General features: G+C 43.6%; 2 protein-coding genes across 2 annotated transcripts in view; both read right to left on the reverse strand.

Moving 5' to 3' along the window:
• Nucleotides 1-11,433, reverse strand: part of slc9a5 (solute carrier family 9 member A5) — a 24,522-nt gene extending 13,089 nt beyond the window's left edge. The window contains exons 1-5 of the mRNA XM_063882204.1: nt 11,097-11,433; nt 5,137-5,439; nt 4,827-4,990; nt 3,758-3,836; nt 3,478-3,655 (exon numbers count right to left, since the gene is read on the reverse strand). Of these exons, the coding sequence (XP_063738274.1) occupies nt 3,478-3,655; nt 3,758-3,836; nt 4,827-4,990; nt 5,137-5,439; nt 11,097-11,427 (1,055 nt within the window). The 5' untranslated portion in view covers nt 11,428-11,433. The remainder of the gene's footprint in view (nt 1-3,477; nt 3,656-3,757; nt 3,837-4,826; nt 4,991-5,136; nt 5,440-11,096) is intronic.
• A 1,234-nt stretch (nt 11,434-12,667) lies between these two features.
• fhod1 (formin homology 2 domain containing 1) lies at nt 12,668-57,212 on the reverse strand. The gene is given in 30 exon segments (XM_063882185.1): nt 12,668-13,301; nt 16,627-16,803; nt 16,899-17,046; nt 17,191-17,352; nt 17,354-17,384; nt 19,784-19,974; nt 20,487-20,648; nt 20,951-21,070; nt 21,146-21,328; nt 21,700-21,855; nt 22,131-22,742; nt 23,566-23,708; nt 24,439-24,591; nt 25,047-25,094; nt 25,493-25,635; nt 27,169-27,219; nt 27,912-27,950; nt 28,751-28,813; nt 31,342-31,443; nt 33,066-33,263; nt 33,265-33,431; nt 35,926-36,069; nt 36,471-36,565; nt 36,671-36,782; nt 37,018-37,112; nt 38,814-38,919; nt 39,206-39,273; nt 49,156-49,220; nt 50,360-50,466; nt 56,929-57,212. Coding segments are annotated over 30 exon segments (4,086 nt in total). The 5' UTR covers nt 57,094-57,212; the 3' UTR covers nt 12,668-13,221.
• Nucleotides 57,213-70,763: the final 13,551 nt, after the last annotated feature.

The raw sequence follows: 70,763 nt of genomic DNA on the forward strand, positions 1-70,763 counted from the left end.
CAGGAAGTTAGAGACTTATGACAGGAAGTTAGAGACTTACGACAGGATGATAGAGACTTACGACAGGATGATAGAGACTAACGATAGGAAGTTAGAGACTTACGACAGGAAGTTAGAGACTTAGGACAGGATGGTAGAGACTTACGACAGGACTGGTAGAGACTTATGACAGGAAGTTAGAGATTTACGACAGGAAGTTAGAGACTTACCACAGGATGGTAGAGACTCACGACAGGAAGTTAGAGACTTACGACAGGATGGTAGAGACTTACCACAGGATGGTAGAGACTTACGACAGGAAGTTAGAGACTTATGACAGGAAGTTAGAGACTTACGACAGGAAGTTAGAGACTTACGACAGGATGGTAGAGACTTACGACAGGAAGTTAGAGACTTACGACAGGATGGTAGAGACTTACCACAGGATGGTAGAGATTTACGACAGGAAGTTAGAGACTTACCACAGGATGGTAGAGACTCACGACAGGAAGTTAGAGACTTACGACAGGATGGTAGAGACTTACCACAGGATGGTAGAGACTTACGACAGGAAGTTAGAGACTTATGACAGGAAGTTAGAGACTTACGACAGGAAGTTAGAGACTTACCACAGGATGGTAGAGACTTACGACAGGATGGTAGAGACTTACGACAGGAAGTTAGAGACTTACGACAGGATGGTAGAGACTTACCACAGGATGGTAGAGACTTACGACAGGAAGTTAGAGACTTACGACAGGATGGTAGAGACTTACGACAGGAAGTTAGAGATTTACGACAGGAAGTTAGAGACTTACGACAGGATGGTAGAGACTTATGACAGGAAGTTAGAGATTTACGACAGGAAGTTAGAGACTTACGACAGAATGGTAGAGACTTACGACAGGAAGTTAGAGACTTACGACAGGATGGTAGAGACTTAGGACAGGATGGTAGAGACTTACGACAGGAAGTTAGAGACTTACGACAGGAAGTTAGAGACTTACGACAGGAAGTTAGAGACTTACCACAGGATGGTAGAGACTTACGACAGGAAGTTAGAGACTTATGACCGGTAGTTAGAGACTTACGACAGGATGATAGAGACTTACGACAGGATGGTAGAGGACTTACGACAGGATGGTATAGACTTACGACAGGATGATAGAGACTTACGACAGGATGGTAGAGACTTACGACAGGATGGTAGAGACTTACCACAGGATGGTAGAGATTTACGACAGGAAGTTAGAGACTTACCACAGGATGGTAGAGACTCACGACAGGAAGTTAGAGACTTACGACAGGATGGTAGAGACTTACCACAGGATGGTAGAGACTTACGACAGGAAGTTAGAGACTTATGACAGGAAGTTAGAGACTTACGACAGGAAGTTAGAGACTTACCACAGGATGGTAGAGACTTACGACAGGATGGTAGAGACTTACGACAGGAAGTTAGAGACTTACGACAGGATGGTAGAGACTTACCACAGGATGGTAGAGACTTACGACAGGAAGTTAGAGACTTACGACAGGATGGTAGAGACTTACGACAGGAAGTTAGAGATTTACGACAGGAAGTTAGAGACTTACGACAGGATGGTAGAGACTTATGACAGGAAGTTAGAGATTTACGACAGGAAGTTAGAGACTTACGACAGAATGGTAGAGACTTACGACAGGAAGTTAGAGACTTACGACAGGATGGTAGAGACTTAGGACAGGATGGTAGAGACTTACGACAGGAAGTTAGAGACTTACGACAGGAAGTTAGAGACTTACGACAGGAAGTTAGAGACTTACCACAGGATGGTAGAGACTTACGACAGGAAGTTAGAGACTTATGACCGGTAGTTAGAGACTTACGACAGGATGATAGAGACTTACGACAGGATGGTAGAGGACTTACGACAGGATGGTATAGACTTACGACAGGATGATAGAGACTTACGACAGGATGGTAGAGACTTACGACAGGATGGTAGAGGCTTACGAAAGGATGGTAGAGACTTACGACAGGAAGTTAGAGACTTACGACAGGATGATAGAGACTTACGACAGGATGGTAGAGACTAACGACAGGAAGTTAGAGACTTACGACAGAAAGTTTGAGACTTAGGACAGGAAGTTAAAGACTTACGACAGGATGATAGAGACTTACGACAGGATGGTAGAGACTTACGACAGGAAGTTAGAGACTTACGACAGGAAGTTAGAGACTTATGACAGGAAGTTAGAGACTTACGACAGGATGATAGAGACTCACGACAGGAAGTTAGAGACTTATGACAGGAAGTTAGAGACTTACCACAGGATGGTAGAGACTTACGACAGGAAGTTAAAGACTTACGACAGGAAGTTAGAGACTTATGACAGGAAGTTAGAGACTTATGACAGGAAGTTATAGACTTACCACAGGATGGTAGAGACTTACGAAAGGAAAGTAGAGACTTACGACAGGAAGTTAGAGACTTACGACAGGAAGTTAGAGACTTATGACAGGAAGTTAGAGACTTATGACAGGAAGTTAGAGACTTACGACAGGAAGTTAGAGACTTATGACAGGAAGTTAGAGACTTACGAAAGGAAAGTAGAGACTTACGACAGGAAGTTAGAGACTTACGACAGGATGATAGAGACTTACGACAGGAAGTTAGAGACTTACGACAGGAAGTTAGAGTCTTACGACAGGAAAGTAGAGACTTACGACAGGATGGTAGAGACTTACGACAGGAAGTAGAGACTACGACAGGATGACAGAGACTTACGACAGGAAGTTAGAGACTTACGACAGGATGATAGAGACTTACGACAGGACTGGACAGAGACTTACGACAGGAAGTTAGAGACTTACGACAGGAAGCTAGAGACTTACGACAGGATGAAAGAGACTTACGACAGGAAGTTAGAGACTTAGTAGAGACTTACGACAGGAAGCTAGAGACTTACGACAGGATGAAAGAGACTTACGACAGGAAGTTAGAGACTTAGGACAGGGAGTTAGAGACTTACGACAGGAAGTTAGAGACTTACGACAGGAAGTTAGAGACTTATGACAGGAAGTTAAAGACTTACGACAGGATGATAGAGACTTACGACAGGAAGTTAGAGACTTACAATAGGAAGTTAGAGACTTATGACAGGAAGTTAAAGACTTACGACAGGAAGTTAGAGACTTACGACAGGATGGTAGAGAATTACGACTGGATGATAGAGACTTACGACAGGAAGTTAGAGACTTATGACAGGAAGTTAAAGACTTACGACAGGATGATAGAGACTTACGACAGGAAGTTAGAGACTTACGACAGGATGGTAGAGAATTACGACAGGATGATAGAGACTTACGACAGGAAGTTAGAGACTTATGACAGGAAGTTAAAGACTTACGACAGGATGATAGAGACTTACGACAGGAAGTTAGAGACTTATGACAGGAAGTTAGAGACTTACGACAGGATGGTAGAGAATTACGACAGGAAGTTAGAGACTTACGACAGGATGGCGGACAGGGAGAAGAGCTCGGCGGTGAGGTAGGCGAGGTAGACGAGCAGGAAGACGAAGAGCGGCTCAATGATTCGGACCTTCTTAGTGAAACGAGTGATGAAACCGAGCAAGACGGCGAAGACCAGACCAACGAGAGTTCCTCCAACACTGACGATGAGGAAGGAGGCTGAGGAAGAGGAGGAGGGGGAAGAGGAGGAAGAAGAAGAGTAAATATGCTGGAGGTTGAGTATCAGGATGAGTAATAGGCAGGACTGATCCCGTGACTCACCGACTCCTTTGAAGTAGTCGGCGGTCTGCACGTTCTCCACCCCGACCTCCACGAAGGAGATGTAGACTTTATATAAAACCTAAAACACACGAGGAACACGTTAAGAACATGTGAACTTTAACAACTTTAAACTACCAAACAATCTGAGGGGATTTAAGGACTCTCTATTTAATAGTTATAGCTGATTGTTTGAAAGTAAACAGAACAAATATTGTTGATGGTCAGAGTTGATCTATGTCTAATTTTGTCCAAAAACAAACAATAAAAGATTCAAATGTGAGTTACATCCCATAATGAAAGTGTGTGTTCCTTTCTATAGGATATAATGAGTGCTCTGTCTCCTCCTCTAATGGGACCTCCTCCGGCTCACATTATAGTTTCCCATGTTGTAAACAGAGTGCCCCCCCACGCAGCCTAAGGGGGCTTCCTCTAACACTGACTCAGCAGAAAGCAGAAAGGGATCCTGGGAACTGGGATTAGTTTACTCTGTGCTGCTGAGGATTAGAGCTGCCATAATCTGCAGGAATCTGCACCACCAGGAGGCCCTGCTGCCTCCTGTGGGGGGTCCTTTAGTGCATGTAAAGGGTCTGCAGGGGCTGAAATCCCTGTTCAATCCAGAAGGAGTCCCCCCCTCCCCACCTGAAACACCTCCAATGTTCTCCTTTGTTTACTTTCAGAACATAGTGACATCACTGTGGACACTAACGCTCCTATTGGTTAGTGCTCCGGCACAAGGGGCGGGACATCTCTAAGAGGTTGACCAATCACAACAGAGCCGACCAGCTAACCAATCACAGCAGACTGGGCTCTGGTTTCAGACAGAGGGTGAACGGAGAGGAGAGGTGCTGCAGCACAGGCAGTGTTACGTGCCGTGTGTTTCTCTCCCCCTCTCCCTCTGATTGTCTCTCTGCAGGTGCAGCCTCTCCCTCAGGTGCTCCCAATCCACAATCAAGGCCTGCATAAAGGCCTGACTTGTGTGTGTGTGTGTGTGTGTGTGTGTGTGTGTGTGTGTGTGTGTGTGTGTGTGTGTGTGTGTGTGTGTGTGTGTGTGTGTTTGTTTGTTCCTCACCACGGTGACGGCGTCGTTGACCAGCGACTCTCCGAACACGATGATGAAGAGCGTGTCATTGACGTGAACCTCCTCGAACACAGCGAGCACCGCGACCGGATCCACGGCCGAGATCAGAGCCCCGAAGAGCAGGAAGTCCATGAGACCCGCCTCCACACGCTCGTCTACACACACACACACACACACACACACACACACACACACACACACACACACACACACACACACACCGTATGTTTCAGTGTATCCCTGAATAAACGCCACGTGATGCTCTGCTTGGAATAGAGGTGAGCCCCCCCCCGGTACTGACCTATGACCCCCAGCAGCTTGGCGGCGTACAGGCAGAAACCGGTGCAGAAGGCGTTCCACAGCGTCCCCACCACGGCGTACAGCAGGATGGCGCCCAGGTTGTCGAAGAAGAGGCGCGCCGGCATGAAGTACCCGGCGTCGCCCACGATGGTAGGCAGCAGGAAGAGGAAGAAGAGGGCGGGCTCTAGCTGGTACAGCTGCTTCTTATTGGCCAACAGGACCACACCCCCCAGCACCAGGCCCAGCAGGATCAGCATGCAGCTCTCAGGAACCACCGTGGTGAAGCGCTGGGAGAAGTGGAACACTGGGGGGGGGGGGGGGGGGGGGGGGGGTGTTAATACGGCAGAGATGAGAGGTGTTGGTGCTGTCAGGTGTCCGTGTTCTCTAACGTGTTTCCACTGTCACACGGTGTACATGACCTCAGACACGTCATTATTATCCATTATTAAATCATCAAGCCCTGCTGTGACTCACATGCACGCGCGCGCGCGCGCACACACACACACACACACACACACACACACACACACACACACACACACACACACACACACACACACACACACACACACACACACACACACTCATAAATCAACACACATCAAAGAGAACCTGAACACAGTCTGCTTCTCTTCACACAGCTTGTGTGTTTGAGTATAAAACCGTTAACATATTTATTTATGTATATTTATAAATATTTATCTATACCTATTTTATTGATATGTATATGTATTTATTTAAAACGGGGGTTAATTTGATCTGAAGAGGAGCAGAGTGATTAACTGTAATTCATTTTAATAAAAACAAAACAGTGTCTTCAGCACACACAGAAAAACACCATCTGTGGGAACAACAGCTGCTGACACACACACACACACACACACACACACACACACACACACACACACACACACACACACACACACACACACACACACCTTCTGCTGACACTAATACTCCTCCAGAGAATCAATTGTGCATATTTGGATTCATCCGCCGCTGAAAGTAGTCCCTGATCAGCATTGATATGAAAACATGAAGCAGATCTTTCAGGGAATCGTTGACTCCATGTTCTCGATTCATGTCCGTAAAAAATATACAGAACTACAAATATCATCCAGCGAAACTCTCTCTGGATATCTGCGAGCGAAATTCTGTCTCTCATGACGACAGTTAACTGGATTCCTTCAGCTCAATGGACACTGTGTGGGTGTGTGTATGTGTGTGTGTATGTGTGTGTGTTTGTGTGTGTGTATGTGTGTGTGTATGTGTGTGTGTATGTGTGTGTGTGTTTGTGTGTGACATTAATAAGCAGCATGTATAGAGTGTGATTGTCTGCAGTGAGTCACACAGACCTGTGACGGAGGAACAGAATGTTTAAGAGACGAGGATGGGGGGGGCCTGTGTGGGGGGGGCCTGTGTGGGGGGGGGGGGTCTGTCAGGGGGGGGCTGTCTGGGGGGGTATGTGGGGGTTTAAAGGAGCAGACGGACGATTTAAAAAATATAAACCATAATAACATTCCATCAGCTGCTTCCCTCTGAAGGCAGAGCGACCTGTGGACAGTAACGCTCTTGCTCCAGCCCTCCAGGGGGCGCTACACCTGACCCTCACCTGTAGGTCAGGGGTCAGCTGATCACCTCTTGACTGCATCTGTATTCAACTGAGTCTCATCAGGAACTGAGTCTCATCAGGAACTGAGTCTCACCAGAAAGCGAGTCTCATCAGGAACTGAGTCTCATCAGGAACTGAGTCTCATCAGAAACTGAGTCTCATCAGGAACTGAGTCTCATCAGGAACTGAGTCTCATCAGAAACTGAGTCTCATCAGGAACTGAATCTCATCAGGAACTGAGTCTCATCAGGAACTGAATCTCATCAGGAACTGTCTCATCAGGAACTGAGTCTCACCAGAAACTGATTCTCATCAGGAACTGAGTCTCATCAGGAACTGAGACTACAGGAACTGAGTCTCATAGGGGAACTGAGTCTCATCAGCAACTGAGACTACAGGAACTGAGTCTATTCAGGAACTGAGTCTCATCAGGAACTGAGTCTCATCAGAAACTGAGTCTCATCAGGAACTGAGACTACAGGAGCTGAGTCTCATCGGAAACTGAGTCTCATCAGGAACTGAGACTACAGGAACTGAGTCTCATCGGGAACTGAGTCTCATCAGGAACTGAGTCTCACCAGAAACTGAGTCTCATCAGGAACTGAGTCTCATCAGGAACTGAGTCTATTCAGGAACTGAGACTACAGGAACTGAGTCTCATCAGGAACTGAGACTACAGGAACTGAGTCTCATCAGGAACTGAGTCTCATCAGGAAGTGAGACTACAGGAACTGAGTCTAATCAGGAACTGAGTCTCATCAGGAACTGAGACTACAGGAACTGAGTCTATTCAGGAACTGAGTCTCATCAAGAACTGAGACTACAGGAACTGAGTCTATTCAGGAACTGAGTCTCATCAGGAAGTGAGACTACAGGAACTGAGTCTATTCAGGAACTGAGTCTCATCAGCAACTGAGTCTCATCAGTAACTGAGTCTCATCAGGAACTGAGACTCATCAGGAACTGAGACTCATCAGGAACTGAGACTACAGGAACTGAGTCCATTCAGGAACTGAGTCTCATTAGGAACTGAGTCTCATCAGGAACTGAGTCTCATCAGTAACTATGAGACTACAGGAACTGAGTCTCATAGGGGAACTGAGTCTATTCAGGAACTGAGTCTCATCAGGAACTGAGTCTCATCAAGAACTGAGACTACAGGAACTAGTCTCATAGGGGAACTGAGTCTCATCAGCAACTGAGACTACAGGAACTGAGACTACAGGAACTGAGTCTCATCGGGAACTGAGTCTCATCAGGAACTGAGACTACAGGAACTGAGACTCATCAGGAACTGAGACTACAGGAACTGAGTCTCATAGGGGAACTGAGTCTCATCAGCAACTGAAACTACAGGAACTGCGTCTATTCAGGAACTGAGTCTCATCAGGAACTGAGTCTCATCAGTAACTGAGTCTCATCAGGAACTGAGATTCATCAGGAACTGAGACTACAGGAACTGAGTCTCATAGGGGAACTGAGTCTATTCAGGAACTGAGTCTCATCAGGAACTGAGTCTCATCAAGAACTGAGACTACAGGAACTAGTCTCATAGGGGAACTGAGTCTCATCAGCAACTGAGACCACAGGAACTGAGACTACAGGAACTGAGTCTCATCGGGAACTGAGTCTCATCAGGAACTGAGACTACAGGAACTGAGTCTCATCAGGAACTGAGACTACAGGAACTGAGTCTATTCAGGAACTGAGTCTCATCAGGAACTGAGTCTCATCAGGAACTGAGCCTCATCAGGAACTGAGACTACAGGAACTGAGTCTCATCAGAAACTGAGTCTCATCAGGAACTGAGACTACAGGAACTGAGTCTCATCAGAAACTGGGTCTCATCAGGAACTCTCTCATCAGGAACTGAGTCTCATCAGGAACTGAGACTACAGGAACTGAGTCTCATCAGAAACTGGGTCTCATCAGGAACTGTCTCATCAGGAACTGAGTCTCATCAGGAACTGAGACTACAGGAACTGAGTCTCATCAGAAACTGAGTCTCATCAGGAACTGAGTCTACAGGAACTGAGTCTAATCAGGAAGTGAGTCTCATCAGGAACTGAGTCTCATCAGGAACTGAGACTACAGGAACTGAGTCTATTCAGGAAGTGAGTCTCATCAGGAACTGAGTCTCATCAGGAACTGAGTCTAATCAGGAACTGAGTCTCATCAGGAACTGAATCTAATTAGGAACTGAGTCTAATCAGGAACTGAGTCTAATCAGGAACTGAGTCTCACCAGGAACTGAGTCTCACCAGGAACTGAGTCTCATCAGTAACTGAGTCTCATCAGGAACTGAGTCTCATCAGGAACTGAGTCTAATCAGGAACTGAGACTACAGGAACTGAGAGTACAGGATCTGAGTCTCATCAGGAACTGAGTCTCATCAGGAACTGAGTCTCATCAGGAACTGAGTCTAATCAGGAACTGAGTCTCATCAGGAACTGAGTCTAATCAGGAACTGAGTCTCACCAGGAACTGAGACTCACCAGGAACTGAGTCTCATCAGGAACTGAGACTACAGGAACTGAGTCTAATTAGGAACTGAGTCTCACCAGGAACTGAGACTCACCAGGAACTGAGTCTCATCAGGAACTGAGACTACAGGAACTGAGACTACAGGAACTGAGTCTAATTAGGAACTGAGTCTCATCAGGAACTGAGTCTCATCAGGAACTGAGTCTAATCAGGAACTGAGTCTCATCAGGAACTGAGTCTCACCAGGAACTGAGTCTAATCAGGAACTGAGTCTCACCAGGAACTGAGTCTCATCAGGGACTGAGACTACAGGAACTGAGTCTAATTAGGAACTGAGTCTAATCAGGAACTGAGGTGACGTGTTTAAACACATGATTCTGGTGCATGTATACTTCACTCTTCTAATAACACGTATGTGTAAGCTGTTTTCCTGACGCTGTGAGAGGTTCTTCAGAAGTGTGCAGGTAAAGAAGTTACACATCGAAACGAAGGAAACGTAAAATAAAGTTCAAGTGAAAGTTGGTTTGGAGTGGACAATATTTCTTCATATATACAGCCGCGGAAAAAATGAAGAGACCACTTCAGCGTTATCCTCTTCTCTGGTTTTAGTATTTGTAGACATGTCTTTGAGTGCTATATTTTGATTGTATTCCATAAACTCCTGACCACATCTCTCTGCGGTGGAAACACACTCTGGACTGGCGGCCACACATGCAGAGATAAAGATTCCAGAAACATGTCTAACCCAATTTTGCAATTTAATGCACAATAAGAAATTGTAACGCCATGTAGTGGTGAGTAGCGTACCCTAAAGTAACAAGTATATAAAGTGAAGACGAGGACAGCAAGCAGCGTGATTACTGTAACATACAGCAACACATTTGCAAGTGGATCAAAGCCACATAATGAGTAAAGAGCAATGAAAGGAACACATCGCAAAGTAACGCAGCGTGGTGTTACTGAACTTAATGAAAAGTATCGTAGAGACGGCAACAGCACGAAGTAACGCAGGGTCAAGTGAGGAAGAGGCTGTTAGCTTAGTGAGAGATAGCGTTGTGATTTAAAGACAGTTTGTTAAGCTAATGTTGGCGAACGGAGAGAAGATCTTCCTTAAAGACCTGACTCCGCCGAGGAGAGAGGGTGTATTTACTGAGGTTCATAGAGACGGACGTCACTGGAACAGAGCCAGCTGTTTCTGTTATTATTTCAATCAAAATGAACTTCTCTTGTTTGTCTCTCAGCAGACGATGTGTTCTGCTCGTCCTGAAGCGTCTGATGTCAGAGAGTTCATTAAATCACACTTTATTCATTCAGGGTTTAATGAAATAAAGACGCTTGCTTTATGCTCAGTTACAGTTTATGTTGAAGTTGAGTAAAAACACTTTTTTCTCAAATTAACAAAAATGCAAATGAAATGTTAAGAAGTGATGATAAAGAGTTTATAAATTATTAAATAAATGTAATTAAATATTCAACATTTTGAGTTAATTTTCTCTTGATCATTTTAGTAATTTCCCTTTCTGTTTTTTTATTAAACTATCGTAAAACACAACCAAATACTGTAAAAAGATCTTTAAATATGTACTTTTAATTCATTTTAAAAGGTTTGTAAGTCATAAATCTAGTTGTTCAAATACAGAAGAAAATCTTACTTATAAACATATATAAACTTTTAACACACAGGCAAACATATATGTGCATATCAACAGTCTACATATGCGAGGCTATTATTTATCTTCAAATTCTAAAGAAAGGAGCTCTACTGTAACGTCTACACACACACACACACACACACACACACACACACACACACACACACACACACACACACACACACACACACACACACACACACACAGACTCACGGATCTTGGCCACGCTGGCCACCAGCAGCCAGCAGGCGATGATGTAGGGGGTCTGCACGTAGCTCCACTCCCACTGCACCACCCGGAACCCCCCGCCGTGATGAGAAGACTCCTCCCCGGCCTCTGGGTCCCCGGGCCCGGCCTCTTCCTCCACAGTAGATCGGGCCAGCGCTACCCCTGAAGCCCCGAGCTCCTCCTGGAGGGGGGAGGAGGAGCCAAGCCCCGGCCCCCGGAGCACCGGGGGAACCAGCGGGGCACCGGGCAGAGGCTCCCCCTGAGGGTCGGCCTGAGAGCCGGGCAGCAGCAGCAGCATCAGCCCCAACAGCAGCATCTTCCTCCGGAGCTCAGCCTGCAGACATCCACCTTTATATCCCGAGCACCGGAGAGAGGACACACACACACACTCACACACCGGTCACAACAGGAGGAGGAGGGAGGAGGAGGAAGGAGGAAGACATGTGACCTGCTTTAAAGAGACGGACACACTGCAGGTGCAAACACCGGGACTCACCGGGACTCACTGGGACACTGACAGCGGTCCATTGATGAAAACACCGGAACAACCGAACACTAACACCGACATACACCGGTAATACTACTGACACTACACTCTGACGTCAGACTCCTGGAGCAAACCCCTCTGACGTCTAATGTATCCCGACACGGGTCTGACGTCAATGATAGTGTGTGTGTGTGTGTGTGTGTGTGTGTGTGTGTGTGTGTGTGTGTGTGACAATCCATCACAGTAGATCTAATTTCAAAATGATCAACTAAAACATATTGAAATAAGATATTAAATATTAACGCTAAATTCTACACAGCACCCACGAAACACTGACTGAAATATTTAAATGATGTATTAAAACACATAATGTATCTGTGTAAGGGTTAATAAAGCAGATGTATAACAGATATTATTATTAGTATTCATACTGTTATTCTATTTATCTTTCAACACTGTTTTAGATTATATTACTGCTGCATTTATTGTATTATTGTTAAAGTCCATGAAATTAAATACAGATCTGGGCTCATTCTGTCCGATTCTTCTGGTTTTTCTTATAACACATTCTTTTTTTCCTTTAAAAATAAATATATGAATGTATATATTTATTTTAAGTGGATGGGCGTGGCTTCTTCACTCCTGAAAATGTCTTAAATGTTTTTATTATCTGGATTTTAAACCGTTTTAAATGTGTAAAAGAAACAAAACGTCCAAACACAACCCTCCTAACTCCAGAAATAAAACCAAGTCGTGCTGTTCATTAAAAACCTTTATTATTATTAATTCAAACACATCCACTGTCTCTGTAAATGTTCATCTTTAAGTTAAACACTTTGTCCTGGAACAGAAAACACTAAATTATACTCAAATATTAAATCTTATAATCTGTACACCGCAGAGCAGGCTGGATACTGGGACCCGTTTATATTTTACAAAACTGTGATTTTCATTTAAATCCTGCAGTGAAAAATACCTTTTAATGATAATTAATTGTGTCGTCTCCGCTACTAATCTTTACACAGAATATTTGAAACGCTGAATGAATAAATGACTTTGACTCTTTAAAAATGCATAAATAACAATTTTATTCAGAATTAAATGGTTAAAAGTGATATTTCATTACAAGTGGAACACTTCGCATGTGTCGTTTGCAGGAAAACTAAACACTTTCTTGGGATTTATTAAAGATAATACCTTCATAAACTGTTAAAAACTTCAGGGATTTATTTTATTTCTCAGGAAGTGAAACTGAAAATGCATTTCAAACTGCCTCCATGTGTCAGAGATCCATCAGGGAAGGAACACCCAGTGGATCCTCTGAAGGTGACCCGAGGAACAGAGAGCCAGTAGCCTCCTGTGATGCAAAAAGAAAACGTGTGATGACCCGCCCCTTAGCCGATCGCGTACAATGTGTTGGCGCGCCGGCCAATAGGAGCGGGAGTGTTCTGTGATGTCACTGTGTTCCGGAACATGTGAAGACACGTGGAACCTCAGCAGAGGAACAGCCTGAGGACCATGGAGGCAGTTTGATCTGACTCTCTGTAATAAATATTGAGTCTCTGGGGGGGGGGGGGGGGGGGGCAGACACCCTGGACGGACGGATGGATGGGGGAGCTGCTCTCAGACCCTGTCCTCCGTCTTGTTGAGGCCGAGCGCCGCCACGACGTCCAGACTGAGGCCGCTCTTCAGAGTCCGCCGCACTGAAACACACACACACACACACACACACACACACACACACACACACACACACACACACACACACACACACACACACACACACACACACACACACACACACACACACACACACACACACACACACACACACGTGAGAGGCTGCAGATCTCTGTGCTTGACCTTGGTAACAGACTAATGAGAGCAGGTGTAATATGAACACATGTACAGTGAGTGTGTGTGTGAGTGTGTGTCTGTGTGTGTGTTTAGAGGTGTATTTCCCAGGTGTGTGCGTGTGAGCTGGTGTTTGGTGTTGCTCAGATAGAGGATCAGCAGACAGATATGAAGCGGAGAGATACGCTGGGTTGCAGAAACAGAGCTGCAGTCTAGATCAGGATCAGATGAACCTGAGCAATAACAGCTCCCGGTAAAATGAGTAGAAAACGGCTTCTGCCACAACAGGATATCAGAGCAGTGAAGGTAGTCAGAGGAGCTGTGCTGACATCACCTGTCTAAAGCCAGAGACACTTTCAGAACAGCGCTGTGAAGAAACAGCGTCAGTTCAGACTGAGCACCGTCACTGATGGGGGGGGGTATGCATCAGCTGCTCGTGTGATAGACAGACAGTGAATACTTTCCAGCAAACACCGCCGTGAGCTAATGGGAGACTAAACGCCGTGTGGACGAGCAGCACTACAGCAGGCGGTAAATGCCGCTGAACCACGGCTCACTGGAGAGAAATATAAGGTTGGAGAAGTAGTTCTGTAATTTCATCTGGCCTCGCATCATTAAAAACTACACCAGCATCGACCCGACGCAGTCCTCTATTGATGCTGTTGTGAGCAGAGTTGGCGAGAAAATCAGCGATGTAAAACGCCGTGTGGGTGATCACAGGCTCCACTTGAGCTCCACTCTTCCTCTGAGCGGTGGAAATACAAGGGGTAGAACCAGAAAAGCAAAAGATCGGATCTTGAACCGGATCCGGTTTGGTGGAAAAGGGGCATTAGAGAGAAACCCAGAGCTCTACACCTTACACCTGAAGACTGGAGGACTTACAATTCTATCAATGCTATCCATGCTATCAATGCTATCCATGCTATCCATGCTATCCATGCTATCCATGCTATCAATGCTGTCAATGCTGCCAATGCTGTCCATGCTATCAATGCTGTCCATGCTGTCCATGCTGTCAATGCTGTCCATGCTATCAATGCTGTCCATGCTGTCAATGCTGTCCATGCTATAAACGTGTCCATGCTATCAATGCTGTCCATGCTGTCCATGCTGTCCATGCTGTCCATGCTATCAATGCTATCCATGCTATAAACGTGTCCATGCTGTCCATGCTATCAATGCTGTCCATGCTGTCAATGCTGTCCATGCTATCAATGCTGTCCATGCTATAAACGTGTCCATGCTATCAATGCTGTCCATGCTATCAATGCTGTCAATGCTGTCCATGCTGTCCATGCTATAAACGTGTCCATGCTATCAATGCTGTCCATGCTGTCCATGCTGTCCATGCTATAAACGTGTCCATGCTATCAATGCTGTCCATGCTATCAATGCTGTCAATGCTGTCCATGCTGTCAATGCTGTCCATGCTATCAATGCTGTCCATGCTATAAACGTGTCCATGCTATCAATGCTGTCCATGCTGTCAATGCTATCCATGCTATCAATGCTGTCCATGCTATCAATGCTGTCCATGCTGTCAATGCTGTCCATGCTATCAATGCTGTCCATGCTGTCAATGCTGTCCATGCTATCAATGCTGTCCATGCTGTCAATGCTGTCCATGCTATCAATGCTGTCCATGCTGTCAATGCTGTCCATGCTATCAATGCTGTCCATGCTGTCAATGCTGTCCATGCTATCAATGCTGTCCATGCTATAAACGTGTCCATGCTATCAATGCTGTCCATGCTGTCAATGCTATCCATGCTATCAATGCTGTCCATGCTATCAATGCTATAAATGCTGTCCATGCTGTCCATGCTATCAATGCTATAAATGCTGTCCATGCTGTCCATGCTATCAATGCTGTCCATGCTATAAAGGTGTCCATGCTGTCCATGCTATCAATGCTGTCCATGCTATCAATGCTGTCCATGCTATAAAGGTGTCCATGCTGTCCATGCTATCAATGCTGTCCATGCTATCAATGCTGTCCATGCTATCAATGCTGTCCATGCTATAAAAGGTGTCCATGCTGTCCATGCTATCAATGCTGTCCATGCTATCAATGCTGTCCATGCTATCAATGCTGTCCATGCTGTCCATGCTATAAATGTGTCCATGCTGTCCATGCTATCAATGCTGTCCATGCTATCAATGCTGTCCATGCTATCAATGCTGTCCATGCTATCAATGCTGTCCATGCTGTCCATGCTATAAACGTCTCCATGCTGACCATGCTATCAATGCTGCCCATGCTGTCCATGCTATAAACGTGTCCATGCTGTCCATGCTGTCCATGCTATCCATGCTATCAATGCTGCCCATGCTATAAATGCTGTCCATGCTATAAACGTGTCCATGCTGTCCATGCTATCCATGCTATCAATGCTGCCCATGCTATAAATGCTGTCCATGCTATCCATGCTATCAATGCTATCCATGCTATCAATGCTGTCCATGCTATAAACGTGTCCATGCTGTCCATGCTATCCATGCTATCAATGCTGCCCATGCTATAAATGCTGTCCATGCTATCAATGCTGTCCATGCTGTCCATGCTGTCCATGCTGTCCATGCTATCAATGCTGTCCATGCTGTCCATGCTATCAATGCTGTCCATGCTGTCCATGCTATCAATGCTGTCCATGCTATAAACGTGTCCATGCTGTCCATGCTATCCATGCTATCAATGCTGCCCATGCTGTCCATGCTGTCCATGCTATCCATGCTATCAATGCTGTCCATGCTATCCATGCTGTCCATGCTATCCATGCTATCCATGCTGTCCATGCTATCCATGCTGTCCATGCTATCCATGCTGTCCATGCTATCCATGCTGTCCATGCTATAAAACGTGTCCATGCTATAAAACGTGTCCATGCTATCAATGCTGTCCATGCTATCCATGCTGTCCATGCTATCAATGCTGTCCATGCTATAAAAGGTGTCCATGCTATAAAACGTGTCCATGCTATAAAAGGTGTCCATGCTGTCCATGCTGTCCATGCTATCCCATGCTGTCCATGCTGTCCATGCTGTCCATGCTGTCAGTTTGTTAAGTCTGTTTATTTTGGGTAAACACTTCTGTTTCCATCTGTGAAATGTTGCAGCTGGAAGCTAACTCTCGCTACATACTACACAATCTCCAGTAAACAGGACTGGACTTACGGGACTTCCTGTTGACCCGGGACCGTTTGCGGTTCTTGGGGCTGGCGGGTCTGTCAGCCGGGTTCTGGGTGACGGACTTCACCAGCCGGTCCATGATCTCGTCCGTGGCGTCGTCCTGACAACCGGGCCCCTCCTCCTGGCCCGCTGACATCTGAGAGGGACTGACCCGACCCATACCTGCAGGGGGGGGGAGAGTCAGAACCAGAGTCAGAACCAGAACCAGGGTCAGAACCAGAGTCAGAACAAGAACCAGGGTTTATAAAGGGTCTCACTGCGGACGGCCCGGCTCCTCCTAAGGCCTCCTGTCTCTGAGGTTCTGCAGCTCAGGAGGTTCCTCATGTTCTCGTGTTCCTCCTGCTCCTCTGAGGCTGGGGGCGGGGAGGAGTCCTCTGGAGCAACAGCGCTGGAGAACTTCTCCGTCTGGGGGGGTCAAAGGTCAAATGTCTTTCATCATGAGAATTTCTGTCTTCAGAAATGTGAATAAAGAAGTGAAAAATCCTAACACTGCCCCCCCCTCTGAATAAGATTACCCCACCCACCAGAATAAGCCCCCGCCCCATTTACCTCAGTGATCATCTTGCCTCGGGTCTTGGTCCTCTCTCGATGCGTGGCCCGTTTCCTCTTCAGCGTCAGGACCCGGTCCCTGGTGGTCCTGAACTCCAGAGAGAACTCGCTGATGATCCTGCAGAACGCCGTCACCCGGATGTCCCGCACTGAGGGGGGGGGGCTGACCCAGGAACAGCAGAAAGGAGTGGAACCTGCGTGCGGGGGGGGGGGGGACTACTATTAACCCTTCAGCAGTGTTGGGTATAGTTACTTTGGAAAGTAGTTAATTAGGTTACAACGTTACTATCAATTCAAAGTAATCAGTTACGTTACAGCGTTACCTATTCATAAAAGTAACGCGTTAGAGTACTCCTGCGTTACCGAAAATTAAAAGCCGGGTGCAGCGCCTCGCACATGCTGCAGCTTAACTGACGCAGACACACAGCCTACTTTAAATGCACCGAGACGTCCTGACAATGAATAACATCACGCAACCAAATGAACTCTGCAGGATAACAATAACAAGACAGTCAGTTATATGCCTTTTTTAAATCACTGATCATGTGATCAACATTCAGGAGTTGCCTAACGTTTGGTACCCAGCCCAGGTAGCCGATATGATGCAGTTATGAAAGTGCATACATTTACGTGCGCTTCAGTAAACAGAATCTGAGGTAAACAGGTTGCAGATTCAGATCCATTTATAAATTAACGACCAATCAACGATCTAACAAACATGCCGAATAAAACGAACAATGAAATCGCTCACTGGCACACAGCGGGCAAATGACAAATATAGCCTCGTAGCTGAACTATGAAAACACTGTTCAAGTATCACAGGCCTAAACTCACATTCACTCTTCGAAGTCCAGATAGCTTGCAAAGGTTTTTCGGTCCGGCACTGTTCCCTCTGGCTTACGTGTCGTTGGGATTTTACTTATTAATTTACGGATGGATGGAGACTCCACAGCTGAAATTGGAAGCATCTCCTCAACCACATAACCGGCGACAACCTTCTTAATCTCACTGGCAGAGAGGGTACTGAGCCACAACTCAGACGCTGTTGCTTTGGAGCTGGTGCACCACCGTCGTCCTCCTCAGCAGGCCTTGCTACCAGCGGGATAGAGTGCTGCTTCGATGCAAGATGTTGTTTTAAATTCGAAGTGGAATTGTTTGAGGTCGACAGAAGCTTTTCAACAACACAGAGAGTGCGTTTTACCGTTATGTTGTTCTTGTCCTTTTCGCTGGTGAATTGAAAATAATGTGCGTACTTCCACGATGAACACGCTGACCTCTCTGCCATCTTGCCGGGGGTTCGAGACACTCACACACACACACAGGTAATGTAGGTCAGCAGCAGGGCACAGACGCATCACAGCGCTGCGCCTCCGCTGACACATCCGCAGGTGGCACAGAACTGTCTGACAAAAAGCAGGCTGCAGTCGGGATTTTAACGGATTACTTTAAAAAAAATAACTAAGTTACTGATTACCGAACGCACGAAACTAACGCGTTACGTTACTCGCTACTCGATAAAAGTAATTCGAGTACTCTAACGCATTACTTAGAAACGCGTTACCCACAACACTTCCCTTCAGTCAGTTTCCCCTCAGGAAATCTGCTGAGGGTTTCAAATTAAGTTCCAACTTTTCAGAGAAAGAAGAAATGTTTCTGAGTTCTTTTCATAAAACGTTCAATTCTTTTCTGTTTCTACGACTAAAACTGTAAAAATATCCGTGTTATATTTTGTGTGTTTGGACAAACCTTTGTGAAGTTTCAATATTTTTGCGATATCTAACTAAAAAAATGTTTGCACGAAGTAGTTTTCTTGCCAGTCAAGTGTCCGGAAGCCCCCCGAAGGCTAGAGCCTGATTCAGCTCCGGTTCATTGTCGGTCAAATATGTTGTTGTTGTTGTTGTTGTTGTTGTTGTTGTTGTTGTTGTTGTTTATGACACAATAAGATAGTAACAAGTAGTCAAGGTAGCTTCGGCTGCTATACTAACATCACCGTCTTATACCAGACAAACATTCATAACAGAGTTGTGATGCCAAACAGTGTCAGTTCAGACTGAAACACATTCACTATGGGGGGGGGGGGGTATGCATCAGCTGCTCGTGTGACAGTCAGACAGTGGATACTTTCCAGCGGCCGCCACCGTGAGCAAACGGCAGACTAAACGCGGGTGGACGAGCAGCGCTGCAGCGGGCGGTAAACGCCGCTGAACCACATAAACAATGAACCACGGCGCTCTGGAGAGAGGGATCAGGTTTGAGAAGTTCTTTAAATCAATCTGCCTTCGTAGGACAAAAGCAACACCATCATCGACCCGACGCAGTCCCCCGCTGCTGTGGTTGTGAGCGGCGTTAGGGAGAAAATCAGCAAAGTAATGACTAGTGATGTCATGACGCAGAGCCGGTACTGTAGCTGTCAAAACACAAATTCCTGGGAGAGCCTGCGTTACCTCAGTATGAGTATTATTACCGGACATGTTGACCGGCAGGTTCTGAATTTACCCGTTTAGTATACATTTTACCAGCTGGAAACCGGTAATTACCCGCTAACAGAAACCCAGGTGTGCATGTGTGTCTTTGTGTGTGTGTGTGTGTGTACCTGTTGATGACCCTGCGGTGCACCACCTTCAGGATGACGACCCTCTGGGTGCAGTCCTTCAGGAACTCCGTCAGCTTGTTCTTCAGTGCCGCCTTCGTCTCATGCTTCGTCACCACCTTCAGGTTGTCCCATGATGCTTTGCAGCGGCGCTCCAGCTGCACCAGGTTCTCCGACAGCAGCTCGAAGTCCACCTGCAGGAACACAGAAAGATATATAAAGATATACAAATCATAAAGATATATAACAAAAGACAGAAACACATGTCCTGTGGTCGTGGAAAAGATGTTAATCTGTTTCAGAAGGGTCAAGTTATTGGCATCAAGCAGAGCAAACATCTAAGGAGATTGCTGAAATACTACAATGCAGCTGGTCTGGTCTAGGTTCAGCAACCCAAAGAATGAGGTCAGCTGACTCCCTGAATATCCTGAAGGACCAGGTTATTCCATCAGTGGATTTCTTCTCCCCTGATGGAGCGGGCATGTTCCAAGAGGACAATGCCAGGATCCATCGGCTCAGACTGTGAGAGAGTGGTTCAGGGAGCATGAGACATCATTTCACACATGGATCGGCCCCCCCAAAACTTCTATAAAAGTCAACGGTAATAAAAATAAACAGCAGGAAAAAACACTTTAAAAAAGCTTTAAGTGATGCTGTTTCAAAATAAAAGCCCGATAAATTAAAACAGTAATAGAGTGACTTTTACTTTGGCGGAGCGCGTGATGGCGGGCACCTCGGAGTACAGGTCCGAGGATTCTGGGTAATTCTCCAGCACCAGGTTGCAGGTGTGATGCAGGAGAGACTGACGGTGCACCGTGTCCTTCACCTCCACCACCTTCTCCAGGTAGCTCAGCTCGAACCCTGCCGCCTACACACACACACACACACACACACACACACACACACACACACACACACACACACACACACACACACACACACACACACACACACACACACACACACACACACACACACACACACACACACACACACCTCAGCAGTAGTCAGTGTTTACAGAAACAGATTATCTGCAGATCTTCTGATAACTCATATTTATAAAACAGCTGTTATCAGACAACCTGCAGACCTGTGTGTGTGTGTGTATGTGTGTGTGCATGTGTGTGTGTGTGTGTGTGTGTGTGTGTGTGTGTGTGTGTGTGTGTGTACCGTGGAGCTGTTCAGGAAGTTCCCGATTGCAAGCAGCGTGGCAAGGATCCTCCTGAACGTCTGATTGGCAGAGAGCTGCTCCATCCCCAGCTTCAGGTCGAACAGGGGCTCTGCTATCTCCTGGGGGGGTATTTGTAACTCATTACACAAGTTACACATACTTAAAGATACAATAGGGTGTGTGTGTGTGTGTACCTTCTCCAGGCTCTCGTAGTTGAGCTTGAAGGCCCACAGCTGCAGGCGGGGGGTCAGGGCGCTGATGGAGGCCAGGCTGCAGAGGAACTGCTCCGCAGAGCCCAGAGGGAGGTCCGGGTGGAGAAGCTGCGCCTCCTGGATCCTCTGCTTCTCCTCCGCCGTGGGGACCATTGTCAGGATCTTCTGCTCACACACACAGCAGGGGGGGTCAGGGACACACACACACACACACACTTAACATGAACTACAGGGAAGTGGTTTTATTTTGGCGGTGTTTATTCCTCTGAATTATATGAACATTTCTGAGTTTAAATCCCTTTTCTCCTAAATGGGTTTTCTTTGTGTTTTTCTCCAATATAAAAACAACTAAAAATACTTTTCAGAAGTTGCCAAAAATGTTAGTTTCATCTCTAAACAAATCTTGTTATCTCAGAGAATAATCCACATTTATCATTTTAATCTTGGAGAATATTCAAGTTTTTTCGTCAAAAATCATTTGAGTTTCGTTATCAACAGTGAGGTACTGTTATTTTGGCGGTTCAGACAGGAAGTACCTCAATGCCCTCCTTGCTGATAGCGAACTCGTCGAAGTTGAGGATGGCGGTCTTGATGACGTGAACGGCTGGCAGCACCGTCATCCCGATGTTGATGGCGTTACTCCTCTTGGAGTCGAGGACCAGCAGCTCCGACTTCTTCAGCTCTGGACCCTTCTGCATTATAAACAGTTGATAACAGTTAATAACAGTTAATAACTGTTAATAATAACAGTTAATAACAGTTATTAACTGTTAATAATAACAGTTAATAACTGTTATTATTAACAGTTAATAACTAGAGAAATACAGCATGAGGCGCTAACGTCACTTGTGGTCTAAATTACGGCCCCGCCCACTTTGCAAATGTTCCACTTTGACCTCAAACTATATTTTACACCGCTGCAGTACTCCCTGTTTCCCACAATGCACCAGTTTGTAGTCCTAGTTACCTTGGCGATGCTCATCTCCTTGGCCTTAGACTGGAACAGATGCTCGAGGCGTTGGGTGTCCAGAGACACTTTGTCCAGAGACGCCCACACTGTGCCCCCCCCAAACACACAGCGCGGGGGGGGCGCCGGCCGGAGCTCCTTCCAGAACAGCTTCACCGTCTTCATCTTCTTCTGCAGCGACGAGGAGGACGAGGGGGGAGGGGGAGGACCTGGAGGAGGGGGCGGGGCTACACCTCCAGGAAGTGGAGGAGGAGGTGGGGCTAAACCTCCAGGAAGTGGTGGGGGAGGTGGAGGCGGGGCAAGACCTACAGGAAGTGGTGGGGGAGGTGGGGGTGGAGCAAGACCTCCAGGGAGGGCCGGAGGTGGCAGGGGCAGGCCGGTGAGGCGGGAAGAGTGGGAGTCGAAGGTGTCCATGTCTAACACGTCCACGTCCTCCTCGTCTAGCAGGTCGGAGAAGTCGAGGTCTTTGATCCGCAGCGTGGCGGCGGCGAGAGGCTGCAGCTGCTCCCAGGCATCGGGGGGGAGGTGGGGGAGGGGGTTGAGGGGCGTGGCCTCCAGGCGGCGCTGCTGAGTCTCAACGTCGATGCTGCTTTGCTGCCGGAGGAGGCGTGACTGAAGGAGCAGAGAAGAGGAGGAAAATGATCACAACAAAGTCATATCGTTCTGACTTGTTTTTCAGAAATTCTTTTGTCAAAATATTGATTTTTTTCCCAAAATCTCAAATGTCTTACTTCCTCAAAATGTTGACATTTCTGAAATTCTTAACATTTGGAGTCTTTTCAGAACATTTTTTAATTCTGTCAGTTATTTTTCTTGATTTCTAAGCTTTTCTCAAAATCGCAAACTTCTTCTTAAAAATGTAAAAGATTTTCTCAAATTTATGAAATGTTGAACATTTTAAATTTCTGAATTTGTTTAGAAAAGCTCAATACACTGATTTGTTTTAAAATATTCAAAATTCGGACTTTTACTCAAAATCTCAGAATTTGAGTTTTTCTGAAATTCTCAGCTTTCTGTTTCGTCTCAAAATTCGGACTTTTTTCTCAAAATGTTTTATCCAAGATCTTAAAATTTTGACTTTATTTTGATGGAAAGACTAAGACATAAGGGTTTAAATAGGAAGTGGGAGACGACGCTGCACCTAAGACTGCACCCAGAGGGTCGTCATCCTGAACGTGCTGCACCGCAGGCTCATAATTGTGTACTGTTCCTTTAAGAGAGTGCCCCCATAAAGTTACTTTATTCCTACAGGAAGTTCAGGGTTGGGCATTCTTTCAAAATAAAAGCCCCATAAAGTTACTTTATTCCTACAGGAAGTTCAGGGTTGGGCATTCTTTCAAAATAAAAGCCCCATAAAGTTACTTTATTCCTACAGGAAGTTCAGGGTTGGGTATTCTTTCAAAATAAAAGCCCTATAAAATTACTTTGTGAGTACCTGGGTCTCCTGGTCCAGACGGGCCCTCGCTGCCTGAGTGGACCCCTGCAGGTTCTGCAGCTCCTCCCTGACGGAGGCGTTTGGGGGGGGCGGATCCTCAGATCGAGCTTTAAAGCTGGAGAGACGCTGCAGCACTCGACCACCTGAGGGGGGGGGAGAGAGGTGAGGTCTCACTCTGCTGCAGAAACCAGAACCCAACCAACACTGCGATGTCTGGGGAGACGAGGAGTTCAGTGATTGGAGGTATTTCACCACGAGGGTACTTCTCACTCCTCTTTAACTTCCATCCCTGCGTCTTTCACTTGCGTCTTTTCCTTGCGCATTAGTCCCTTCCATCAGGGATGCAGGGAGAGACGCAATGAAACCACGCAGAGAGAGAGGAAGCAAGGAAATGAGTTTTAGGAGCAATGGGACTTCATTTCCTCAGAGCCTCACGTGAAGCGACGTCCGTTTGTGATGACGCCGGTACAACTGGATCGTCTGACAGCAGCTCTGTCCCCGTTTCATTCTCACACACAAACACCCCCCCACCTGACACGAATTGGAGATAATGACATTTTTTCCCCCACTTTGTGGTTCAGACATTAATTGAAAGAAAACACAATATAAACTGAGGAGTGATTCCCCAGAGTATTCTTGTTTTTCTAGTTATTTTATTTCGGAATATATATTTAATAAGTGCAATAAACTAAAAGATTAAAATAAATAAAACATTTAATGTTGACTCCACCTCAGCCGGAAATAAACATGTCTTATATGTTATTAATAATAAATGTGTAGTGTCTTCACAGAGTATTTCACACATTGTATATGTCTGATTGTTTTCCTCGTTAAGGAAAGGGTTTTCTCGGACGGCGTTCTGATGTTTCTCACCGGGCAGGAAGTGGCTCTCCTCTTCTTCTTCTTCTTCGGTGGTGTCTGCGGTGGCAGCGGGGGGGCTGAGGGGCGGCGAGCTGGAGGACCTGGAGAACAACATGTCGAGCAGGAACTTCTTATCGTTGGACAAAGTGCTGACCCGAAGCGGCACTGAAACACAGGAAGTCTGGTTAGCCTTTCACAATAAAAGCTGCAGCTCACTCATGTGTCGCACCTCAGTAAACTTTAATTCAGAGTGTGGAAGTTACTGCAGCCATTTTTTCAGAACAAAAGCCCCTAAGAGTAACTATCTTAACAGGAAGCTCAAGTGAGGACTTCTTTTCAAAATAAAAGCCCCAGAGATGTACTGTTTCCTTATGGGAAGCTCAAAAAGAGGCCTGTTTTTTCAGAATAAAAGCCCCTAACTTATCGATATAAGAAGCCGGGGGCGAGAACTTTTTACCAAAATAAAAGCAGAGAGTTGATTTAAAACACCAGAAACTAACCGTTTAAAAAAAAAATTGATCTAAATTCACTTTGAATCAGGAGATCAAACTGTAACACCTGACCTCCATCAGGTGGGGCTGACTTCATGGAGAGGAGGATTGTGGGTAGTGTAGTCTCACCTGGGTCATCCTGTGGGTCTGAGTGTCCATTAGTGCCGGAGGCTGCAGCTGAAAAATAAAGATGTTTCAGGATTAAAACATTAAAACAACATTAATAAAATACCATTTATTATCAGAATATATTAGAGTGTATTTTAGTACATTTTCTATAATTATCACAGAATGTATAGTAATGCTTTTCAACTAAATTAACCACATTAACATCAGGCTATATTCAAGAGTTTATCCAGAAGATTTAATGAATATGTTTGTGCTTTTTCAGTAAATAATGAATATTAGTATATGCTGGTTTTTTTCTCGTACATTTTAAGCAAACATGATAGTGCTTTTTGTGTAGATTTACCACATACATCTCTTATTATACTCAAGTGTTTTACTCTTTAATATACTAAAGGAAAGTGTTTTTCTGCAGATTTTCAGAACGTATTTGACAGTTGATATTTTACCCGGAGGAGACAGCGGGGGGCTTCTGCTGCCCTCGTCTGCGGGCTGCAGGTTCGGGGTGATGACATCATCAGAGGACGACAGGCGTTTGCTCCGCCTCTTCTTCTCCCACTGCGTCGCCACCAGAGAGCGCAGGAAGCCGTCTCTGGGGGGGGGGAAGGAGGTGTTAATCACAGCAAAATGAATGAGGACAGTGCGGATTTAAAAAAATTAAAGTCTGCAGAGATTTTCTCTTCTAATGTGAACACTCATCAGTGCCGGCGTTAAGGGGGGGCATTCGAGGGCTGTGCCCCCCCTAGCGGTTATTGATGCCCTTCCTACCAGCTGTGAAGCATATTCTCGACCTATCACAATTGACTTTAATTGACGCTGAGCTCGAAGTTGCTAAAGAGTTTTTAATGTCACAAAAGCAAGCAATGGAGGGAGAATGGCCCACAGCACATCATCTCAACGTACCACAACCATCTGATTGCCATGCCCAGTAAGCTGACTGCTTTCAAACATAAATTAACATTTGGCGCATCCACAGCAATGTGTGAGAATTCATTCTCCACTCCGAGAAATGTTTTTTCGGAACACAGACGCACAATGCTACACAAGAGAAAGGCCAGGTTGGTGCAGCTTGCATTTGAGAAAGACTTGACACGCAAATGCATAAGCGAATGGAAGGACACAGAAGGTTCAGCAGCAACACTCGTCGCCTGCAACTGTTCTGACAGTAAGTCGTTTGTTCATTTCACTTTTTGAAGCCAGCCCTGGCTTTCAAGATAAGGCCTTTGACAATAAAGTGGACTTTGACATAGGGCTACACACATAGCCTCGACTAAGTGTGATGATACGGAAATTAACAAATCAAAATAAACTAATAATCATTTTAAAAAACAGGTTTCGTTTTTGATAGCATTTCTGCTGTGTTGGATTATGATGTCGCCACTGCGTTAAAATATTTCTCAAACGGCAGTGCCCCCCTCGCCAATGACCCAATGCCCCTTCCGTAGATCTGCTCTGGCGCCGACTCTGGCACTCATCGATGAGCCCCCCTGCTGCAGCTGGGCGAGGAAACACACGTTATAATTAAAGGAAAGAGTGGAAACGCTCCCAGGAAAATAATGTGTTCTCTCTTCATGAAGAAGAGTAGAAAATTGTAAGAATAACTTTCGGATTGAAGTCATTAAATTCCAAGAAAAATGTGGAATTTAAAAAATAATAACAAAATATTCAAGAAAACATTTGAAATATTTTTTTGCAAATTTGAAATATTTCAAGAAAAAGACAGTGGAACATTTAAGAGGAAAGAGTTGAGATATTTCCAGAAGGAAAGTCATCGTAAAAAACTCTATATAACTGTATATTTGATATAAGTCATATACATATGTGTGGATCAAGCCCATGAGTTTCATCATGAGAACATACGTGTAATTAAAGCAGCAGAGAGATCATTACATCACTTCAATCAGATTCAAATCACTGCAACCAAAACCAGACCATCAAACACCAGCAATTAGACTGGTCCCAATGATAAAACCAACACCAGCCCCACACACACACACACACACACACACACACACACACACACACACACACACACACACAGTCACACACACACACACAGTCACACACACACACACAGTCACAGTCTCCCTCCAGCTCCCAGCATGCATTGGGGGCAGTTACTTACTCAAACCTCCGGAGGACTGGCTTGTCCAAATTTACATTACAGTCTTCAGAGCTGCAGAGACACAACACAGGCTCAGCAACACACACAAACCCATACAGACACCCCCCCCCCCCACACACACACACACACAACCACGGAGGGGCGCCACACAGGAGGCTCTTCACAAACTGTGGATTTCCTCTTCACACCTGAACACAACTGACACCCAAAACACACCTGGACACACACGTAAAGACACTTGAAACAACCTAAAAACACACACACCTTAAAACGTTAGAATAGGAAACACCTGACATTCCAAAAACGCACCTGAACACCTGAACACACACCTGGACACTAAGGACATACACACCTCCGGTTCAGAGATCAGAGCGTGTTGGAATCATTTTCCAGGACAGTTTTTATTTTTAATTTGCAACGCCTAGAGAAATGGTCCAATGGATTTTTGCCAACACACACCTGAATACCCCCACACACACACACACACCAGAAGACCCCCCCACACACATACACACACACATAAACTGAAAAACTGCAACGATGACTTAAAATACAATTATTTGTAACATGTAATTCATGTCAACGGTTCAGTTTTTCCAGAGCACAGAGAGGAGGAAGAGGAAGAGGAAGAGGAGGAGAAAGAGGAAGAGGAGGAGGAGGAGGAGGAGGAGGAGGAGGAGGAGGAGGAAGAGGAAGAGGAAGAGGAGGAGGAGGAGGAGGAGGAAGAGAAGAAGATTACTCACCAGAACCGATCAGCCTCCCCTGAACTGGGGGAGGAAGGACTGAGAAAGAAGGGAGGAAACAAGGCAGGGAGGAGAGGAGGGAGGAGGAATTTTAGAAAGAAGGACTAAAGCAACAGAACATTAACGACATAATGTTCAACGTGTTATCAGAGACGACAGGAAGTCTCTGTTAGAGAAAATCTGATATTCAACAAAACTAATTTCCAGAAGAAATCAAGAGACTCTCCAGGCGTTATGGAACAATAATCAAGATGATGAAGAAGAAAGAAAGTAAATATGATTTGAAGACAATACAGAAGTTATGAAGATTTTCCAGAAAATATAATAATAAAACAGATGATTCTGAGATCTGAGGCTAAGGAAATGTCTGTGAAATATAAGAGAATAAAACCAAAAGTTCATGAATATCCAGAAATCATCCAGATTCTGAAATTCAAACACAAATGATCAGAAAAGGATTCAAGAAAAATCGAAAAGTTATCGAAAAATAAAGAAATTATTTAATGTATTTTTTAAAGCATCGAAAAAAACTAAAAACTGAAGAATTCAGAAAAAAAATTAAATCTCAAAAAATGTAAAATCCAGAAACGATGATTTCAAAGGTTATGGGGAAATACAAGAATAAAAGATCCAGAAGTTTTAGAAGATAATCGATATTTTTACACACATGATCAGAAAAGGGTTGAATTGATGCTCCAAATGACGAGGAAATTAAAAACATGTTGTTTTTTTTAAATATCAAGAAATAAAGAAATAAATATTGAAAAACTATCAAGGAATTGAACCGACACAATCCGACTGAGCCGCAGATCCCAGTCCCTGTTTAACACTTCACTTACTTTGAACTGGGTTTACTCTCCGACCTGCTGAGCTGCTCCGGGTTCATCTGAGGAGAGTCAGAGCTACACACACACACACACACACACACACACACACACACACACACACAAATACATGATCATTCCTCATCGTGTGTGTGTGTGTGTGTGTGTGTGTGTGTGTGTGTGTGTGTGTGTAAGACAACCTGACTGTATCCGGGAAGTTTGTTTAAATTTTTATATTTCATTTACTTTAAACAGTGACATTCAAAAAAGATTAAAAATAAAGATATAACCTCTTAGCCTCCCTGTTAGCTCCTGTGATAGCTCTCTAAACCTGTTAGTATGTTATCTCCCTGTTAGCTCCTCTGATAGCTCTCTAAACCTGTTAGCCTCCCTGTTAGCTCCTCTGATAGCTCTCTAAACCTGTTAGCCTCCCTGTTAGCTCCTCTGATAGCTCTCTAAACCTGTTAGCCTCCCTGTTAGCTCCTCTGATAGCTCTCTAAACCTGTTAGCCTCCCTGTTAGCTCCTGTGATAGCTCTCTAAACCTGTTAGTATGTTATCTCCCTGTTAGCTCCTCTGATAGCTCTCTAAACCTGTTAGCCTCCCTGTTAGCTCCTCTGATAGCTCTCTAAACCTGTTAGCCTCCCTGTTAGCTCCTCTGATAGCTCTCTAAACCTGTTAGCCTCCCTGTTAGCTCCTCTGATAGCTCTCTAAACCTGTTAGCCTCCCTGTTAGCTCCTCTGATAGCTCTCTAAACCTGTTAGCCTCCCTGTTAGCTCCTCTGATAGCTCTCTAAACCTGTTAGCCTCCCTGTTAGCTCCTCTGATAGCTCTCTAAACCTGTTAGTATGTTAGCTCCCTGTTAGCTCCTCTGATAGCTCTCTAAACCTGTTAGCCTCCCTGTTAGCTCCTCTGATAGCTCTCTAAACCTTTTAGCCTCCCTGTTAGCTCCTCTGATAGCTCTCTAAACCTGTTAGTATGTTATCTCCCTGTTAGCTCCTCTGATAGCTCTCTAAACCTGTTAGCCTCCCTGTTAGCTCCTCTGATAGCTCTCTAAACCTTTTAGCCTCCCTGTTAGCTCCTCTGATAGCTCTCTAAACCTGTTAGTATGTTAGCCTCCCTGTTAGCTCCTCTGATAGCTCTCTAAACCTGTTAGTATGTTATCTCCCTGTTAGCTCCTCTGATAGCTCTCTAAACCTGTTAGTATGTTATCTCCCTGTTAGCTCCTCTGATAGCTCTCTAAACCTGTTAGTATGTTAGCCTCCCTGTTAGCTCCCTGTAAGCTTTTAGCTCCCTGTTAGCTCCCTGTAAGCTTTTAGCTCCCTGTGAGCTGTTAGCTCCCTGTTAGCTACCTGTTAGCTCCCTCTTAGCTCCTCTGATAGCTCTCTAAACCTGTTAGTATGTTAGCCTCCCTGTTAGCTCCTCTGATAGCTCTCTAAACCTGTTAGCCTCCCTGTTAGCTCCTCTGATAGCTCTCTAAACCTGTTAGTATGTTCGCCTCCCTGTTAGTTCCCTGTTAGCTCCAGGGCTTTTAGCTCCCTGTTAAGCTCCCTGTTAGCCTCCCTGTTAGACTCTCTGTTACCTCCCTGTTAGCCTCCCTGTTAGCCTCTCTGTTAGCTCCCTGTTAGCTCCCTGGGTATGGTGGAATTGTCCAAAAATCAGCTCTTATGGTCTATCTATCTACTGTTCCTTGACCTCTGTGTGAAAGGTCCCGGGGTTAAGGAACAGTGGATAGGAGAACTCAACAGGTCTGAGGAACAGAGGCTGCTTTGAGAACCCGACTGAGCGACACTATCCACGTATTGATGATGAAGGCCGTCATTAATGAGCGTCTGCTGTGGGGAACTACAGCTCCTCTAAAGCTACTGAGAGCTTCTCCTCTGCACCGTGCTCTCTGATGGTGCTGTTTCTGCTTTATGAACCAGGACAGCAGAGAGACAGATACCCCACCCCTCCGGTCCTCACGTATTAACCCACATGAATCCAATAGGTATGATTATATGACATATTTATAATAAATACAAATGTGTTATAATAAACTAGTGATGCCTTCAGCTATCACTTTGGATATCACAGTTCAACATGTTGTAAAGGCTTCAGAAACCCCACACAGCTCAGAGACTCAGAGACTCTATTGGATCCTTTCAGTAAAAGTACCGTTCATATTTCTCCTTTTGATGAATCCAGAGCTGAACGTTCAGAACAAAGCTCTTTGGAAAGTTACGGTATAGGTTTTAGACTGCTTCATCAGCACTGTAACTTTCACCGAACGCATTTCTCACGATCGGCTGTTTCCGTGAACCGCCGGATGCTGTGTCATGGCAAATGTTGCAGCCGCAAGGCATTGTGGGACAGCATGTTCTCATTTCCTCTCTTAAAGGAAGGTCCAGTGTTTCCTGAAGGAGGCTATAAAGGAAGCTTCAGAGCTCCTTTCCTATCATCTAGAGAATTCCAACAGCTCTTATCATGGTGGCCACTGAGGTACCTCTGGGTCATTTCACTCTGTAAAGAACCTTCCAAAGCCAAACTGACTATTCGACCGTACCCCGTTAGCTCCCTGTTAGCTCCCTGTTAGCTGTTAGCTCTCAGTTAGCTCCCCTGCTACAGACCTGGCACCGGCCTCCTCAGAGATGGAGCTGGCTTTAGAGAAGAGGCGGGACTTCCTGCTCAGACCCAGAGCGGACATGTGATGGGTGAGGAAAGAGCGCCTCCTACAGGCCAGAAAACACCCAGCAAGAAGGGGGGGGGGGGGGGGGGGGGGAGATGACACCAGGGGGAATATCAGACAGGAAACCAACACCAAGTCACCAAAATAAAAGCACACAGAGAAGCAGACATGCAGAAAGAGAGTTCCTCTGAGCGCGGCAGCAAACTTTCACTGAGGTTATTACCGGTTAAAGACACAACTCTAAGAGGAGACCCTGGGATATTCAGTCAGGGAACGCCACACTTTGAAGGATGCAGGGAAAAATAATGAGGTGATAAGGGTGCATCTATCAATAAGAAGTCCTGTTCCAACACGATCACAACTGCATGTTTCTGAGGAAACATTCCTGCATGCTGAGTCATAAACGGGTTCCAAACAAAGCGTGTTCCCATCCGTCAGACCTCGCCACGCTCAGGGACCTTTATTTATTCAGCGGTTAGCTCTTCAAGGCTTCTGTTCGACCAGGTATTAGTCCTGAGCAGAGCTTCATTATACCGTATCTTTCTCTCTTTAAGGAGTCTTTAAGGAGACTTTACGGACTCTTTAAGGAGCCTTTACGGACTCTTTAAGAAGCCTTTACGGACTCTTTAAGGAGCCTTTAAGGAGCCTTTACGGACTCTTTAAGGAGCCTTTAAGGAGCCTTTACGGACTCTTTAAGGAGCCTTTAAGGAGCCTTTACGGACTCTTTAAGGAGCCTTTACGGACTCTTTAAGGAGCCTTTACGGACTCTTTAAGGAGCCTTTACGGACTCTTTAAGGAGCCTTTACGGACTCTTTAAGGAGCCTTTACGGACTCTTTAAGGAGCCTTTAAGGAGCCTTTACGGACTCTTTAAGAAGACTTTACGGACTCTTTAAGGAGCCTTTACGGACTCTTTAAGGAGCCTTTACGGACTCTTTAAGAAGACTTTACGGACTCTTTAAGGAGCCTTTACGGACTCTTTAAGGAGCCTTTACGGACTCTTTAAGGAGCCTTTACGGACTCTTTAAGGAGCCTTTACGGACTCTTTAAGGAGCCTTTACGGACTCTTTAAGGAGCCTTTAATGAGTCTTTACGGACTCTTTAAGGAGCCTTTAAGGAGCCTTTACGGACTCTTTAAGGAGCCTTTAAGGAGCCTTTACGGACTCTTTAAGAAGTCTTTACAGACTCTTTAAGGAGCCTTTAAGGAGCCTTTACGGACTCTTTAAGGAGCCTTTACGGACTCTTTAAGGAGCCTTTACGGACTCTTTAAGGAGCCTTTAAGGAGCCTTTACGGACTCTTTAAGAAGTCTTTACAGACTCTTTAAGGAGCCTTTAAGGAGCCTTTACGGACTCTTTAAGGAGCCTTTACGGACTCTTTAAGGAGCCTTTACGGACTCTTTAAGGAGCCTTTACGGACTCTTTAAGAGCCTTTACGGACTCTTTAAGGAGCCTTTACGGACTCTTTAAGGAGCCTTTACGGATTCTTTAAGGAGCCTTTAATGAGTCTTTACGGACTCTTTAAGAAGTCTTTACAGACTCCTTGAGGAGTCTTTAAGGAGCCCTTAAGGAGAGGGACAGCAGGAGCAGACAGATGAAGCGTACAGGGGTTGGTGGGATTTGAACCAGCGTCCTCTGGCTGTGTTATTCTGCATACAGACTGAACTCACCCGCTGGACGGAGACTTGTCTTCCGGCTCCGGGTGGCTCGTACCATTAGGCTCAGTATGGGGGGGAAGTGGAGACCCTCTCTGGGACCCTGAGGGGCTGCAATCTGAGGACAAGGGGGAGGACGCCCTGCTGCCCCCCGCTGGCGTGGGGGAGGAGGCGGAGGAGAGTGTGGGGGAGAGGGGGGTGGTGGTTGGGGAGAGGAAGGTGGGGGGGGGTGGGGGAGAGGGAGGGGGAGGAGGAAGGGGAGCAGGAGTGGGGGAGAGTCTGACTGGAGGACCGGCGACTCCTCTCGCCGGCGGCCATCTTTCTCCTCTCTTTACGGGGGAGGGTGGAGACGTCATCCCCGTCCTCGTTCCTCAGAGACGTCTGCAACACACATCAACACGTCAGACCCTGCCCCCCTGTCACCTGAGGGGGGGGTCCTGACCCTACATGCTGAGACTCAGGACTCCTGGACAGTGAGTCATGTGGAGATTTTCCTGCTGGACTAAACTGTTGGTATCACAAATGTTTGTTTGACGTTTGAGATTATTTCCTGCATTTTGGCTTTTTATTTACAATTTAGATTCTCAGAGGATTCAAACTGGCATCGATCTAGGCGGCAGCCTGTTGCAGCAGCTCTCCGTGTCTTACTGATTTATTGTGTATTTGTTCTACTTTAATCTTTTATTGAGCTTTCGTTCTTCACATATTTATTATGGCTTTGGACAGCCATGGCCACGTTCTTTTTCGAACACTCTCTGGTCACCTTTCTGTTACTTTCCGCACTTTTTCTTACGGAGAGCCACGCACAAAGGACTGATGGCATTGTTTTCACCCGTGCCCAGCTGATCATGCTCTGCAGACCCGTGCTGCTTCCCGGAGACTGGCATGACATCCCGGAGGAGCTACGGAGACACCAGCGAGGCTGCAGGGCTGGAGCCATGCGGAAGACTAAGATCAAGAGGAGATACAAGCCTTCCGTGCCGGCGATAGTAATGGGGAAAGTGAGATCACTGGCAAATAAGATGGGCGAGCTCGGCGTGCTGACAAAGACCCAGTGGGAGTACCGTGAGAGCAGCCTCGTGTTTTACGGAGACGTGGCTGCACTCGCATATCCCGGACAATACCGGGGGTTACACCTGTGCGTCTGGCTCTCAGATGTGACGTACTCTTCTTTCCTTTTTAGAAATGATATTACACCAACAACAGTCCAGCTGTGTGCACATGTTCAAACAGCTGTGCAGCGCCTCCACTGTGGGTCTCACCCCCCAGCAGCAACTCTACCAACCAGTTAGAGGAAATAAACAAAGGTCTAAAATGCTGAACAGCTCAAACACGTTTCCAACATCAGGACTGTGTGTAGTCAAACCATGCATCGTGACCAAGACGGGGTCAGGTTAAACGTAGCTCTGTCTTTCTGTTGACGCATCATTTCTGAGGACACCTTTCAATACATGTTGAGAACCTCTTGGAGGGGGGGTTCAATAACATATCCGTATTCATTTACTTCTGTGTGCACTCCGGAGTCTCAAACAGGCGTTTGTTCATTTTGCAGATGAGTTCTTCATATCTGAAACCTGAGAGGGAATATTTAGATGGTGTTATTTCACATCCCTCCATTCTCCCTTCTGCCAACGCTGTCGCAGTTTCTCCCCCCTCCCGTCTCTGTGCGTACGCATGGGTCAGAGTGTGCGTGGAGGAACGCACATTTAGTTTCTTATAAATCGCAAAGATTGCTTAGAAATTGGCGAACGCCACCTTTTGGGCGTACGCCACGTTTCTAAATGAGGCCCCTGAACACTGAGGCAGACCTGGACACTGAGGCAGACCTGAACACTGAGTTGGACACTGAGGCAGACCTGGCCACAACCTGGTCCTTCTGGCTCCAAAATATGTCCCTCTTGTTCAGAGGCAGCCTGTATCCACTAGCACTGTGAGGAAGTGGACCCCTGAGGCCAATGAGGCTCTACAGGACTGCTTCGAGACCCCGGACTGGGATGTGCTTTGTGTGCCACATGGAGAGGACATCAACAGTATGACCGACTGCATCACCGAGTACATCAACTCTGTGAGCAAACACTGCCAGCTAAAACTGTTCACTGCTTTCCGAACAATAAACCCTGGATCACTAGAGACCTGAAACAGCTTTTAAACAAGAAGAAGGAAGCTTTCAAGTCTGGGGACCAACCACTGCTGAGGAGCATCCAGCACGACCTGAGGGACGACCTGAGGGACAAGCTGAGGGACGACCTGAGGGACGACCTGAGGGACAGGCTGAGGGACGACCTGAGGGACGACCTGAGGGACGACCTGAGGGAGAGGCTGAGGGACAAGCTGAGGGACGCCCTGAGGGAGAGGCTGAGGGAGAGGCCGAGGGAGAACAGGGAATCCTACAGGGAGAAGCTGGAGGCCAAGCTCCAGCAGAACAACAGCAAGGATGTGGGGACTGGGATGAAGACCATCACGGGGTTCAAGGGGAGAGACAGGCTGACTGTGGCCCCCCCGGAGAGGGCTAACGAGCTGAACACCTTCTTCAATAGGTTCAGCTCCCCCCCCCCCTGCTGCTGTCTCCTACACTTCACACCTCAGCAGCATCAGAGCCGGTGACACCAGCAGAATCAATAAACTGATCAGGGAAGCTGGCTCTGTCATCGGCATCAAACTGGACCCTTTTGAGGCTGTGGTGGAGAGGAGGACTCTGAACAGACTGCTGTCCATCATGGATAACCCCCCCCACCCTCTCCACCAGCAGCTGGAAGGACAGCGGAGCTCCTTCTCCAATTTGATGTTTTGCTAAAAATTAGACTTTTAGACACAATTTGAGAAGGGGATGATCCTGCTGGACTAAACGTATCATAAGCGTTTGTAGTTACTTCACCTCGTAAATGGTGAACTGGGTCTTCAGGTCTGGCTCCGTCCCTCGGCTGCTCAGCTGTTTGCTGACGATGTTCTCCATCCCCAGCTGCTCCAGACTGTCCGTCACGTCGTAGAACGAGTCCTGGTCCGGGAGCGCTGCCAGAGTCTGGAACACACAGCTGAATTTACTGCATGGTTGTTATCGCTTTTATTCTCCTTTGTTTGGGTTTTACATCGTATGGTGTATGAGCCGAGGTGTGATTTCTATATTTGATTGATTTCTTTGGACAGCACGATGGTCTGGAGGTCTTACAGTGCTTTACAGATTTGGTCTTGTAATGTAAAATGAAAATGAATAATATGTAGATAGAAACTCAATTCCAACGTGAGAAAAGTCTTGTAGATAATAAAATACAGTCAAAGAAAAATGAATTAAACAATCAAAATCTAATCTAATAATGTTCCTTGAAAACGGCATCGTGTTTTATAATTCTATCATCTCTTTCACGTGGAAAACGTGCAGAGGACTGAAGAGAGCAGGCAGCTTGTTTACTGTTGTTTGTTTACCTTGTTGATGAGAGTCATGGTGAACATCAGCAGCTCTGTGTCGGAGCCGTTCCTCTCCTCCAGGACCTCCATCAGAAAGCTCCACGGCTTCACACCTAAAACACACACACACACACAATATTTTGGTTTTTTTGGTAAATGAAATGTAACATGTTGGTGGTTGTGTGTGTGTGTGTGTGTGTGTGTGTGTGTGTGTGTACCTCTCTTCTCGTCCACAGTGTTGACAGCGGTGATGAAGAGGGGGCTGTTGTACTCTGAATATTCGACAAAGACGATGAGCAGCTTCAGAGCCGTCTTCACCACCAGACGGGACTACACACACACACACACACACACACACACACACACACACACACACACACACACACACACACACACACACACACACACACACACACACACACACACACACACACACTTTGGTATTACTTCTTGCACTGCAGTAACGTCTCTCTCCTGCAGGGGGTGCCGGCGCTCTGAGGGTATTTGTGGAGGCAGCAGGATCATTCAGTAATATCAACAGACTCTTATTTTGGTGGGGACTCACCATACTTCCTGTGAGTGTGTAGAGCCACTGCAGCGTCTCGTTGTGATTTATCACTCCGTTCATCCCGTCCACAAAAAGAAGGATCTGACTCAGAGCTACACACACACACACACACACACACACACACACACACACACACACACACACACACACACACACACACACACACACACACACACACACACACACACACACACACACACACACACACACACACACACACACACACACTTCCATGTGGATCTATAATCATAATAATCTCTATAATCTGCTCTCTGGTTTCTGTGGCTTCTGTCTGCTAAAGTTTTCCACTTTAAAGGGAAATCTGTCCTCCAGAGAGAGAGAGAGACAGAGAGAGAGAGAGAGACAGAGAGAGAGAGAGAGAGAGAGAGAGACAGAGAGAGAGAAAAAGAGAGAGAGAGAGAGAGGGACAACCACTCAAACTGATTCTGGTAGAAGTTAGACTTTATATCTTTGCTCTCTTTTCTTCCACAGTTCTGCTGTATATACTGTTACAGTAAGTCTGCTCTGAGTCATGATGAATCAGCAGGAGAGGACTCTTTAAAGTAGAGACACTACATACTGATATACACCTGAACATCAGCAGGAGAGGACTCTTTAAAGTAGAGACTCTACATACTGATATACACCTGAACATCAGCAGGAGAGGACTCTTTAAAGTAGAGACACTACATACTGATACACACCTGAACATCAGCAGGAGAGGACTCTTTAAAGTAGAGACACTACATACTGATATACACCTGAACATCAGCAGGAGAGGACTCTTTAAAGTAGAGACTCTACATACTGATATACACCTGAACATCAGCAGGAGAGGACTCTTTACAGTAGAGACTCTACATACTGATATACACCTGAACATCAGCAGGAGAGGACTCTTTAAAGTAGAGACTCTACATACGGATATACACCTGAACATCAGCAGGAGAGGACTCTTTAAAGTAGAGACGCTACATACTGATATACACCTGAACATCAGCAGGAGAGGACTCTTTAAAGTAGAGACACTACATACTGATATACACCTGAACATCAGCAGGAGAGGACTCTTTAAAGTAGAGACTCTACATACTGATATACACCTGAACATCAGCAGGAGAGGACTCTTTAAAGTAGAGACACTACATACTGATATACACCTGAACACCAGCAGGAGAGGACTCTTTAAAGTAGAGACACTACATACTGATATACACCTGAACACCAGCAGGAGAGGACTCTTTAAAGTAGAGACACTACATACTGATATACACCTGAACATCAGCAGGAGAGGACTCTTTAAAGTAGAGACACTACATACTGATATACACCTGAACATCAGCAGGAGAGGACTCTTTAAAGTAGAGACACTACATACTGATATACACCTGAACACCAGCAGGAGAGGACTCTTTAAAGTAGAGACGCTACATACTGATATACACCTGAACATCAGCAGGAGAGGACTCTTTAAAGTAGAGACACTACATACTGATATACACCTGAACATCAGCAGGAGAGGACTCTTTAAAGTAGAGACTCTACATACTGATATACACCTGAACATCAGCAGGAGAGGACTCTTTAAAGTAGAGACACTACATACTGATATACACCTGAACACCAGCAGGAGAGGACTCTTTAAAGTAGAGACTCTACATACTGATATACACCTGAACATCAGCAGGAGAGGACTCTTTAAAGTAGACACTACATACTGATATACACCTGAACACCAGCAGGAGAGGACTCTTTAAAGCTCTGGAGGGTGTTTGTTCTGATATGAACCTCACCTCTCAGGATGTAGTTCTGGTAGTTGTGGTCAGCCTCCGCTCCGACTTTAATGAAACATGTCAGACCTTCAGACACCACGAACTCCGGGACCAGGTCTTTATCATCCTGCACACACACACACACACACACACACACACACACACACACACACACACACACACACACACACACACACACACACACACACACACACACACACACACACACACACACACACACACACACACCTGTCTTTTGTGTCTTTGGTCTGCTGCAGGAGGGGCAACAGGAAGCTGAAACTGTGAGGGTCTGAGGACTAGTCCCTGCAGACCTCCGGTGTTAACGCAATGAAACAACGCTTTAATGAAAGATAAAGCAGATGTGTGTGTGTGTGTGTGTGTGTGTGTGTTACCTCAAAGAGCTGTTTGAGGGAGAAGAGCGCCCGTCTGAGCTCGGGACCCTGAGAGTTATACAGCTTCTCTGAAACACATCCAGAGGAAACAGGTTGATCAGCTGTGGCTCAAATCGCCGCGTGAAGCTCCTCAGAGTGACATTTAAACAAAGGTTACACAATCTGGAGAAAGTCATGCCGAACATGTAATCATGTTTTGGTAAAGTTTGGAAAATAAAGTTAAGACAAAGTTTCAATACACCAAAATAAAAGTTTAGGCAGAAATTCAACAACATTTGGGAAAAAATTGACAGTTTGAATGAAGTTTGAAGAACGGTGGAGAACATGTTAGTTTGATGACCTTTGGATCAAGTCTGAACATCAGGAAGTAATTGAGCAAAGTTTGGAGACATTTTGGGCAAAGTTTAAATAAAGTTAGACTTCTTTCTGTAGATAATCTGCTTCCTGTTTGTTAAAGATCCGTCACCTCTTTTCAATCCTGTCGTCATTATTAAAGATAATCAGAGTGACTGGAGGATCAGGAGCCTGAAGAGGAGGGTCTTAAACAGGACAGGGGATTCTTCCAGAAGGAATCAGACGGCTTCCTGTTTGTTTCTGTCGGCGGTCCCAACCCCTGACTCACTCTCTGAGGAAACACTGACAGATTTAAATCCTTCAGTTAAAAAACAAGTCCTACAGAACAGGAGGGGGTCAACCAGGAGGGGGTCAACCAGGAGGGGGTCAACCAGACGGGGGTCAACCAGGAGAGGGTCAACCAGGAGGGGGTCAACCAGGAGGGGGTCAACCAGACGGGGGTCAACCAGTAGGGGGTCAACCAGGAGGGGGTCAACCAGACGGGGGTCAACCAGGAGGGGGTCAACCAGGAGAGGGTCAACCAGGAGGGGGTCAACCAGACGGGGGTCAACCAGGAGAGGGTCAACCAGGAGGGGGTCAACCAGGAGAGGGTCAACCAGGATGGGGTCAACCAGGAGAGGGTCAACCAGGAGAGGGTCAACCAGGAGAGGGTCAACCAGGAGGGGGTCAACCAGGAGAGGGTCAACCAGGAGGGGGTCAACCAGGAGAGGTTCAACCAGGAGGGGGTCAACCAGGAGGGGGTCAACCAGGAGAGGGTCAACCAGGAGAGGGTCAACCAGGAGGGGGTCAACCAGGAGAGGGTCAACCAGGAGGGGGTCAACCAGACGGGGGTCAACCAGGAGAGGGTCAACCAGGAGGGGGTCAACCAGGAGAGGGTCAACCAGGAGGGTGTCAACCAGGGGAGGGTCAACCAGGAGAGGGTCAACCAGGAGAGGGTCAACCAGGGGAGGGTCAACCAGGAGAGGGTCAACCAGGAGAGGGTCAACCAGGAGAGGGTCAACCAGGAGGGAGTCAACCAGACGGGGGTCAACCAGGAGAGGGTCAACCAGGAGGGGGTCAACCAGACGGGGGTCAACCAGGAGAGGGTCAACCAGGAGGGGGTCAACCAGGAGAGGGTCAACCAGGAGGGGGTCAACCAGGAGGGGGTCAACCAGACGGGGGTCAACCAGGAGAGGGTCAACCAGGAGGGGGTCAACCAGACGGGGGTCAACCAGGAGAGGGTCAACCAGGAGGGGGTCAACCAGGAGAGGGTCAACCAGGAGGGGGTCAACCAGGGGAGGGTCAACCAGGAGGGGGTCAACCAGGAGAGGGTCAACCAGGAGGGGGTCAACCAGGAGGGGGTCAATCAGGAGGGGGTCAACCAGGAGGGGGTCAACCAGGAGGGGGTCAACCAGGAGGGGGTCAACCAGGAGAGGGTCAACCAGGAGGGGGTCAACCAGGAGAGGGTCAACCAGGAGAGGGTCAACCAGGAGAGGGTCAACCAGGAGGGGGTCAACCAGACGGGGGTCAACCAGGAGAGGGTCAACCAGGAGGGGGTCAACCAGGAGGGGGTCAATCAGGAGGGGGTCAACCAGGAGGGGGTCAACCAGGAGGGGGTCAACCAGGAGAGGGTCAACCAGGAGGTGAGTTGTTTACAGGAATAAGTTGATAGCCTTTGGCAGAGATAACTGTGTGCCTCCTTGAAGCTTCTTCTTCTGTTGTTTGATTTTCCTGTTTTATTGTGCAGGTCCTGAGACAGGAAGTGCTGCTGATGTGAAGTTTAACGAGACTCTAAACATAAATAAATATAAACAAACTGAGAGCACGAGAAAATACTGCGATACAATTCAGAGGAACTGAGGAATTTAGACTGAAATAAATACATGAACTCCATTTTATCTGAGAAGACTGCTGACATCGAGTTCTGCCCGGAGACATTTAGACAACAAGGAGGAGCAGTGTTTACATCCCATAAACAACAGTGTGTGTGTGTGTGTGTGTGTGTGTGTGTGTGTGTGTGTGTGTGTGTGTGTGTGTGTGTGTGTGTGTGTGTGTGTGTGTGTGTGTATGGGTGTGTGTGTGTGTAACAGACTGAAGCAGCTGGAGAGCTGAAATATCTACAGGAACAACAACATCCGTCAGGAGCATGCGCTCTTATTGTGAAAATCCTCCAGCAGGAAACACTGGGACCCGCTGACTGGACAATAAAAGCTAAAATCAGCCCCAGCGTCATGTGACCAAAATATCTGCTGTTCATGTTCGACTTTATGAAGAGGAGTCTCAGCGGTGCGTTCACTGACCGAACAAACCTCTGACATCAGGGCGAGACATTTCTGACCTGTAGAAACTGTAAATCATCCGGAGACACTTCACACACTGAGGACTGTGTGTGTGTGTGTGTGTGTGTGTGTGTGTGTGTGTGTGTGTGTGTGTGTGTGTGTGTGTCAGACAGTTCCCTGTACAAATCATATATTTCATATACTGTCTGTAACCCGTTTTATCTTCAGGATGCATCTGAACTTTACATTTCAGTCATGTAGTTTATGTGTTGAGTGAAGAATATAAACCACAGAGTCCTCTGGAAATATTCAACATGTGCGCTGCAGCTTTTCAGAAACAGACAGATTCAGGATCTTTGGAAACGTTTCTCCACCAGATAAAGAACACACAAAGCTTGAATGAAATATTGAAGTTTTAAAAAAGGTTAAACCAAATTCGTCAAGACGTCACACCGAGCGATCTGAAGGATCTGCTCCAAACCTTTCAGAGAGTTAATTGACAGGTCCTTCAAACGTTACTCAGTGGTGTTCAAACAGTTTGGAGACTTTCTCCTTATGTTGTCCAAACTGCCTCGAGCCTTTTCTAAACTCAGTTTCAAAGTTCTCATAAACTTTGGCAACATGTTCTGGAAACTTTCTTAGTTTTTGTTGAAACTTTGTCATTAACTTTTCAAAAATCCATTTAAACTTTTTGAAACTTTATTCAAACTTTAATGAACTTTGTCATCGAGAACATTATGACACAATGCTGTTTAAATAAAGTTTAAACAACTGTATAAAGTTTGAAGGAAGTTTCATCAAACATTTTAAAAAGTGACACTGATACTTTTTCTCGCTCGGTGTGACCTCTGTCCCTGAAATACATTCAGAGGTTTTCAGATCCTCAAACATCAGGGTCTGTAAATCACCAGAGGAACAAAGACCTAAATTACTCTGAACCACCAACAGCAGAAACTGAGGAGTGACAACAACGAGATAGAGAGAAGACCAGAGACATTCAGACACAGAAGATCCTGAAGCCTCAGGAGAATCTGAAACAGGACGCTCTGATTTATGTTTTACTCGTCAGAGAAACCTCAACAGCTGAGAGGATTAACAGAGGGTGTGTGTGTGATTCCTCTCTCCTGCAGTAACAGTCTGTTTGTGGACCTGGAGGGTAGAGGAGTTATGATGCATTCAGGTACGTTCATTTTTAAATTGGCCGTGTTCAGGACCGTTGTAGTTATTTAAAAGCTGAACGGATTTATTAAAATGAAATGTTTTCAGGGATTTTCCAAAAATATTTAGTGAATTTGTTCCCAAAAAGTCTACAACCAAACTTTCTCTACAGTTCATTGACAAACAAAAAACCAACAATATTCAGTGTTTCCTCTGGCCCCTCCTCGTTATTATCCTGAAAGATTAAATATCCAACAATAATAATTATAATGAATGAGCACGCCTTTCCCCTCCACTCCCTAGATCCCTAAAACTCTTTCCAACACAAACTACACATCCCAGCATGCATTGCACATGCACGAAACTGTTCCTGTGGAAAATATTTGTACACTGACATAAATTGACAGGATGATCCCTGATCTGTTGAGCCGTCTCAGAGACATCCAGGAAGCATTTTGTTTCTGCAACAGAAAAACAGTCGGAGGGATTCCTGTTTATCAGCAGACAGGAAGTGAGGCAGATAAACTCAGAGAGGCATTTCCTGTCTCTGCCAGCGCTGCTGAGCTCTGAGAAACCAGAACATACTTCATGAAGCAGGTCTGCTGGGGTCACATCATCAACGACTGTGGCTGCGAGGTAGTGCGGTCGTCTTTCAAGTCCATTTACCATTAAAATATACATTCTCCAGGTGGTGTGAGGACGCCATGTTTGTAGTTCATGACTTATAATCACTTTCTTTCTTTCTCCAGGTAAATGGCCCTCAAAGGCTGTGAACGCACCATCACCATCGTGTTGTGTTCACAGTCCTCAGGACTTCGGAGAGCCAGAGGGGTCGACAGAACTAAACCGTCACACTCTCAATTGCATGTTGGTGACATCACCGTGCATGATTAGCATAGAGCTACTGTGTTAGCATGAAGCTAATGTAGATCTCAAGAGTCTCTAGGTAAGAGGAAAGGGCCCTCGATGCTTCCTCTGTCGTCTCCTTTAGGAAACACTGGAGCATCCTCTAGGAAAGGAGAGGAGGGAATGTCTTCCCACAATCCCTTGCAGCAACAAAGTGACGCACCGTTCGCTCTGAACGAGGCGCTAAATCTACCAACAGCGGGGGGGAGGCTTCAACAACAACAGAGGAAGGAAACACACACACACACACACACACACACACACACACACACACACACACACACACACACACACACACACACACACACACACACACACACACACACACACACAGCTGAGTCAGCGTGTAACGTGTGTGTGAGGATCACACCCACTCTCTAACAGACTGAATGTTGCAGCTGTGTGTGTGGAACAAGAGGACACACTTTGAGATTTAATAAACACACACTTCAGTTTATAGTTTCCTATTCTTTTATATTCATTCATTTAATTTATGTTTTATTTTGAAAGTATTATTAGATGAAGTGTGTACAGTGGATGCTGAGTTTAACGAGCTGAGTAGGATCCCCTGAACGCACCGTTAATCCAAGGACACTTTCACTTCTTCACCTTTATTAACCGCTGTTTCACTTCTTCACCTTTATTAACCGCTGTTTCACTTCTTCACCTTTATTAACCGCTGTTTCACTTCTTCACCTTTAATAACCGCTGTTTCACTTCTTCACCTTTATTAACCGCTGTTTCACTTCTTCACCTTTATTAACCGCTGTTTCACTTCTTCACCTTTATTAACCGCTGTTTCACTTCTTCACCTTTATTAACCGCTGTTTCACTTCTTCACCTTTAATAACCGCTGTTTCACTTCTTCACCTTTATTAACCACTGTTTCACTTCTTCACCTTTATTAACGCTGTTTCACTTCTTCACCTTTAATAACCGCTGTTTCACTTCTTCACCTTTATTAACCGCTGTTTCACTTCTTCACCTTTATTAACCGCTGTTTCACTTCTTCACCTTTAATAACCGCTGTTTCACTTCTTCACCTTTATTAACCGCTGTTTCACTTCTTCACCTTTAATAACCGCTGTTTCACTTCTTCACCTTTATTAACCGCTGTTTCACTTCTTCACCTTTAATAACCGCTGTTTCACTTCTTCACCTTTATTAACCGCTGTTTCACTTCTTCACCTTTATTAACCGCTGTTTCACTTCTTCACCTTTATTAACCGCTGTTTCACTTCTTCACCTTTATTAACCGCTGTTTCACTTCTTCACCTTTATTAACCGCTGTTTCACTTCTTCACCTTTATTAACCGCTGTTTCACTTCTTCACCTTTATTAACCGCTGTTTCACTTCTTCACCTTTATTAACCGCTGTTTCACTTCTTCACCTTTATTAACCGCTGTTTCACTTCTTCACCTTTAATAACCGCTGTTTCACTTCTTCACCTTTAATAACCGCTGTTTCACTTCTTCACCTTTATTAACCGCTGTTTCACTTCTTCACCTTTATTAACCGCTGTTTCACTTCTTCACCTTTAATAACCGCTGTTTCACTTCTTCACCTTTATTAACCGCTGTTTCACTTCTTCACCTTTAATAACCGCTGTTTCACTTCTTCACCTTTATTAACCGCTGTTTCACTTCTTCACCTTTATTAACCGCTGTTTCACTTCTTCACCTTTAATAACCGCTGTTTCACTTCTTCACCTTTAATAACCGCTGTTTCACTTCTTCACCTTTATTAACCGCTGTTTCACTTCTTCACCTTTAATAACCGCTGTTTCACTTCTTCACCTTTATTAACCGCTGTTTCACTTCTTCACCTTTATTAACCGCTGTTTCACTTCTTCACCTTTAATAACCGCTGTTTCACTTCTTCACCTTTAATAACCGCTGTTTCACTTCTTCACCTTTATTAACCGCTGTTTCACTTCTTCACCTTTATTAACCGCTGTTTCACTTCTTCACCTTTATTAACGCTGTTTCACTTCTTCACCTTTATTAACCGCTGTTTCACTTCTTCACCTTTATTAACCGCTGTTTCACTTCTTCACCTTTATTAACGCTGTTTCACTTCTTCACCTTTATTAACCGCTGTTTCACTTCTTCACCTTTATTAACCGCTGTTTCACTTCTTCACCTTTATTAACCGCTGTTTCACTTCTTCACCTTTATTAACCGCTGTTTCACTTCTTCTTCTTCTTCTTCTTCCATATTTTATTTATCTGCGCTCCGTCCTACTGCGGTTCACTCTTCCCTGCAGCTGTCTGTCAGATTATGATTTTCTTTCTGTATCTATCAAATTATTTATCATTTTTTATTAATATTCATTTATGTTTTTATTGTTTTTTGATCTATTTATCTTTTTTTTCTGTTTATATTTCTAATATTTCGCCTCAATTAATTTATTATTTAAAACATTTATTTATCTATGAATTTATTTGCTTATTATAAATGTATTTTCTGACGTCTGGTTGTCTGTTTGTCCCTGAAGGCATCACGGAGTTTTCTAAACTGCAAGAGCCCGGAGCATGAAGCATGCTGGGAAATCCCCTCCGGAGCAGGAACGGGCGGGGTCATGCAGGCGGGGGGGAAGAAGGAGTGAGTAAGTAAGGGAGGAGAGGGTGGGGCTGACAGGAAGTGAGGCGGGGTTTCTCAGGGAGGTAAATAGCTCTGAGGAAGGATCATCCGTCAGAGGTTTATTATGTAAGGATGGTTTTTGACTGACCTTGATAGGGGGCTGACCCTGGGGCATTTATTACAATTAAAAAACTTCATTTGATTTATTATAAACTCTTCTGATTTTATTCATTTTTCTTATTTAATTATAACGTCTTCATTTTTATGTTCCTGCAATTTCATTATTATTTATTGTTATTATAAACACGCAGTGCTTCTTCAGTCTCTGCGTGTTTGATAAACTCAAAAGATAAATCCAGGAATAAACTTCAGTCTGACTTTAATAAGGTCACAGATTAACAACTGTTATTAGATTTCAGAGAGGACGCCTGAGGACAGACCATCCCATGACTGAAGCCTCGGTTCTCTCCTAATAAATCCTAAAATTAATATTACATAAATACTAAATATGATCTCCTGATGAACAGAGGGATGTTCTGCAGGATCCCAGACTCTATGGAAGCCCACAGGACAAAATACACCCAGATAAAGACGTGTTTCTGTAAGGCCAACGGAGCAGAGAACAGTAACCCGGGTCCGTTTCACTACAATTCCCACAATGCATTTCAAAAATGAACATGGCAGAGAGCAGCCGGAGGTGGAGAGGAGCTCATCAGAAGCTAATGTTGGCCATTTAAATACACCTGGGGGGGGGGTCCCTGGACACTGAGGACAGATCAGGGGCCTCATTCATAAAGCTTTGCGTAGGATTCACGTGGAGAGGTGGCGTGCGTAGGACAAAGCAAGTCAATACGCACAAAAATATTCCGATTTGTAAAACCCTGCGCACGCACGTCCTACGCCGGTTTATAAATCAAATCAACTCTTAATGCGGCGCAGCTTTTGCAGACTTCACGTAACGCCCAGATTTTCAATAAATAGTCAAAGAAACGCCCCGTATGAATGTTCATTCAGACTGACTGCCTGATGACGGGCAGGAAATGCAGACAGGTTTTGGTTCTTGTTGGGGGGGTGCAGTTCCTCAGATTGTTTGGTGGACGCAGTTTGAAGAGAACAGAGAGCTGCAGCACGTGGAGCTCTCTGTGGACGGCCTCAGAAAGCCGGTTCATCACCAACATAAATAAATATGCAGAACCTAAAAGTTAGAATACACACAGCCTCACACAGGCAGGGTGTGTGTGCCGGACGGGGACAGGGACGCCCCCCCTGAATAAGAAGCTGTCAGAAATGATCGGGGTACCCTCCGGAGTCATGACTGGGGGGAGGGGGGTTACACCTGTGCGTCTGGCTCTCAGATGTGAGTACTCTTCTTTCCTTTTTAGAAATGATATTACACCAACAACAGTCCAGCTGTGTGCACATGTTCAAACAGCTGGACTTTACAAAGAGCTTTCTGTTTATCTGGTGGTTTGTGTTCCGCTGCCCATCAGCTGTGCAGCGCCTCCACTGTGGGTCTCACCCCCCAGCAGCAACTCTACCAACCAGTTAGAGGAAATAAACAAAGGTCTAAAATGCTGAACAGCTCAAACACGTTTCCAACATCAGGACTGTGTGTAGTCAAACCATGCATCGTGACCAAGACGGGGTCAGGTTAAACGTAGCTCTGTCTTTCTGTTGACGCATCATTTCTGAGGACACCTTTCAATACATGTTGAGAACCTCTTGGAGGGGGGGTTCAATAACATATCCGTATTCATTTACTTCTGTGTGCACTCCGGAGTCTCAAACAGGCGTTTGTTCATTTTGCAGTTGAGTTCTTCATATCTGAAACCTGAGAGGGAATATTTAGATGGTGTTATTTCACATCCCTCCATTCTCCCTTCTGCCAACGCTGTCGCAGTTTCTCCCCCCTCCCGTCTCTGTGCGTACGCATGGGTCAGAGTGTGCGTGGAGGAACGCACATTTAGTTTCTTATAAATCGCAAAGATTGCTTAGAAATTGGCGAACGCCACCTTTTGGGCGTACGCCACGTTTCTAAATGAGGCCCCTGAACACTGAGGCAGACCTGAACACTGAGGACAGACCTGGACACTGAGTTGGACACTGAGGCAGACCTGGACACTGAGGCAGACCTGAACACTGAGGACAGACCTGAACACTGAGGCAGACCTGGACACTGAGGCAGACCTGGACACTGAGGCAGACCTGAACACTGAGGACAGACCTGGACACTGAGTTGGACACTGAGGCAGACCTGAACACTGAGGACAGACCTGGACACTGAGTTGGACACTGAGGCAGACCTGGACACTGAGGCAGACCTGAACACTGAGGACAGACCTGGACACTGAGGCAGACCTGAACACTGAGGACAGACCTGGACACTGAGTTGGACACTGAGGCAGACCTGGACACTGAGGCAGACCTGGACACTGAGGACAGACCTGGACACTGAGTTGGACACTGAGGCAGACCTGGACACTGAGGCAGACCTGAACACTGAGGACAGACCTGGACACTGAGTTGGACACTGAGGCAGACCTGGACACTGAGGCAGACCTGAACACTGAGGACAGACCTGGACACTGAGGCAGAGCTGCTCCTCTGGGAACACGGGGCCCCTCGCATAGAGGAGTGTGTGTGGAAACAGAGAGAGAGCCAGAGAGGAAACAAGGAGGACGAGATAATTACCCAGAATGCAATGCACGCGTACAGACAGCTGAGTCCTCAGGATCAGGATGGGCTTCCTCCCTTTGCTGTGGAGAAACACACACACACACACACACACACACACACACACACACACACACACACACACACACACACACACACACACACACACACACACACACAGTTAACCTCAGAGGAAAATGTAGACGGACGTGGCACTGAGCTGAAAATAATAAAGACATATTTGTCATACTCGAAGAGGAGACTTTCAACAGTTTGTATTTTCTAAACATTTTGTTGCTCCTTATTTATTATTATGTAATCACATCTATAGTTTAGTTCGGGATCATGTAGGTAAAGAAATATGAAACTGATATTCTGAGGATATGAAGTCCAAACTGTGAGTTAGATCAGAAATGAGACTTTACATTTATCTGGTTCTGATTTATTTATGTGTCTGTTTAACAGCGTCTGTGTCAAATGTACTTAGCGTTAAACTTGTTCTGATCTCAGAGCAGTTACAAGCGCAGAGCTGCAGAGACGCCAGAGGACGGAAAGAATGGGGGGGGGGGGGGGGTTTCAGTTTTTGTGTTTTTTTTTCCTGCGGCTAAAAAAAGAAGTTTTAGATTCTTTAGGTCACTGTGGCACACACACACACACACACACACACACACACACACACACACACACACACACACACACACACACACACACACACACACACACACACACACACACACACACACACACACACACACACACACACACACACACACACACACACACACACACTTTCCAGATGACATCATACTGTGTGTGTGTGTGTGTCAGTCTGGAAACACTCCTCTCGTCTCATACTTCAGACTCACTTTTAGAGTTTAAATTGCTCTCTCCATAAGAACTCTAACAGAGCACACAAAGGGGGGTTTAGTGACATCACTGTGGAACACTCGCGCTCCTATTGGTTAGCGCTCCAACACATTATACCTGATAGGCTAAGGGGCGGGACATCTCTAAGCGGTTGACTAATCACAACAGAACCAGCCAGCTAACCCATCAGAGCAGACTGGGCTCTGGGTTCAGACAGAGGGTGAAAAGAGGAGCTGCAGCACAGACAGTATGAGAAACATAAAGCATGGAGACATGTCCCAGAGAAAGAGCACAGGTGAGGACAGGCGAGGACAGACTAGGACAGGTGAGGACAGGTATATGTAGAGGTTCTTACGTGACGTCATCATAGAAACTCTCCAGGTCGTCCCTCTGTTCAGAGAGAGAGGAGTCCAGGTCCAGGTAATATCCATTAGTGGAAACCTGCAGGGTGCAGTCCTCCAGCTGAACAGACAGACAGACAGACAGACAGTTAATATCAGGAGGAAACAACTGTCTGCTTCTTTCAGGGTATATTTGAAAACGCTGATCATGTGATTGCAATTGGTGAGGTCAGCCTCCCAGCATGCACTGGGGCAACAGATTATTTATGATGAATTATTAAGAGTGAATCCATGAAGACGCTTCAATTTCAGGCAAGAAAAAGTGTTTTACTTAAAATAATTTTACTTAATGTTTTTAAGCAAATACAAGAATTAACTGTAAATATTAGGTAAACATTTCCAATGGTTTCTCAATAACCCGCATTTAGGATCGAAATGTGTTGCTTTATACATTTCATTATCACTAACAGCTCCAATAATAAAACAACCCTACCCTTCCCCCCCGTGGAGCTGATATCAGTGAAGAGACTCCTCCATGTTCAGCAGCCTCTCTGTGTGGGAGGAAGAGCAGCTGAGAGGCTGCTGAACCGGTTCCAGCTCAGGGTCAGATACTTACACAGCAGCAGGGAGGCAGATCACCGTCTTCATATAACTCTGAACTTATTCAATAACTTCATCTTCAGAAGAGATTAACACACTGAAGTATTTACTCTACGAACAGTATAAGGAGGACCGACATTATAGACAGCAGGAGAGAAAATAAATACACCAAACTATAATAAAATGATGCTAACGGCTAACGGCTAACGTGTGTCCTGTTATAAGGTGTTCCCTGTTTGTAAATCAAACGCACCCACAATTTATCTCAGCAGGTGAGGCTCCGCACAGATTACCCATGACGCACTGCTTTCATTCACACCTGTAGTACTACTATACACACCTGTAGCTACTACTATACACACCTGTAGTACTACTATACACACCTGTAGTACTACTATACACACCTGTAGTACTACTATACACACCTGTAATACTACTATACACACCTGTAGCTACTACTATACACACCTGTAGCTACTACTATACACACCTGTAGTACTACTATACACACCTGTAGTACTACTATACACACCTGTAGCTACTATACACACCTGTAGTACTACTAGACACACCTGTAGTACCACTATACACACCTGTAGCTACTATACACACCTGTAGCTACTATACACACACCTGTAGTACTACTATACACACCTGTAATACTACTATACACACCTGTAATACTACTATACACACCTGTAATACTACTATACACACCTGTAGTACTACTATACACACCTGTAGTATTACTATACACACCTGTATACACACCTGTAGTATTACTATACACACCTGTATACACACCTGTAGTATTACTATACACACCTGTATAGACACCTGTAGTATTACTATACACACCTGTATACACACCTGTAGTACTACTATACACACCTGTATACACACCTGTAGTACTACTATACACACCTGTAGTACTACTATACACACCTGTAGTATTACTATACACACCTGTATACACACCTGTAGTACTACTATACACACCTGTAGTATTACTATACACACCTGTATACACACCTGTAGTACTACTATACACACCTGTATACACACCTGTAGTACTGAACCACTTTGTCTATAAATGATTTTATACATATTTTTCTGCTCTTTTGAACATTGGTGCTGCAGGTCGTCATGTTTTAATCTCTGCTCCACGTCATCTGAAGAATGACCTCAGTGTGTGAGATAAACTCGCTCTGTTTCACCCAGTAAACAGTGTGTGTGTGTGTGTGTGTGTGTGTGTGTGTGTGTGTGTGTGTGTGTGTGTGTGTGTGTGTGTGTGTGTGTGTGTGTGTCTATAAATAGCAGTGGAGTCACGGTCAGGTATGAAGCTGGAGTCAGAAACAATCAGAGCTGCAGTTTGTGGACCAGCAGAACCACATTCTGCGCACACACACACACACACACACACACACACACACACACACACACACACACACACACACACACACACACACACACACACACACACACACACACACACACACACACACACACCACAACAGAGAGTTTGAAAGTGAATCTTGACACTATTTTTCTCCCTGAAAGTTTAAAGAGAGGTAAATTCCTCTCAGTCATGTTAGCATCGTGGTTTCTGTCAGGAAGTGAAGCAGGTCGTAATTCTTTCTAATATCTGTTCTATATTCCTGTTAAAACATTTAAATCTCTACAATTTGATCTCCAAAAACTCATTTTCCAATAAAAACTCAAATGCACCATAATGTAACTCCATGGAACATCTGTTTACCGGCTGCTAACAGCTAACTGCTAACAGCTAACTGCTAACAGATAACTGCTAACAGATAACTGCTAACAGCTAACTGCTAACTGCTAACAGATAACTGCTAACAGATAACTGCTAAATGTTAACAGCAAACAAAAACTGCCAACTGTTCACGGCTAACTGACAACAGCTAACGGCTAATAATTAACAGCTCAGCGTGCATCACAAACTGCTAAGGCTAACAGCTAATAAGCAACTGCTCAAGGCTAACAGCTAACATCTAGGAGCTAACTGACTGCTAATAGTTAACAGCTAACCGCAAATTGGTAAGACCTAAAAGCTAACTGCTAATAACTTATAGCTACAAGCGAATTGCCAACTTTGAACTGCTAACAGCTAACGATAACTAGCTCTCCTGAGGACCTGTAGCATGTTGAAGTCATGAAGGTGCTACACATCGTGTTGACAGACATTTTTCTGAGTCCTCAACACATTTTCTATCATCGGCGAGACGCCATGAGTCTCAGGCCCTGAAGGAGCCAGAGGTTTGTTAGAAAAGTAGCTTAAAGTTCACAGTATTTAAAAAAGGTACCAAAGTATCCTGACTGCTATGGTTGAAAAAGTGCTCACATCTTTCACTGAAATGAAAACATCAGGCTCCTCTGTTGAGAGGGAAAGTCCTGCATTTTAAACCTAACTCGAGGACACAAGTATTATCGGTGCAGTTAAATCGAAGCAGTACTCGTTGGGCTGGATGTCTGGGGAAGGTGGAGCCGCTCTTTGGTCTTTGTTCTATACAACAATGCCTCATATACGGGATTATAAGTGTTAACAATCTTCTCTGTGCTAAAACCTGCTGAGTCGCCAGCTGTCAGACACATGTAGAACAGTACAGAGTTAAATTACCAACGTTTTCTAAGCGTTTTGAATCAAACCAAACCAATATTAACTAAAAAGTAAGTATGTATGGAGTATGTGGAGGAACTTGGGATCTACTGGTTTGTTTTTACGGTATTAGTTTCAACAACTAAACCATTGCTATCAAGACATTTCTGTAGGCCTACTGTTTTTAATCCGTGTTTATAAGCCCTGCTCTCAGCAGGACGAACAGAGGTCACCTGTTCTGTCTGGCTAACAACCGCTAGCTCGTTAGCATCTTCAAATCGCTCGTTAGGGATTGGTTTCTCAAAAGAAAACAAATTATTTATAACATTATTATTTAGCAGTCCAAATGAACCCTGCCATGAGTCAGCATCATGAGTCCTAAACCCTGCCATGAGTCAGCATCATGAGTCCTAAACCCTGCCATGAGTCAGCATCATGAGTCCTAAACCCTGGCATGAGTCAGCATCATGAGTCCTAAACCCTGTCATGAGTCAGCATCATGAGTCCTAAACCCTGCCATGAGTCAGCATCATGAGTCTTAAACCCTGGCATGAGTCAGCATCATGAGTCCTAAACCCTGCCATGAGTCAGCATCATGAGTCTTATACCCTGGCATGAGTCAACATCATGAGTCCTAAAACCCTGGCATGAGTCAGCATCATGAGTCCTAAACCCTGCCATGAGTCAGCATCATGAGTCCTAAACCCTGTCATGAGTCAGCATCATGAGTCCTAAACCCTGGCATGAGTCAGCATCATGTGTCCTAAACCCTGACATGAGTCAGTATCATGAGTCTTATACCCTGGCATGAGTCAACATCATGAGTCTTAAACCCTGTCATGAGTCAGCATCATGAGTCCTAAACCCTGGCATGAGTCAGCATCATGAGTCCTAAACCCTGGCATGAGTCAACATCATGAGTCTTAAACCCTGCCATGAGTCAGCATCATGAGTCCTAAACCCTGGCATGAGTCAGCATCATGAGTCCTAAACCCTGACATGAGTCAGTATCATGAGTCTTATACCCTGGCATGAGTCAACATCATGAGTCTTAAACCCTGGCATGAGTCAGCATCATGAGTCCTAAACCCTGGCATGAGTCAGCATCATGAGTCCTAAACCCTGGCATGAGTCAGCATCATGAGTCCTAAACCCTGACATGAATCAGTATTTCCTCACTTCCTGTCCCTGGTCTGGAGGTCAATGGCTGTCTGAATGTGTTTTTGGTTGTCATCCTGAAATAAGATCTGATATTTTTTAACGCTTCGTTCTACGTCAGTAAAAACCTCACTGGTGGATTTAAAAACAACGCTAGCAGTTCCCCTCCACTCACAGTGATTATGCTAAGCTAGGCTAACATGTCTGTATTAAACTCGCTCACAGTGAATGAACTCCTGGAGTTCTAGCAGCTCTTATCGTCTGGCTGCTGGATATTACATCCGTCCATCAGCTTATCTGCTGTTTACAGACTCCACCCTATTCCTCCCTAACTACAGCAGAGGAAGAGGAGGGTCATTAAATTACTCTTCATTCCACAATATATATACTAGGCCTACCACAGTGTTTATTCGACTGTGAAGTATGTTATCCTGTTCCGTTTTAAATGTGTATATTACTCTTATTCCTGCTACTTATTTATTTATTTGTATGTCTTTAGTATTTTGCACGTGTCAATAAAGCTTTAAATCTTGAAAAGTTGGATTACTCGTCAGTGTGCGGCTGGTGTCGGCTCATTACATCTCTGCCTGCAGGACGAGCCCCAGTGCATGGTGGGAACAATTAGGTGGTCGGTGCAGGAATGTAATCTCGAGGTCTTTATCTGATCCTGCAGATTCCAGCAGGCCCTGAACGCCTCGCAGCAGTGAGCTCTGAGGTTAGACTGTCAATAAAGCCGTGTTTAATAAAGTTTCCTGATATAAAGCTTCATGTAGCGATGAGTAATGATCGTGTTGGGACACAGAGCGCTGAGTAATGATCGGAGGCTTTATCTCCGCCGCTGCACTTTAGCCCAGGGAGATAACGAGGAAGACGAGCTGATGAAGAAACCTTTCCACAGAAAAACTGCAAGCCTTAACACTGTCAGTGAGTTTCTGGAAACATGAAGACTCCTGTTGAGGCTTCATATTAAAAAAAGCTATTTAAATGTGAGGCTCCCAATTTAATTCCCAAAGAATATTTGAGCTCCTATGTATTCATGCTGATACCCGGGACACTTTACTTTATTTGTGTTGTTTATTTATTTATATTCAATTCATGTTTTTATTTGATTTATTTACCCATGCATATGTTCAACCTGAAGCACTCTTTTCTTAATACAACACAATAAATGAATCATTTTAATCTTGAAAATGATTTGTTATTAATGATTAACTGATTACGCTGCAGGCTGTTTTCCAGATGAACTGTTTGGTAAATAAAATGTGAGAAAATCCTGAAAAATGTCTATCAGGAGACATGGGTTTAAATGTCTAAATATTCACTTGAATATAAATCAGTGAAAAGCAGAAAACCTCTGGATTTCAGAGGTGGGAAACATGCAGGACAAATACAACATTAATATCATTTAGGGAATTTTTTTGACAAACAAATAATGCTTATTAAATAAGATCTATAGGAAAAATGAATCAGAGCATGAACGTCATTTAATCACAACCCACCCAATCAGGGGTCGAGATATTCTCCCAAATAAACATAAACAATAACCTGGTGATGGCGGAGTTTAAGTCCTGAGGGGAACATCTCAACACATCCCATAATAGTAGAAGAGACATTCAGTCTGTGGTGGACACATAACAAACAACGTGAGTCATCAGAGGACCTGAATCTAAACTCCAGGGTCAAATTACCGAGAGCTGGTTCAGGATCAGGCGCATTAGTATTTACTGTTCGTGCTGACATCATTTACTTACCTGTACAGGTGAGTAAATTAAACCAGCTGTTAAGAGAGATTCATTAATTGATGATAGGTACCTTATTGATCCCAAATTGGGAAATTATTTAGTGACAGCATTCACATCTTTAAAACAGGTGGGAAAAGTATAAACATAATAAGATCAAATGGAATAATATTTAAAACTACAGGAGAAAGGAACCAGAAGGAACTCATGTTCTGATCAATACAAACAATATTAATGCATTTCAATGATTTATATATTGTCTACATACTATAATCTCAAGTCAAATGTGTTGTAGACCAGAAGTGCACAGCAGCAAAATAACCGATAAACAGAGGTTGCTTTACACCACTGTTACCTGTACAGGTGAGTTAATTAAAGAGGTGTGAAGTCCCAGCGCCTCAGCAGCGGGTTACCTGTACAGGTGAGTCTACATCACACAGTCAGGTCGCGATTCTGAGGGACCCACCTTGAGAGGCGCCTGCAGCAGCGTGTGGATCCCGGAGATCTGCTCGCTGAGCGGAAGGTTCTCCTCCACGCTGACCGTCGGAGGTCTCCTGGGTTCGGGGAAGTTTGTGCAGATGAAGGGGTCCGAGTCCTCCAGGAACTGGACCCGGCACACGATGGAGGCCATGGCCGAGGAGAGCAAACCTTCTGCGGCTACAGGAGTCTGGGAGGGTCGGTGTGATGCGGAACAACTTCAGAAAACTTTGGAGAGGAAAACCGGTCCGTGCGACGCTGAGACCGGACCGTGAAGCGGCGGAGAATATATACTGCTGCTTTTCCGGTGAAGACTTTCACAATAAAGGCGGGTTTGGGCGGAATTGATCATTTATTACAAAATATCTGTTTAAACAAAGATTAAACCTGTGCTGTTCTGGATATATTTATGTGTGTCTACATTTGTATTTCCCTTGGTTACCTCTTTTAACTTTTGTATTTTGTATTACATTTATAATAATAATAACAACAAGACAGATCAAACTCATCCCAATGTCTATTGTTAGATAATGTGGTGCCGTTTTCCCCCTTTAAAATCTGCAGAGCTCTTTAAATTACAATAATACACATATTTTATTTTCACAAGTTTCTTTCTTTTATTACATTTGTCTGTTTCTGGATGTATATACTTAGTCTAAGTACATATCTTCTTTCAATTATATAATAGTACAAATAAATAAAATGGCTTGTAAAATAGTTAAAGACGTTATTGAAATTAAATTGTGTACCTTTATTTTCAAGGAAGCCTGGCCAAACATCCGGTTTACAGAGCGGTGACTTCATGTGGAAATAAGTCATCAGCAGGAGTATGACGTCATCATACAGTGATGAATAGAGCTGCTCTGAGGTCAGATTACAAAAACAACATTCAGGGATATAAATAATGTTAGCTCCTTATTATTACTCTAATTCATTTGATCATTTATTATGAGTATTATTAATGTTGTGATTATTCATTGTGATTATGATTATTATAAGTAATAATGTTCCATGATAACACAAAGATATCATAATTCAACATATTTTATAAATATTATAAAAATGTTTTATGATAATGCATGTTCTTTTTTACTATCATTATAATAACTTTAGTAAATAATAATAGTAATCATTTACAAAACCAAACAAAAGTAATATTTTTATTTGATTTGATTTTGATTCTATAAATGTTTTTATTATTTCTTAATTTATCTATGAATTTTACAGCTACAGGTTTCTAGATGATCTGTGAGAGAACAGCGCACCCTGCTGGCTGAATCTCTGCAGCGCACACAACACACACAACACACTCACACACACACACACACACACACACACGACACACTCACACACACACCGACACACGCACACACACACACACACACACACACAGCAGCACACACACACACACACGCACACAATGGAACACGCACACACACCCACCAACACACACACAACACACCAGAACAACCCACACCCCCACCCAAACCCCAACACACCACCGCACACCCCTGACCCTCATATATTAGCTTTTTTTGCATTCTCTATATAAAATATAATATATATATATTATTATATAAATAATAAATTTATAAAATATATCTTTTAATATATTATTAATTCAATATAAATCCATATATAAATATTTATAATATATCTATATTATATATATTCTAAATTATATATATTATCTATCAAAATATATCTATTCTAACTATATATCTATTATATTAATAATATATATATTTATCCTATATATCTAATAAATAACAAATCTCATATTATCTCTAAGTAAATTATCCTATATAGATATTATATACAAACAAATATATATTATATTAAATTACTATATATCTTATTATATATTCTATAATATATCTAATCTAATATAAAACTTTAGTAAATAAATATCTATAATCAACATAAATAAATATATATTCAATTTATCCATAATATAAATATTCTATGATTATACAATCTATATACTAACTCTCTAAATACTATATATTTATTATAATTATATATATTATATCATTTCAATATCATAATATCTTTATTTATGAAGTATATATCCAATAACTTATATATATTTTTATATCATATATTATATTATTAAATCATATATATATCTTATATATAATAGAATATATATTTCTAAATATCCATTAATAAAAATCTAAATAAATAACTATAATAATAAAATAATATATATCACAAATCTTATCCATATCTCTCAACTTATATCTATCAATATAATTTAATCATATAAATCAAAAATTTTATAATATATTTTAATATATAAAATAAATATATATATACGATATATATTTCAATATTTTTAAATAATAATATAAATAATATATATAAAATATATCATCTATTATATATAATCTGAATAATTCTATAAATTCTATTAATATTCGCATATAAATATCAACAATCATATATATAAATTAATTATATATATATCTAATCTACTTATATATCTTAGTATATACCAATAACGTCGTGTCTATATATCCTATTATATATAAAATTATCATATAAAATATATAATAAATATATATAATATATATATATATTATAAATAAATCTATATACTTTAAATATATATTAAATAATATTATAACTAAAATATATATATATATTATATCATAATATATTCTAACTATATATATATAATATCAATCACTCTTCTAAATATATTATATATTATAAATCTATATATATATTATAAATATTATATATTTCTATATCTTTATAAACTTTAAATATATAATATGCTTATAATTATTATATCTATTATATATTTATTATATATATAAAATGATCTATAATCTCTCAATTAATACTAAATATTATTCTCTATATAATATTATCTATATCTCAGATATAAAAATATACTATATAACTACCTTATTATATATCTCTAATCTCAAAATCTAATATATATATTAATAAATATTAATATATATATCTACTATTTAAACTAATCTTATAATACTTTATATACTATCTATACTATTAAATATAAACAATCTATATCTTAATCACATAATTCATACATAAATAAACAATCAATTATTAACCCAATCTAACACATTATAAAATATAACTATCACATATTAAAACAATATATAAACATCTAACATCACATCATAAATTAAAAATACTAAATCATATTCTCTATAATCGTATAATAAAACACACTCTCTAAAAAAAACTCACAACAACATAATCACAACTAAAATCTAACAATATCATATATCCTCCAATAAATATATCTTATAACATACAGAATCACACTCTAAACACAAATAGATTATATATTATTATATATATATATTTAAATATCGATCTATACTATTAAATATATAATATGTATAATCGTATATATATATTATAAAAATTTATATAATATATTTATAATATATATATTTTAATATATATATTATAATATATATATATTATAATATATTTATAATATTTATATTTATTTATATATATATAATTATTATGATATATTTATATCTATTATATTTATATTTTATATTAGTTAATAATTATATATATTTTTTTTATAGTATTATATGAATATTTATAGATATAGTATAAAATATATTTATATATTTATAATATATTTTATATTATATATTATTACATATATTAATATATATTATTATAAATATATATTACTTATATTGATAATATATTATAATTTATATTATATATAGTTCTATTAATTATATATATAATATATTCTATTATATATTTGATTATATCTATATTTATAATTATATATAATATATATATAATATTATTTATATATATTTATATAATATATATATATTTTATATATATATTATATATATAGAATTATAAATATATATATATAATATAGGTATATTATAATATTTATAATATATTCATATAGTATAATTATTTATTATATTTTATAATTATATATTTTTATTTATATATATATTATAAATACGATTCTAATTATAAATATATTATATAATTTCATATATATATATTTATAATATCTATAAATATATATATTTATTTATATATATGTATATATATATATGATATATATTTATATTATATTAAATATAATATATCTAATATTAATATTATATATTTATAAATATATTATATATATTTATTATATATATATATTTTATATATTAAATAATAATAAATGTATAATATAAATTTATTCAAATATATATAATATATTTATATATTTATATATATATTATATATATTATATATATGTATCTTTCTATTCTAGTTTATATATTATATTTATTATTATCTAAAATATATTATTATATATATTAATTTATTATATATATATAATAATATATTATTTATATTTATATTTATATATATTATAAATATATTATATATATTTATAATACATATATATAATATGATAATATATTTATATATTTTATTAATTATATATTTTATATTATATATATATTTATTAATATAGATATTATAATAATGTTTATATTATGAAATATGTATATTATAAATTAGTTATATATGTTTTAATATAGTATATATGATATATTTTTTATAATTGTAGATAACATTTCTATATATATAATATATATATATAATATATTATATATATATATATTATATATATATATATATTATATAATATATATAATATATATAATATTTTTATTTATTTATTGATCTCTTCACACTCCGTCCTGCAGGTAGAGCTGCTTCTCTACTTTTAGAGTCTCACAGTTGCAGAGTGATTTCGTCAGAAGGTGATGAAATATGCTGAAACACACACACACACACACACACACACACACACACACACACACACACACACACACACACACACGGATCAGGTTTATACTTGGTTTTTATTTCCTATATTTATTAACTCTCCCCAGTGACGCTCTCTGAGTGTGAAGCGTTTTTATTGATTTATTTTTGATCTGCTTCTTGATTTATTTATTTTAATGCTAATTGAAGGCAGACACACTGTGGCTGATAACGTCACATCACAGTGCAACAACAACAACAACAACAACAACAACAACATCAACAACAACACAGTCAGCTGGGTCACATAGTGAAATAATATTGAATAATAAATACATGTATGTATAAATACTAATTACAAATAATCAACAAATAAGTCAAATAAAGATTAAATATACAGTACTGGCCCATACTGCCTGCTATTGTCTGTCTGCTGTGTCTGTCTCTGTTGTCTGTCGGTTGTCGTTGCCTGCTGCTATGTCTGTTGTCTGTCTGTCTGATGCATAGCTGCCTTGTTGTCTGTCTGTCTGGCTGTCTGTGTTGCCAGCTGCTGCCTGGCCCTGCCTGCTTGATGCCTGCCTGTGCTGCGCCCCCGTGTGCTTTTGTTTGTCTGTCTGCTGTCTGTCTGTCTGTCTTGTCTGCTGCGGCCTTGCCTGGCTGCAGCCCAACCGGCGTCCGTTGTCTGTCTGTTTTTTCTTTTGTCTGTCTGTTGTCTGTCTTGTCTTTGTTGTCTGTCCTGGTCTGTCTGTCTGTCTGTTCTTGTCTGTCTGTCTTTTGTTTGTCCTGTCGGTCTGTCTGTTGTCTGTCTTGCCAGCCGCCGCTCTGTCCGTCTCGTCTGTTCTGGGTGTCTGTCTGTCTTGTATGTTGTCTGTTATGTCGTTTGTCTGTCTGTTGTCTTGTCTGTCTGTCTGTCTGCCAGCCCGCACCCCGCCCGCCCGTCTGCTGTCTGTCTGTCTGTCTGCAGGATTAAGCTCCCGTCGTGGTTCAGGGTGGTGGTGGTGCGAGGGACCTGCCCCGCTCTTGCCTCAGATAGTGTTCCTGGATACTCGCAGAAGATTGCAGGACACATAAAGACCATATCAGCTGCCTTACTTCTGTTTCCTGCTGACCCCCAGCCCCCCCCCCCTCTGACCCCGCTGCTATCTGCTGTTAAAACGATATGACCCTGAACACAACACGGTGTTATCAGCAGGCAGCGCTCCAGGTGTGTCACCTGCATGTCAGGATTTTATGGCGGTGCATTCAAGGACGCTGAACGTCTCCTTTGTTCTGGTGTGTCTCAGACGTTTGGTTTGACATCCGCTGTGGTTTTGGAACAGCGGGTGCGAGCATCTGATGTCTTGAGCTGACCTCAAACACCCCGCACAAGAAGGGAGCGGCGGAACCCAATGATGTAAACACGATCAGGAAACCGCTGTGGTGACGGGCCTTTGATCAGGACGATTGGCAAAGACGAAGCTTAGATTATCTGTGCTGAGCCAAAACAGCACTGTGTCTGGGCCCGGCCCCCCCTGGTGTCATCAATCATCAGCCATGTACAGAGGTTTGACGGGCAGGGTTTTACAGTCACGTGGGGGGGCGATGGTCCAGCCCCTCCCCAGATCGCGGGTGTATGTGCAGTGATGCCCGTCGTCTCAGGACCATGTCTAACAGCTGACCCAACAGATGACAGAGCAGGAGAATGGGGGGGGGGGGGGGGGGGGGGGGGTTTTATGAGACTCGGCAGATGAGGAGTGAGGATCTGAGATGGACGACCCCCCTAAAGTGGTGGGTTACCAGACGCAACAGTACAGGAACACTGGCGGCAGAATCTTCAGTATGTTACTGAGCGGTTACTGCTCATTCACACACAACACAAACTCACATACACTTATATATATACTCAACACACACAACCACAAACTACACATATGTATATACACACAACACATCCCAATAATACATAAATAGTAGCTACACAAACACACAATACACATTATATATATACAAACTCACACACAACACACAATAAAAATTATTATATATACACACACACACACACCACACAATACCATAATATATACCACACACACTCACAAACAACACACACTCTGGGGTCTGTGTCAGCCTGCAGGTTGTGTGCTGGGTTGTTTGAAAGGCTGCACCTGATGATTGGTTAGTGGGGTTGCTAATGTCCATTATCGCCTTATGAAGGTGTCTGACGAGTAATGTTGTAAACAGTTGGAAGGGGGTGCGAGTCAGAGTCAAGCACCTGAACTCGCACTTCTATCTCATGCCCGTTGCGCACTGTGAGTTTGAGCCAGCTTTTCTGACACCATGGAGTCTAATGGTTGTGCCAGTTAGCAGCTTTTATGTATTTAGTTTTCAAGTTCAGTTCGATTAAGGCTCAATTGTGAACGAATGGTTCCAGTTCAATGGTTCAGCAATTTTAGATTTTGATACTAGTGCAAAGTTCAGTTCATGGCACGCTTTTTTTCGTGAGAGTATTCAAATAAAATACCTTTTTTCAGCACTTCGTAAGCTTGAAAACCACGATACGTTTTTTGAAAATGTTCCATTGTTGACATTTGTAATACAATGCTTTTGTGGGTTTTTTTTTTTCTTAAACTGGTGCTGAACTGGTAGAATACAGACAAAGATTAGAACGTGGATTTATCTTGTTGCAATTGAAATCTATAGCGGATCTCATTAAAATAAAGAATTTATAATTGACGAGAATATGAAGAGAGAACGTTTAATTTATTGATTTTGTGTATATATATGTGTATGATCATGTGAGGGTCGAATCCAAAAGAAGAGATATTTTTTGCGAGTGGATTGCATTTGTTCAACTGGTGTTGGCAGGCTTGTGTGTAAAGTTCATTGGTGGTGCTGAGTTTCACGACATATGTCGGAGAAAGGGGTCGTTTTGTCGATGTTCCTAACTTGTTTTTGCTGGCAGGTGGGCAATCTTAAACAGGAATGGAAAGATTTTTGCCGTCTCGGGTTTGGTTTGCAAGAGTGTAAAAAATTGTTTTTTAAATGTGGTGAGGTGAATCGGATAGTGTTCTCGTGCCAATCAATCAATAGCCATATTGTTTTGTTATTTTATCGCAGCGATTTCTTTCACTCTCGTCAGTGGTCTCTGTATCGCTTTCTCTCTGGCTCCAGTCCGCCGGCTCTCGGAGTTGCTATGCCTAAGGCTTGTGCATTTCATCATGGGGTAGTGTGCGGAGAGCCCAGTAGTATAACTATTCCACTAACTATTCTCAGCGGCACATCGTTGCCGCAATTGCATTGCGCATTACAGTGAATACGTATTTTGCGTTGTTAAGTGTTAAGGGGCGGCACCTACAGGAGGGAGGAACCTTTCTCTCGTTGCGTTTCAAAAGATGAAAGATGTCACTAGTTTTCAATGGAAAACAAAATGCCAAGCGTTATTTACAGTGATGTTTGAGTTCATGCGAATAATGTGGAGGGAATGTCAGTTTTATGTTTCTTATTGAAAAATGTGTTGCGTTCAGTTCAACGTTACGAAAAATGAGGTTGTAATATGAAGCGTTATTTTGGAAATCGTTCACGACAAACTGGGTGCCCGATACACTCACTACATTGTATATATTATAATTGAGTATCGCATTCAATCCTTTTTAATGCTCTGAAAACATACTGGAACTGCTGGATGTGTCGTGTGGTGGAGGATGAGGCAGAGTGTCATTCTGGGGTTGTAGTTTTTTCAACCCTCTCTATGTGCGGCTGGGTTTGAGCATGTTGGCATGTTGGATGGTGAACTGGGGGCCTGGTTTCTATTAGATTGGGATCTTCAGGTTTGGTTTTGGACGTCTGTGATGGTCCTATAGTGGACGGCACCCAGATGAAGTGAAATCCTGCGCTCTGAAGGAATGCAGGGAGTCAGGTTTGGAGACCAAATTACAACTGGACTGCATCACCCCCTTAGATCGATCCCTTACATGTGCGCCTGACTCTTTGAGGATGTCAGCTCCTTTTTTAAGAGCGTGTGGAGGGAGCATTTACGGGATTTAGAGGAGTCCAAGACGAGCTGTTTTAAGTTAACGATTAGCGCATCAGAAGAAGAAAGCGAGACAGAGATCCTGAGATACAATCCCAATACTATTGGTGTCGAGCCTGCACAGATGTAATCAGATGCCAGACAAATACAATCACAGGAGTTAAGAATAGTTGATGCAGCAGAATGCTGATATTTAGACAGATGCTGGTCATGCCATGAGCCTATTAGGATTTTAGCTTTTGCGTTTTGTTAGTGTCTTGAGTGTCATTAGAGCTTTTAGCGCATATTCATAGTTCTGTGATCGGAGTCAGCAGAATTAGACTATGCGATGATGTTGTCAGTGCGCAAGAACTACCATTAGCATTATGCGTTGCTGGCAGTTAGCTTTAGCTGTCATTAGCAATATATATCTGAGGAGGGGTGTAGGGTAGAGGCGGAGGTGGGTTTGTTATTAGGCATATACATATTGTGTAGGATTGCGTTGTGCTCATTGTCGGGTGAGCATTTTTAGCTCGCGGGTTAGGTTTATTTAGGCTTAGGTTCATGGTCGACGTTGGTGTATGCGAGTTTTTACTACGGGTGTTTCTATAGGTGTTTATTCAGCGGTTTTGGTGATTGTGGTTGATGAGGGCTCGACGCAGGGCAGATTCACAGTGGTATGTTGTTTGCAATGTCACAGAGTTACTTTGTTGAGCTGGGTTCTGGGTACCTCCCAACATGGTGCGTCGCTAGGTATACGATACATGTATTAGTCAAATAAAGAGATCGAGAATATAAGATTATCAGTATGTGTCATTAGAGAAAAATGGATGAAGAGTCGTAGCGGCATATTGTTAACGCAGCGTAGACATGAAATTTTAATAAGATTGTGGAGGAGTGTGAGATTTGTGAATAGTGAGTGTATAGCGTGTGAGTAGTGGGATTCATTGAAATTTATGAGTAATACTTTATCAGGTTGGATGGTATGCGGAGCTTTTTTATTCCGCTTGTTTAAGGCATGTTAAAGTAGTAGTGTGGAATAATAGTTGTACGTCAAGACTATATTGAGATGGGTGGTTTCCGTTGTTAATACTACGTATAAATGTATGGCAAGCTGTGTATTAATATCTATGATGGGTACTATAAAAGATGTGTGTGACATTTCACACAGGCTCAGGAGTTTCAGTAATCTTATAGCCTGTGGTATAAAACAGTTTGAGTTGGTGGTATTGGTCTGGATTGCTGCGGGTTGTTGCCTGCGGCAGCAGACAGAAACTGATTGTTGCGGGGTTGGTAGGTGAGTGGGGGGGGGGGGGTCTTTAATATCCTACGGCCTTCTTCCTACTCCGCCTGGGTGTGTCTGTTGTAGAGGTCTCATTCCATGGATGGCAACTCCGTAATGGGTTGATGTGCTGAGCAAGTTTTCATTATTAGAAATTTCAGCTTTTTGCCTATTCTCTGGGCAGTGCTTTAAGCAGCTTTCAGCTTTGTCTTTAGTTGTGCTGCAAGTAGCATTAGCAGCTTTCGCGCCATGAGCTGCTTTAGCATTAGTTAGTTCTGCAGTAGCATTAGCAGCTTTTAAGATTAGGTTGTTCTGAAGTTAGCATTGCAGCTTAGCAAGAGTTTGTTTGCAGTTGCATAAGAGCTTTGCAGTGTTGTTTTTGCTGTTGCATTAGGAGTAGCACATTAAGCTGTTTAGCACTAGATGTTGGTTGGATAGAAGTTGTGCTGCTGGTCGGTGTGACTGCTCCTAATGCGGGTTTACACCCCTGGACGCGTTGCCAGGTTGCTATGATTCAGTGGGTGGGGGGGGGGGGGGTGGGGGGTTATTTCAGAGGGGGTCGAACTGAACCCCCCTCTGCCAATCAGAGAGTCGGACCCAATGGGGTTGAAGGGTGGGGGGGTGTGGTGATGCTGTTAATCAACCCCTCTAGTAGTGGGTGTGTGTGAGAGTGTGACGCTCCCTGGGGGAGGAGTTTTCAAAACGTGCTTATGAAACGAGAAGTTACTGCAGCTCCGTGCTAATGGAGAGACAGAGATTAATGAAGTGTGTCTGATTTTGTGTGTGTGTGTGTGTTTGAGGGTCATTTCAGTTTGTTCTTGTGTCCCTGTAGCGACCCTCTTCATGTATGGATTGAACTTCTCTTAACAGACACAAAGGATCATAAAAAGGCTCTGTTACCGAGGGGAGCGACAGAGCACTGACCAGACATGAGATCCATGAAAGATCAACTAAAGGTGTTCGAGGAGAAGACAACCTCATCCTGAATCTGATCAACATGAGGGGAAACTGAAGCTCAATACCAAACACTGTGATTAACCTCTGATGCTCGTTAGCTCTCCTTAACGAGCATCTTAATGAGCATCGTCCCTCTGTTGGTTGTGATGATTGATGCAGCGTCGACACGTCTCCTGCCTGTAATCCAATCACTTCTGATTTACTGTCGGAGAGTAATGGGGCTAATTCTCCTGTAATAATTCATGTCTAAATCATCTGCAGATCATCAGAGTAAATCAGGCTGACAGCAGATCCTCGGCTCAGAGATCAGGACAGGAGATGATTGAACGCTTTCTGGAAACTGGATTTAATGGAAGGAGGACGAGTGTCTTCATCCTGATGATCAATTATCCCATTAAGCTTCATCCTCTTAATATCCCAGAGTATAGCTCAGCATCTTCATCACTAAACATGGCTTTGAAGACATCACATTAACGAGTGCCTTTCAAAATAAGAGCCTCTGCTGAACCCTCTTTCCTCACTGCAGTCCTGAAGTTAAATAAACCTCCAGCTTTTATTTTGTAACGTGTTTGAGATGTTGAAAATCCAGCTGCTTTAAACTGATTCTTTCTTATAAGAAAGACTTGCATTTGTCCTTAGAGTCCGAGCCAATTAGGTGAAGTTTAATATTTCATATCGGCAGCACGTGTCTGACTGCACACGTGTGTTCACACCTTTACAATCATCCAACATCTGTAGGATATCAGTAGACCCCTAAGGCTTCTGGTACCTGTAGCCACGCCCCCCTGCTGGCCTCTGATTGGCCGGCAGCTCTGGTTAAAGGATGAATGTTCCAGACGGTTATAAAGCCAGTTCATGGTGACGAAGGTCAGACAGTGGCACGATGACCACGGCTCGCCCAGTCTGCAGATACCAGAGCCTCAGATATCTTATCTCAGCATCAGAAGACTCATTCTGATCTGCAGAGTGTTGAGCAACGCTGAGGCTGCTGCCAGAAAGCTGAAGCTGCTGCCAGAAAGCTGAAGCTGTTTCATAAGCAGGGCTGAGGCTGCGGAGGGGAACTGTGCAGCCAGAACCTGCAGCTCAAACAGAAACTCAGAGAGAGGTACAAGCTGCATCTCGATACAATTTCAGAGGAATACTCCCTGATGACTCTCTCTTTTTGAGTGCCGTCCAACTCCTGCAACTTCAAACTGGATTGAAGTGGAAACCAATCAAAACCGAACCTGCACATTTTCTATTCAATTAAAGAGAAACACCTGCATCTTAAACACACTGCACACACACACACTGCACACACACATACTGCACACACACACTGCACACACACAGTGTACGACCTGCGGGGAGAAATGGACAGACTCATAGAGAGGGTGGTGCGTTCACTGCCTGCACTGAAAACCAGTTTTTCTGTCTTGGAATATGTTATCTGTGAGCCAATCAGTGCACAGCAGCAGCTTCTCCCAGTCTGACCTCCATCTGCTGGGTGTCGTCCATCCCCCCCCCCCCCCCCCCCACATAGACCCTGTGGAAACTCTTTACTCCCCCTGAAGAGGGAGGACAGACAGACGGGGGGAGGACACGTGAACGACACGCTGCTGAAGTGTTGCTCAAAGGTCCCTGGGTCCCACGACACACACACCCACACACACACACACACACTTATGTCTCTGCAGCTTCTTCTCCAGCCGGGTCTTATCACTCGGCGTTTTTGAATACTTGATTCTGATTGGTCCATTCCTGTGATTTCTTTGTAACAATGGTGGATATGAACGCTCTGATCCCAGACTCTCTCAGCTGTGAAGTCCTGTAAACAGTGATGGGCAAGTTACTTCCAAAATGTAATCCAGTACATGTTCCTTACTCCTGTCTTCTTAAAGTAATAAGGGACATTACATCATCACTGTCTCTGAACTGTAATGCGTTACTCTACTCTGAGTACTCTGAGTCGATCTCACCAGAATAACCTCTAAAGTTGGGCTTTAAATGCTAACATGTAGTTTACTGCAGCTCAGTAACTAAAGCTCTCTATCTGGCAGTACATGCTGAACATTAGGGAAGAGCTAGAGGTTAAACTCCTGCTCCGTTTCAGTGGGCTGGATAATATGTGATACCGGTACCGTGACGTCTCTGTGTGTCATTAATAACATGTTAGTGGAGCCCCTGCACGGCCCTGTGACCTGCTGGATAGGAACCAGTCTCTATGCAGCGTTAGCTCACCTGGTCATTGGTGAGTTAGCTGGGATTTGGCTGACAAGCTTTCTAATAGCCGGAGATTCCACAGAGGACAGAGGCTGCAGATCTTCAACACTCTGCCACGAGACTCTGAAGGTCTCTGGGTTCAAGCAGCAGACCCAGAGAGAGTGACCTTCTGTAGGTTCAGCCTTCAGCTCTGCATGTTGAGCATGCAGCTCTGCACTGTGAGCCTGCAGCTCTGCACTGTGAGCCTGGAGCCTGCAGCTCTGCATGGTGAGCCTGCAGCTCTGCATGGTGAGCCTGCAGCTCTGCATGGTGAGCCTGGAGCCTGCAGCTCTGCATGGTGAGCCTGCAGCTCTGCATGGTGAGCCTGCAGCTCTGCACTGTGAGCCTGCAGCTCTGCATGGTGAGCCTGCAGCTCTGCATGGTGAGCCTGCAGCTCTGCACTGTGAGCCTGCAGCTCTGCACTGTGAGCCTGCAGCTCTGCATGGTGAGCCTGGAGCCTGCAGCTCTGCACTGTGAGCCTGCAGCTCTGCATGGTGAGCCTGCAGCTCTACACTGTGAGCCTGCAGCTCTGCATGGTGAGCCTGCAGCTCTGCAC

Source organism: Eleginops maclovinus, chromosome 4, assembly GCF_036324505.1.
Source record: "Eleginops maclovinus isolate JMC-PN-2008 ecotype Puerto Natales chromosome 4, JC_Emac_rtc_rv5, whole genome shotgun sequence".
Classification (NCBI taxonomy): Eukaryota; Metazoa; Chordata; class Actinopteri; order Perciformes; family Eleginopidae; genus Eleginops; species Eleginops maclovinus.